We start from the raw sequence: 72089 nt of genomic DNA, 5'->3' as shown, positions 1-72089 counted from the left end.
CAATGTAGGCAATTTAATGCCAAAAGAACGTGATTAATTAAGGCCTCTCAGTCACAATTATTGATTAATTGGACTTAAGCCGAAAATTGTTCGAAATAAAGGCAATCATACCATAGCCATTGGTAGACAAGATATTTTAAGCCAATATTGTCGGATTTAAGCTTTTAATACCACAATTATTAATTAACCGGGCATTTAGCTTAATCATATTTTAATTGAGGCAATTTACTTGCCTATATGATGATATGAATGCATTTATGCAGTTGTAGAATTATTAGGAGTAGAAGAGAAGCATGCATGAAGTGCTAAAATTAAATAGGCAGAGTTTAACTTACGTACCTGATTTAATCGTCGACCGCTTCTTAACTCCAGGTTAAGCTCCTCGCTAAGGGAATTTTAATTAATTTAATTTTAGTGACCACTTAACAAAGCAAGAAAGCGATAAAACTAAATTAAAATGCAAGAAAGCAGTAAAGAATCGCAAAGAGCATAGGGGAGAAGGAGCGTCCGTCAACACAGACTGAGTGAGGAAAACAGAAGGCTCGGGGCCATTATTTATAGGTGAAAATCGGCCTGTTTCGGCGGCCTGGCCGCCTGTCTCGGCGGCAGGGCCGCCGGGGCTCGACGGCCGGGCCGCCGATGTCAGGCGGCTGGGCCGCCCAGGGCCGCCGGGTCTGGGGGCTATGCTACTTTTTGTTCCGGAGGCTTTTCCGGGAGCTCCGGACCTCCGAAAAAAATTCGGGGACCAGTTTCGCGATCCTCGCGATGCCCCGGACGTTTCAAGTACCATATTGGCATACTTCCGGTGAACTTCCAAAATGGCCTCTGGTCCGGCCGGACTATTTGCAGTCCAAGAAAACTGGCTTTTTGAGCCTCAAAATTTGAGTATTCACAGTTGCCCCCCACCGGCAACCATAAAAATGATTTATAAGAATCGGTGGTTGTCTGAAACACAAATTTTGGAGGCGAAAATCGGACGCGTCCAGAAGACCCGCCTTTTAGCTATTTGCTTATAAATAGCTTGAATTTCACCATTTCATTCATTACTCACTCTCCACTTTAGAGAGCTCTCTCAAATCCTCTCAAGTTCCTAAGCTACAAGACCACCTTTCTCTATGGCTCTTCCAAGCTACAGCAGCGACGAGGATTTCCTCGGGTCTCTAAGGATTACTCTCGACGAGGTCGATCTTATGGCAGACGCAGATACTCACGCCTCCATGACCGGCATCTTTGCCCAGGTGAGTTCCCTTTCACTTTTATGCGTGCATATTATTTATTATTTGGGCCATAGGCCGAATTGTGAATTTTTGGGCTTTAGGCCAAATTGTGATTTTTAGGCCTTAGGCCAAATTGTGAATTTTGGGCCTTAGGCCAAATTGTGATTTTTGGAAATTTCCTGTGCTTACTGTTTTTATTAGTATGCATGCTAAGGTAGAACTAAGATATTACCCTTAGTAAGGAACCGAGGAGTAACTCTTAGGTTGTTTTTACCTTTTAGGATTCCCGTATTAAATTGGATGTGGGTGAGAGTTCTGTGGCTGGAATTCCGCTCGAACTATTCGATCCAAACAGCCCGGTTGGCGCGATCATCCGTCCATCTTACCTGGGCTATCTGAGGCATTTTGACATGGGTCGGAGTAACTACAAGGAGTTATTGTGTGCCTTGGCTGAGAGGTGGTGGGACACCACCAATACCTTCCACTTTTCTTGGGGCGAGTTGACAATGACCCCTACAGACTTTTCTGTGATCTCTGGGATTCCTTTCGGGATTCGGCCGATCGAGCTATATGATGACTGGAGGATTGATATCTCCTCCAACCGGATGGTGGAGCTGATTGGGTTAGACCTGCCTCGGCTGGTCGAGCCAGGTTCTGCTACCCCTGCTTTGAGCATTTCTAGACGCTGGTTATCCCTCCAGGCTCCTAGCATCTATGCTAGATATGGGCGGGGAGAGCTGACGGCTACTCAGGTGGCCCGATTCACTTTGTTGTTGTTGTTCGCTTCGACCTTTTGGTCCAACAGGAAAGAGAAGTTTAACCCTTCTATCTTGAAGAGTTTGGAAAATTTGGCCCTTTTAGAGGAGTATGACTGGGCTGGTGCTATTCTAAGCCGCATGTATGACGATATGTGTGACCTGAGTCAAGGCCATGGCAAGCTTAGCGGGACCTTCTACTTCTGGGAGGTAATGTAAAGAACATTCTCCCCTTCTGTGTTTTTCTGCTTATCTTGATTTTTCTTTTTCACTGATTCTCTTTTTTTCGTTCTGTAGACTTGGGCATTCGAGTACTTTCCTTACACTCGCCTAGAGTTACTCCAGACTGATCCCGAATCAAGGCTGGCGCCTTCGGCTTGGAGATGGTACAAGTCAAACCTTCATCCCGTCCGGCGCAATAAGTCACTGAAGGAGCTGAGAGCCCTTTTTGATACTTGCCCTCTGGAGCAGGTATATGCTTAGTATTTTTGGATATGTTAAAAAAGAGATTTATTAACATATTTACACCTTTTATAGGTCGAAGTGGGGCTGATGCCTGCCCGTTTACAGGGCTGGATTCAGGCTGATCCTGATTTCCAGTGGTCAGATGCCTTGTCTCAGCGGAGAGTGGTCCTGTCACACCCCATCATACGGCGATATTATTTGGGTGAGAGAGTGGACGTTCAGATAAGAGGTTGTCGCTCTGTCCCTTATCCCCCCTTGAGGATATGCGAGCGGGTAAACAAATGACGCTCACTGCTGCTCATACTGAGGGTATCCCTCATTTGGAGTTCATCATGGGAGGTGATTATGATGAATTCTGCGTAATCTCTTTGATGCCGCCCATTGGATCTCGGCTTGATAATATCCAGAGGTCGGCTCCTTCCCAACCGCTCGGTACCCGTTCTTCTCGGGCTTCGGGTCCCTCGACTAGGACTCCAAGGAGGAGGCCTATGACCGAGCCCACTTCTTCCACCCCGATTGAGAGGCCGTCGCAGGCCGGGCCTAGCCGGTCGGTAGGTCCTTCCAGGGCTCCCCGGGCTATTTTGGAGGCTACCGGGCCGCTTCACCCAGACCTAGCCAGTTTACGTCTTCCATACAGTATTTCTTACTTTGTTCCCGATAGTCCTCCGGTTCTTCGAGAGGTCTCCCTGGATAATATGGAGCGCGAGACTCTTCCTTCCGAGAACATTAATGAGGTAAAGCCTGACACATCTCTCATAAAAAGGATTCATAAGAGATTTGATATTAACTTGTATTTTCCTTTGTATGGTTTCCAGGTCCCTGACGGGCTGGTCAATCAGATGATGGAGTTGGTTCTCGGGATGCAGCAAGAACTAGCTGCGGCCTGGACTCAGATAGCCTTTGATGATCAGAGGAGGAGGAGGCCCCGCCGCTGATAGTTGCTAGATTTTCCAGCTTTCCTTTGTTTTTCTCTTGCTGTATTTTCTGTACTGAATCTTAGCTATATTTTGTTGTACTGAACTTTATTTGTACCTGCACTTGATTAGTACTGAAAAAATATATATGCATGATTATGAAATAAGAGAAAGAAAAAAAGAGGATTTTGCTTCAACAAAACATCTCTCCTTTTTTTTTTAAACTGAAAAGGACCCATATTTTTTTTTCTTTTTTTTTTGGGAATTTTATCTCAAATCTATACATCAAAAATAAAATTTTTTTTTTTTTTCGCGGTGGCCGCCGGCTCGGGCCGCCGGTTCGGGCCGCCGGGCTCCGGTGGCTGGGCCGCCTGCGGGCGCATTTTTTCTCTATTTAAGCTGCTTTTCCTGTTTTTTTCTCTCATTCACTCCTTTCTTCGAGCCAACAGCAATCTGGTCAGTTTTTTTTTCTCTCTTCTCTCTTTTCCTTCCTTATTATTTTTTTTTATTTATTATTTTTTATTATTATTATTATTATTTAATAACAATAAATAAAAATAAATAAAAGGACATGAATCCCTTCTACAACCATAGCATGCACAGCTGGACTAGGAGTCTCTCCAAAGTTGAAAAGATCAATTTGGGGAGGTACGGTCTTTCTCCCGTTATTACTCTTAGGGGTGTAATAGTTGATTGGGATTTTTTACGGGCCTGTATTAGACTTTGGGACCCTAAAGCCCACGTTTTCCGGTTTGGGGCCATGATGGAGGAGTTGTGCCCTCTTTTTGAGGAGTTTTGTGCTATCATAGGGTGTGACCCCAATGCCCCTTTGGTCAAGCATGAGGTGAAAATTGGGTATATTAGGTCTTTTGAAAACCTGTTTCAGTTCAGCCGACCCCAAGCTAGGGCTATGATTGTTGATGACCAGAAGGCAATTCTGTTGCCCCTGATTGATGAATTTTCAGAGGCTTGCCCAAACGATCCAGACCGGATGAGGCTGAGGATGCGGGCCTTAGTTTTCTGTTTATTGGCTGGCTTCTTGTTTAACCAGGACCCAGGCTTTGGGGATTTGCGTCTTTGTCCCATGGTTCGACAAATGGAGGATATGGGTTGTATTGGCGGCATTGTGCTGGCCGAGACTATTAGGAGCCTTGACAGGGCTGCTTTAGGGTTTGATGACTGGACAGTTTCTCCCATCATTCTCCAGGTATTTCCCTTTGTTATCTTTCTTATCTTTTCCTCTCTTTTTACTTTATTCCCTTGTAATAGAAAGGATCCATTACTCAGGTCTGGTTGAAGGACCACCTTCAAGTGGTTGCTACTCCTACTCTCTTGCCCTATAATCCCACTCAGTATCGTATGCGGAGGATTTTGATCACCCACCCATCTACTGATTCATGGACTTCATGGCTAATTGAGTTGGGTCCAAATGAGATACTGTGGTTCATCTCATGGTACAACATCACCCGCTTCATCCAGGTCAGCTTTCGCCATTCTCGGGTTTACCTTTTAGGCCTCACACACTGTACTTGGTACTGCGCTTCACGCATTTTGAGGCAAATGGGGATAGACCAGACTGTTCCGATTATGGATGACTTTTCAGCTGATTCAGCCATTACCCCGGGCGTTACCCGAGCCGTCCTTAGGGCTTGGGTTAGAGATTATCGTATGATTAGGCCTTTACCTAATCCTGCCAATGTTCAGACTTCTTCTGAGTATCGGGCTTGGTTCATTACTGCTGTCTGGCCGATTGAGAGACCAAGGAGGACTGCACTGCTGAGTGTACTCGAAGGTTGGGTTCAGGCTGACGCTGATGATGAGGTTGGGACTGGTGAGGAGATTGTGTTGGCTCCTCGGACAGGCGAGGCTGGACAGAGTTTAACAGCGAGGGAAGACTCAGAGGATGTTGCCCCACGGAGGAGACGGGACACCTAGCCTCCTATAGGCTTTTACTATCTTTCTATTATTTTGACTTTTATTTGGCTTTTGGATTTTTTTTTTTTTTGGATGTATTTTTTTTGCTTTGGACTTGGATTTAGACTTCAGTATTTGTTTGGACTCTTTTGCTTTCCGCCTGACTTTAGGCTGCTATTGGAATGAGATTTGACTTTTTAGCTTAAATTGAGAAAATCATTTAGCTTTCCAAGCATTTTCCAACTTTATTTATTTCAAGCTCTAATTTTTGCCTAAGCTGCCCTTTCGGGTTTTCAACTTAGCGAGCTTACCCCTTTTTGTCTAAGCCGCCCTTTTTGGGTTTTCAGCTTAGCGGGCCCCGACTTTTGCCTAAGCCGCCCTTTCGGGTTTTCAACTTAGCGGGTTTTTCTTTTTTTTCTCTTTTTTTCTTCTTTTTTTTTTTTGGCAAAGAAGAATGAAATTATGAAATGATTTTTTTTATTAATGTTTAGACCGTGCCCAAAGAGGGCTGCCTACATATCTCTGATATATAATTTCTTTTTTCCAAAGAGAATCAGGTCTAATGTAGTTCATCATACATTATGCAATGATTACAATTACACAAAATATCTTTTTAACTGATCTAAATTACATGGATTAGTGAATTCCAAACCATCCAAATCAGTCAAAATAACGGCTCCGCCTGACAGTATCTTCTTTAACACATAGGGTCCAGCAATGAGGACGAAACTTCCCACGTGGATCTATGATTGGCTGTCTAATCTCCTTCAGAACCAAACAACCTTCTTCCAGTTTCCGGTCTTTGACCTTCTTATTAAAATGTCGCGCCATTCTTCTTTGATAAACTTGAGTTTGGTGGATTGCTCGCAATCGCTTTTCATCCATACCCAAGAGTTGTAAATGATAATTCTCAGCCCAATTTACTTCACTGATCTGGCTTTCCCGGATAACCCTCACCGACTGAACTTCCAGCTCAATAGGCAACACTGCTTCCATGCCATATACTAAGGAATACGGGGTTGCCCCAGTAGGCGTTCTGATTGAAGTCCTGTATCCCCACAAGGCATTTGGCAATTGCTCGTGCCAAGCTCTATGCTTTTGAACCGTCTTCTGCAAAATGACCTTTATAGCCTTGTTTGCAGCCTCTACGGCCCCATTTGTTTGTGGACGATAGGGTGAAGACTTGTGATGCTGGATCTTCTTTTACTTCAGTAGGTCCGAAAATTCACCTTGAAAGTGAGACCCATTTTCAGTAATGATCTCAAATGGTGTTCCATAACGACAAAAGATGTTGGTACGAACGAACTGTGCTGCTTTCTTGGCATTCAAGACCGAATAGGAGGCTGCCTCAATCCACTTAGTGAAGTAATCAACAGCAACTAGGATGAATTGATGGCCATTGGAAGCCTTTGGATGGATCTTTCCGATCACGTCTATGCCCCAAGTTGCGAAAGGCCAGGGCGAAGCAATGGGATTTAGATTGGCCGAAGGTTGCTTTTGCAGCTTGGCAAAAATTTGACACTCATGGCACTTCCGCGCGTGCCTCACGCAATCTGCATTCATGGTCGACCAGTAATAACCCAAGTTCATAATTTTCCGAGCCAAGGCTATCCCGTGCATGTGCGGACCGGACTCCCCATTATGCAAGGAATCCATGATGGTTTGAGCTTCTTCCTCGTCACCGCACCTTAGGTGCAGGCCATTCCAACTTTTCCTATACAGAACTCCCCCAGTAAGGAAATATCCAGATGCTAACTGTCTCAATGTCCGTTGATCAGTCTTGGTGGATCCCTCCGGGTAGGCTTCATTCTGAAGATAATTCTGTATATCCCAATACCAAGGCTTGTCATCTACCAAATGCATGACGTGTGCTGGCTGTTTCTGTAGCTGTACTGTCAGAGGTCGAATGACTTGGTCTCCCCCTACATTAACCATGGAGGCCAAGGTAGCTAGGGCATCTGCAAACTGATTTTTGGCGCGCGGCAGGTAGTGGAAAGATAGTTCCTCAAACTGTTGGGCCAATTCATCTAAACGTTGTAGGTAAGGAACCAAACGCTCTTCCTTAATTTTCCATTTTCTCAAGGCTTGGGAGACTATTAAATTGGAATCCCCGAAAACCTTGAGGACTTTTATTTCCTTTTCCAGGGCCGCTTTTAACCCCTTGATGCAAGCTTCATACTCGGCTTCATTGTTGGTGCAGTCGAAATCCAATTTGACTGCGATTGGGATGTATTCTCCACAAGGAGTTTTGAATACTACTCCAACCCCGTTTCCATGGTAGTTTGAAGCTCCATCAAAGTACATTTCCCAGACTTCACTTTCCAAGCTCAATAAGTCTTCGTCAGGAAATTCTACCTCTGGCATTTGGTCTTCGACCGGTAATTCTGCTAATTGGTCAGCCAAGGCTCCACCTTTCACTGCCTTCCGTTGTACAAATTTTAAATCATAAGCTGCAAGCACTGATACCCACTTAGCCATCTTACAGTCAAGAACCGGCCTCTTCATAAGGAATTTCAAGGGGTTCGATTCAGAAATGACATAGGTTGTGTAAGACGAGAGGTAGTGCTGCAGCTTTGTACAGGCCCAAACTAGAGCCAGACACAACTTCTCTATCTTGTTGTATTTTAGCTCGTATTCTAGCATCCTTTTGTTTAAGTAATACACAGCATTTTCTATCCTTGTATCTTCTGGTTGTTGAGCTAGCATTGCACCCATCGCTTCTTCTCTCACTGATAGGTATAATAATAAAGGCTTTCCTAGCCTTGGTGGCTGTAAAACTGGTGGGGATAGCAGATATTGCTTGACGTGGTCGAAAGCTTTCTGGCAATCCTCATTCCATTTAACCGCTACTCCTTTCTTGAGTAATTTGAAGATCGGACCACAAGTATCGGCCAATTGATTAATGAACCGGCTGATGTACTATAGCCTTCCCAGGAAACCCCGAACTTCTTTTTCCATCCTCGGTGCTGGCATTTCTAAAATGGCCTTGGCTTTCGAAGGGTCAATCTCTATGCCCTTCCGACTGACCATGTGCCCCAGAAATACTCCGGATGTAGCTCCAAATAGACATTTCGCCGGGTTGAGCTTTAAGTTGTACTTTCAAAGTCTAAGGAAGAACTTCTCAAGTGCTGTTGTATGTTCTTCAGCTGTTTTTGATTTGACAACCATGTCGTCCACATACACTTTGACTTCTTTGTGAATCGTGTCATGGAACATGGTTGTCGCCATTCTTTGATAGGTTGCCCCGGCATTTTTGAGCCCAAAAGGCATGACCCTGTAGCAGTAGGTTCCCCACTCTGTGATGAATGTCGTTTTCTCTTTGTCTGGCAAATGCATCATTATTTGGTTGTACCCGACAGCGAGATCAGTCAAGGAGACCATCTCGTGTCCAGCCATTCGGTCTACCAGCAAATCAATATGTGGCAGGGGGAAATCGTCCTTCGGACATGCTTTATTCAAATCCCGATAATCCACACACATTCTGACTTTTCCATCCTTCTTAGGAACTAGCACAATGTTTGCTAACCACGTTGGGTAGGCGATAGGTTCTATGAACTTGTTCTCCAATTGCTTGGCAACTTCCTCCTTGATTTTCAAGGACCACTCTGTTTTCAGCCTCCTTAGCTTCTGCTTTACTGGCTTAGCCTCAGGGTATACCGGAATCTTGTGCACCACTATTGCTGGGTCAATTCCCGTGATGTCACTTGACTTCCACATGAAGCAATCAGCAAATTTCTTCAAACATTCACTGACCTGATCCCTGTTCATACAATCAGATGCAATGTATGTATGTTCATTTTCTTCTTTGCCAATTATTATTTTTTCTTTTTCATTTTTTATTTCATTTATTTGATTATTTTTGCTTGGAAATGCTTGGAAAGATAGACACGCAGGGTAGTCAAGAATTTGCAAGCCTTTATTGATTATGACGGAATCATCTTCAAAAATTACATCAAATTTGAAATCTGGATTTTCTAGATCCGACACAAATGACTCAGAACTAGAACTGGACTCTGACTCGGTTTTAGACTCGGGGTCAGACTCGAACTCAGTACAGGACTTTGTTACAGATTTTGACTCTTGGTTTGACTCGGGAGGGGGTCTATCAGCAGTGCGATCCTCCTCGGCGTACCAGTTGGTGAGAGGTCCTCCGCTTGGCTTGATCAAGTTAAGCAAGTCTCGATTCTCGTCACTTCCGGTGATAACCGCAACCTCATCAAAGAGACTAGGCTGCATGAAGTCTTCCTCCTCCAGTTCAGTTATGGTTTCGGGCTTGTTGCCCCAGACATCCGAGAATATCTCTAAACCAGGTAGCACCTTCTTAGCAGCCGGGCAACGGAATGGTTCTTGGAAGCCACGTTAAGGAATCGGTTCTCCCGGTTTGCAGAAGTAACCATTCAGAGTCAAGAGGTAAGACCGCATCTGTATACTCTCCTTCCTTCCCCTTCTACCTCTTTCAGCCCGGTCTTCGTCAGTAGGCTCGTAGCCTAGTCATAGGTCCCCTCATTCACCGGACACTCCCAAGCTTGCAGTGCGGGGTATGTTTTTCCGGATCTTGCCATAATCATTCCTGGCAGATAGGACATTTTCAGCATCAGAGGCACTATGCAGTTTATTTGCCCCGTCCCGAAATCAAAGAGAATTCGAGAGCTTGCAGTCTTTCCCTCTATAAACTGCACAGTGTCATATTGAAATCCCGAGAGGGGTAGGTTGGCAGTTTCAGGGTTGACCTCAAAGAGAGGCTGGCCCTTTGGCTTTTTCAGCTGGCTGTAGTCGTCCCCTTGAATGGTGATAACTTTATCCTCATAGGGAAACTTGACCTTTTGGTGCAAGGATGAGGGTACTGCCCTAGTGTGATGCATCCAGGGTCGGCCCAGAAGCAAATTGAAGCTAGTCGGTACATCAATTACCTGGAATGGGACTTCCATCACAGCCGGCCCGACTGTTAACTTCAGCGTAGCAACCCCCAACACTTCCCTCCAGGTACTGTCATAAGCTTTCACTATTTGGTCCGATGGAGTGAAATTTGTTTCCTCCAACCCCAGACAGCTGGCTACCCTTAGTGGGCAGACGTTTAGTGCTGACCCATTATCAATGAGAACCATGGGCACAGTTTTGTCTCTGGTCTGGACGGTAACATAGAGGGCATTGTTGTGACTGCCTCCCTCCTTGGGTAAGTCATCATCAGAAAACTCGATGCTCTGCATCTTAGACGATTGGGTAAGGGTGGATACTAGCACTTCGGGGCTAACCTCCACTGATGTCTGAAGTTGACTCAAAGCCTTGCAAAGAGCTTGGCGATGAGAAAAGGATGATGCTAGAAGTTCCCAGATTGATACCCTAGCTTGTGTCTTTTTTAGCTCCTCTGCCCTCTGGTAGGGTTTATTTTGGATTTTGTCCAAAACTAACGGTTCATATTGTCTCCCGCTCCTGGTTATAGCATCAAGCTCTTCGGTTAGGTCATTCAGATCCAAGACACAGATGTTATTCATTTCTAGGAACAGTTCGAAAGGATCGATCAGTTCCTAGTCAGCAATAATAGCATTTACCCCATGATTTGGTAAGGGATTAGTGCTAATATTTGGCTTACTTCTTGGAATAATAGAGCCGTTGTCCACCAAGTCTTGGATACGGTTCTTAAGCGTCCAACACGCTTCAGTCTTGTGCCCATACCCCTGATGGTACTCACAGTATTCATCAGCTTTGTAATTTCTTGGTAATGGGTTTGGTGGTGGCCTTGCTTCCAAGGGCTTGATGTAGTTGGCCTTGACAGCCTCTCGGAAAACCAAAAGGATTGGCATCCCGAGATCAGTATAGGTTCTTCTGGACTGGCTGCCATTTCTCATGTTCCCCACACGTAAAGGGTTAGTGGGGGTGATGCTTGCCTCTTCATGGACTTTACTAGCTTGGCTAGGTTTCTTGTACTTTGAGGTTCCTGAGTCTTCTTTCAGTTGCCCCATTTGAATCAGATCTTCTACCTTCGTAGCAGTGGCAATGAGCGACTGGAATGTTGGTAGGTACTGGGTTTGTAGTTGGTGTTGGTAGACAGGTTGCAGGTTCTTTATTATTATGTCCACCTATTCTTGTTCAGAAGGTCGGTTAATCATCTGGGCGGCCTTGGCCCTCCTCCTCGTAAGGAATGAGGAAAAGGGTTCATTGCTTTTCTGCTTGGTGGTTTCTAGTTCTCTTCGAGTGACATCCACCTCCATGTTATAGTGGTACTGTGAATTGAAGGCATTACAGATGTCTTCCCATGTTTTCATCTTAGAGCGATCCAGGCTAACAAACCACCTCAAAGCAGCACCAGTGAGGGATTGTTGGAACAATTGAGCAAGGAGCTCGCTGCTCAAACCAAACGGGTTAAGAGCACCCACATACATCTTCAAATGAGTTTTAGGACAAGTAGTTCCATCAAATTTGTCCATGTTGGGCATCTTGAACTTGGTTGGCAGTCTTGCCTCGGGGAACAAGGACAAGGAGTCTATGTCCACTACTTCTTTGTGGGTTTTGAGAGCAGTGATAGATCTTTCCAGGAGTTCTAGCTTCTCTCTCACTCTCTGAGCTTCTACCTCAGAAGCAGTTTTGGAGGGCACATCATCCAGGTTTAGGGTGGGGTTTGTTGGTTCAGCAGCAGGACCCTGATTGGAGGCAGCAGGTCCACTTCCCCCGGCCGAATTTCCATTACCATTCCCATTACCCAATTCAGCTATCAGGGCGGCCAGGGCCTCATTCATTCTGGCCTCCATTCTGGCCTCCAGTTGTTCAATGAGGGTTTGGATATCAGCAAGCGATGCCATTGGTGTAGGTAAAGCTGTCGAAGTTGTAGGTGAAGCTGGTGTAGCTGGTGAAGCTGGTGATAGTACTGTAGGTGTAGCTGGCACAGATGTGGGCACTTGGATCTTGGGCACCTGTAAGGATAAGGGTAGCTGGATTAAGTACGGTGATTGGTGTATCAGGGTAGCTGATGTAGATCGACTCTTTTGTCCAACTGTGCATGAATGAGAAGAGAGTTTCGAGCTCTCTTTGTGTTTACCCCATGTTTATGATATGTCGTGAATGCGCATAACAACACGTCATAATCTGTTTAATGAATATGATTCACATCATTGGGTGCATACAGTCCTAAAGGGTAGGTTCTATAGGCTATGACTCAAATAGAGAATCGGCTTATAAGAGACCCTTGAACCTTGAGTATGGATATACCTAACCACATGTGAAACAAAGAGTTTCGCGTGGGTCCAACGGTACGCATACTCATGGGCCACCCCCAAAAGGATTAGGGGCGGTTTGCGGTAACAGGGAGGACGCTTTGGCTGTCCGTCGGCATAATCAAAGAGACCTGCCGATCAGCGCTACTTGCTATCCAGACTCAAAAGTTTGAACAGAGAGAGAAGAAATTCATTTGAAATTCATTTTTTTTATGCAATGGAGAAAAGGATTCTCAATCGTGCAAATAAATCAACAAATTTAAATGTTTTAATCAAATTTGTCAATTAAGTTCCAATTTCCCATCATCAAGTATTCTTAAAGAAAGAACACTCGATTTATGTAAAGGTACCCTGCAAAACAAAGCATAGTAAAATAATGCCCTAAAGAAGGGTAGGTTAGTTTACACAGCAATCGTAGTCCACTTTTATGCAAAAAGATTACATAAGTATTCCCCAGCAGAGTCACCAAACTGTGAACCCCTCCCCAAAACATCAAAATGCAAGTGAATGCATGTGACTAAGGAAGAAATGCACGTGATGTGTGAGTCGCCACCTTGTTTAATTATTTTAGGGTAAACTAGGAAAAACCCTAAGTGACTCCAATTTTAATTAACCTAATTACTAGATTAATTAACCCAAAGTTTAAGGCATGGTCTACGAACCCGAGGTGGATCCCGAGACTATGTCATGCTGATGAAACTAACCTATGAAAGGATGCTTTGCAAGGTGTAAGATGATGCAATTGGACTAATGAAAGTGTTTATGTGATTTTGACTTGCCGCTCGGGGTTAAATCCCAAACGTACCTACGTACTTCCGTTTGAATGGAAGATCAAAGTCGACGTAGTTCGATAGGCCTCTTTTAGAGGGCTTTGAATGGGGATGCTTTATGCATGAGTGTGTGTATGCTTTGTGCTTTGTTTAGGCATTTTGCCAAAAATGTTGATTGGGCTTATTGGTTTGCCAAAGAAAATGTTGATTGGACTTATTGGTTTGCCAAAAAATGGATTAAGGCCTTCGGCCAAAAAGTTTTGTGATTTATGCAATCTGATTGCCAAAAGATTGGTTATTTAAATGCTTTTTAGCCAAAATGTGTTGATTTGAAGACTTTTAGCCAAAAAGATTAATTTTAGGCAATTATTGCCAAAAAGTTGATTATTTAGGCGATTGTCGCCAAAATTGAGTGATTTAAGACTTTTAGCCAAAAAATGGGTTGATTTAGGCAAATTGTTGCCAAAAATTGGTTATTCTTACTTATAGGCAATTTGTTTGCCTAAAGTAATTAAATGAACTGCAATGTAGGCAATTTAATGCCAAAAGAACGTGATTAATTAAGGCCTCTCAGTCACAATTATTGATTAATTGGACTTAAGCCGAAAATTATTCGAAATAAAGGCAATCATACCATAGCCATTGGTAGACAAGATATTTTAAGCCAATATTGTCGGATTTAAGCTTTTAATACCACGATTATTAATTAACTGGGCATTTAGCTTAATCATATTTTAATTGAGGCAATTTACTTGCCTATATGATGATATGAATGCATTTATGCAGTTGTAGAATTATTAGGAGTAGAAGAGAAGCATGCATGAAGTACTAAAATTAAATAGGCAGAGTTTAACTTACGTACCTGATTTAATCGTCGACCGCTTCTTAATTAAGGGAATTTTAATTAATTTAATTTTAGTGACCACTTAACAAAGCAAGAAAGCGATAAAACTAAATTAAAATGCAAGAAAGCAGTAAAGAATCGCAAAGAGCGTAGGGGAGAAGGAGCGTCCGTCAACACAAACTGAATGAGGAAAACAGAAGGCCCGGGGCACTATTTATAGGCGAAAATCGGCCTGTTTCGGCGGCCTGGCCGCCGGTCTCGGTGGCCGGGCCGCCGGGGCTCGGCGGCTGGGCCGCCAAAGGCAGGAGGCCTAGGCCGCCGGTGTCAGGCGGCTGGGCCGCCGGAGGCAGCGGCCTTTGGCCGCCGGGTCTGTGGCTATGCTACTTTTTGTTCCGGAGGCTTTTTCGGGAGCTCCGGACCTCCGAAAAAAATTCCGGGACCAGTTCCGCGATCCTCGCGACGCCCCGAACGTTTCAAGTACCATATTGGCATACTTCCGGTGAACTTCCAAAATGGCCTCCGGTCCGGCCGGACTGTTTGCAGTCCGAGAAAACTAGCTTTTTGAGCCTCAAAATTTGAGTGTTCACAACTTAGCCTGTGTACTTGCTCCAGAGTCAGAATCCCCTAGTGTACATGATATACCCATAGTATGTGATTTTTCGGATGTGTTTCCAGAGGAGTTGCCTGGGTTACCTCCTAAGAGAGAGTTTGAGTTTGGTATTGAGGTTATGCCTGGTACTGATCCGATATCCATTGCTCCATATCAGATGGCTCCTACTGAGTTGAAAGAGTTGAAGATACAGATTCAGGAGTTGCTTGATAAGGGGTTCATTCGTCCTAGTGTATCTCCATGGGGTGCTCCAGTATTGTTTGTAAAGAAGAAGGATGGGTCACTTAGATTGTGTATTGATTACAGACAACTTAACAAAGTTATAGTGAAGAATCGGTATCCATTGCCTCGGATAGATGATTTATTTGATCAGTTGAGAGGAGCTAGTGTGTTCTCAAAGATAGATCTGAGATCGAGTTATCACCAGCTGGGGGTTAAGGAATCAGATATACCTAAGAATGCGTTTAGGACATGTTATGGTCACTATGAATTCTTGGTAATGCCGTTTGGTTTGACGAATGCTCCTGCAGTTTTCATGGATTTGATGAACCGAATTTTTCATCCTTACTTAGATCAGTTTGTAGTTGTGTTCATTGATGATATCTTGGTATATTCTCGGACTAGAGAGGATCATAATCACCATTTGAGAATTGTACTTCAGATATTGAGTGTAACATCCCTTCCCGGTCCACCCGTAAACCCGAATAAACTGAGCCGAGATGCTACAAACTGGATGACTTAAATCCTGACATGCTGACATCATAATGTATATAATATTTACAAGACATGATACTGTTTACAAAATGGATTGGGCCCAACTGTGTGCCCTGTACATGCCATAAAAAGGATAACATGAGTATCTACCCTGAAGACCGAGTCTTCTATAGATGAACGGCAGCAGTTGTAAATGGACCCTCTACGGACCAGTCTCAAAACCTGCGAGTTAAACAGGTAACTCGCTGAGCAAATAAAGCTCAGTGGATATCTCAACAAGGAAAGAAACAATAAAGCACATACTTGTATATAAAGAATCATGTAGGCACACAAGGCACATATAAGCACACATATCATGATATCTTTCATTTATCTGTATGATTTATGCAATGTTATGTCCAGATATCTGTATGGCTCCATAAGGTTATAGCGAAACCGAGGTGATAAGAAAACTGTATAAACTGGATGAATACTGTATACTTGGCTGCTATGGCCCATATATAATCATATCCACTCAACGGCCTGTAGCCGGAGTAACAAACTGTATGAGGCGCAGATCTGCTATCCTATGTCGCGACATGGCCTTATCGACATGGTTTCTACCTAACCTCAATGGAGCATAATGTTGGTATGTCAAATGTATAACAATACATCATAGTAATAGTTCATCACTTCATAAATTATAATGTTCATATGATTTCACATCATTTGCATGCTTGGATGTTGTTTTGATACATGTTCTAATGTTGTCTTTTTGTTTTGAAATGATTGGATGCATACAAGTTGAGCAAAGAATCCAATTACATAGAAAAAGAAAGTCCAAAAATGCAGGAAAAAGCCAAGTCGCGAGCGCGCCTGTGGAAGTCGCGAGCGCGAGATGCAGAAAATAAGAGACAGTGTGTGATCAGGCACAAGTCGCGATCGCGTACTTGAAAGTCGCGAGCGCGTAGTGTGCCAAATGAGAGACAGTAAGTTTTCATGCCAACTACGCGAGCGCGCAGTGCAAGTCGCGAGCGCTTCCAGGCCAAGGGCCAACTTCGCGAGCGCGCACTTGAGAGTCGCGAGCGCGTAATGTGCCAATTGAGAGTCAGAGAGTTTGAAGTGGAAGTCGCGCACGCGCAGTGCAAAGTCGCGAGCGCGCGACGTGCTTTCAGCCTGCGCAGTGCAAGGTCGCGACGCGTTTCCAGCCTGCGCAGTCTACACTCTTTTGGTCATATCTCTCAATATACAAATCCAATTTGGGTGATTCAAAAACCCATGCAAAGCTAACACATAGAGGAACAAAAAACTCTTCTATGACACTTCCTAATTCCATCATTAACTGGGGTCAAAATCAAGATGAAGTCCTCCCCTGTTTTCAACATAAACTCAATACCTCCCCTGTTTTCTCACCACTACCAGTCTCCAACATGAAGCAATATATTGTCTCAATAGCAACACACCTCACAAATTCTCATGCAAAGAAAATGATAAAAATCAAGAGATATCAAACCTTTACTCCAAAAACGCGTGAGCTCTGTTCTAGCTTCTTTTCTCTACACTCTTTGAACTCCCTTCTCCTATACACATCAAAATTCTGATAACTTATCTACAATATAACTCAAGTAGAGACTGAATAACATAAAGCTGCAAGTAATTCTACTTACTTGGAGAAAATTGAGGTTGCCTAAATGGATGAAGAAATATGAAGAAGATGAAGATAAAGATGAACAATGGGAAAGTGAATGGGATGATTACGGGTAAGTCATCACAAAATCAAGATAAATGATGGAAACTTACTACATGGTACCTCAATTGGGTAAAAGCTACAACTTAATACTCAAGCTTGTTCTTTTAATGCCATTAAATCCTAATCCTTACACTTTGCTCTTTTTCTCTCAATCAAGTAAGTCCATTAATAATCCCATTCTACCCCAACCGGGTTTGGTTCAACTCGACTCAACTCGACTCGACTCTATGCAAAGACTCGACTATGCAAAGACTCGACTCGGTAGGATGTCACATTGAGAGAGAGACGGTTGTATGCTAAGTTGAGGAAGTGTGAATTCTGGTTATCTAAGATTCCTTTTTTGGGTCACATTATATCTGCTGAGGGTATTCGAGTTGATCCGAAGAAGATAGATGCAGTGCTTAAATGGAAGCCACCTAAGAATGTTACAGAGATTCGGAGCTTCTTAGGACTGGCTGGATATTATAGAAGATTTATCAAGGGATTTTCTCTCATTGCGGCTCCTTTGACTAGACTTCTTCAAAAAGATGTCAGATTCGAGTGGATTGATAAATGTCAGAATAGTTTTGTGAAGCTTAAGACGATGCTTACTGAGGCTCCAGTGTTGACACAGCCAGTTTCGAGTAGACCGTATGATGTGTATAGTGATGCTTTGCATAATGGATTGGGTTGTGTGCTTATGCAGGAGGGTAAGGTAGTTGCTTACGCTTCTAGACAGCTTAAACCACATGAGAAGAACTACCCTACTCATGATTTGGAGTTAGCAGCTATAGTCTTCGCTTTGAAGATTTGGAGGCATTACTTGTATGGTGAGAAATGTCATCTGTATATGGATCATAAGAGTCTCAAGTATCTGCTTACTCAAAAGGAGCTTAATCTGAGACAGCGTAGATGGTTAGAGCTGCTTAAAGACTATGACTTCACCATTGATTACCATCCAGGTAAAGCGAATGTGGTAGCAGATGCACTTAGTAGGAAGTCCTTGGTTGCTTTACGTGCTATGAATACTCGATTATCTGTAGCTAGTAATGGTGCACTTGTGGCAGAGCTTATGATTAGACCTAGCCTACTTCAGCAAATTTGAGATGCACAAAAGGATGATGAGACTATTTCCTTGTGGAAAGACCTAGCCAGAGAGGGAAGGAAAAAGAGATTTATGATTAAAGATGACGACTGCTTGTACTTTGGGGACAGAATTTGTGTGCCTAAAATTTCAGAGTTGAGAAAGAGTATCTTAAAGGAAGCTCATAGTAGTCCATATGCTATGCATCCTGGCAGTAATAAAATGTATCAGGATTTAAAATCACAGTATTGGTGGCCGGCGATGAAGAGGGATATCACAGATTTTGTGTCGAGGTGTTTGACGTGCCAGCAAGTTAAAGCAGAGCACCAGTTTCCTTCTGGTTTGTTACACCCTACTGCGATTCCAGAGTGGAAATGGGATAAGGTTACAATGGATTTTGTGACTAGATTGCCTTTAACTCCTAAAAAGAAAAATGCTATATGGGTAATAGTTGACAGACTAACTAAGTCAGCACACTTTCTTCCTGTTAGAACCGACTTCACCATGGAGCAGTTTGCAGAGCTTTATATAGATGAGATAGTGAGATTGCATGGAGTTCCTTCATCCATCATTTCAGATAGAGATCCGAGATTTACTTCTAGATTTTGGAAGAAGCTACATGAGGCCCTGGGTACTAAGCTAAATTTCAGCACAGCTTTTCATCCTCAGACAGATGGCCAGTCAGAGCGGGTTATTCAGATTTTGGAGGATATGTTAAGAGCTTGTGTTATTGAGTTTGAGGGCAGTTGGGAGAAGTACATTCGACTTATCGAATTTGCCTATAATAACAGTTATCAGTCGAGTATTCAGATGGCTCCTTTTGAAGCACTCTATGGTAGGAGATGTAGGACTCCATTATGTTGGTCAGAATTGAACGAGGGCAAGATGGTAGGTCCAGATTTGATTCAGGATACAGAAGAAAAGGTCAAAATTATCAGAGATAGATTGAGAGCAGCTTCAGATCGTCAGAAATCTTATGCAGACTTGAAGAGGAGAGATATAGAGTATGCAGTGGGAGATAAGGTTTTCCTTAAGGTATCTCCGTGGAAAAAGATATTGAGATTTGGAAGAAAGGGTAAGCTTAGTCCTCGGTTCATTGGTCCATATGAGATCATTGAGCGTGTGGGTCCATTGGCCTATAGACTAGCTTTACCACCAGACATGGATAGGATACATAATGTTTTCCACGTATCTATGTTGAGGAGGTATCGGTCCGACCCATCACATGTGATAGCAGTGGAATCTATTACTATTGATCCATATTTAACTTATCAGGAAGAACCAGTGAGGATACTTGCTAGGGAAGTCAAGGAACTAAGGAATAAGAGAATTCCTTTGGTAAAGGTTCTTTGGAGAAACCATAAGACCGAAGAAGCTACATGGGAAAGTGAAGACATTATGAGACAAGAGCATCCTCAGTTGTTTAATTCAGGTGAATTTCGAGGATGAAATTCTTTAAGGGGGGAAGAGCTGTAACGCCCTATTTTTTCTGTGTTGAAATAGTAGTTTATCGGTCTGTGAATAGTACTGTCGGTCTGGGAGTCAGTATTATTTTGGTCCGGAAAAATTATTATATTTGGTTAATATTTTATATCATATTTTTGGAGCATGCATGCATGGTTTTTATGGGTAAAAAGTAAGTAATGAATATTTTTGGAGAATTTTAGAGAATTAGTGAGTAGTGACTTAAGGTGTGATCTTAATTAAGGAAATTAGAGGCAATAGTTGTATGGATTAAATTTGAAATGGTGTTATATTAATTAAGGAAATTAGAGGAATTATTTTTATGGAGTAAATTTGAGAATTTTGTTGTGTTACATAATATTTTGAAGGAATTTAATTTGGAGAATATTTGTAGCCATTAGATTAGATTTACATTCAATCCTAGCCATCCAATTTTGATGAAAAGACCAAACTACCTTTTAGTCAACTCCATTATTTGAGTAATAATTTTTCCTCTTCCTCTCCATCTAACGTGAACTTCTTCTCTTTGTTTAGCCTCTCTTTTCTTCTCTTTGTTTTCTCCATTTCCTACTTGAATCATTCACCAAATTCACTCCATCTACCTTGAATTAAGTAAGAAAATCTAGAGATTAAAGCTTGAGAAGTGGTTTTTGGTGACTAATTTCAAGGATTTTGGAGACTTAGGTGAAGTAAGTGATTTCATGAGTAAACTTCATTACTTTTGGGTTTAGAGTTTTCTTTAGCATATACATACTTCATCATGCTCCAATTTCTTCTTTTATTTGTTTTCTTTGTTTTGATTTTGAGTTTATTACATGTAGAGGGTGGAGAACCATCTAACAAAGATAAAGGCAAGACCAAAGCTTAAGGAGCTTTGATTAAAGCTTGTTAAGTTTGTTTTGAAGGTTTGTGTTCATAAACACACTTACCTTACTTCAATTTTTTATTTTGTGAAGTTTGTGCTACTTTGTGAAAATTTGGGGATTTGGTATGAAATGATTTGATTGTTGAAATTTGGTTGTATAAATGTGTTCTTGAGTGTTTGCTAAGCCTACCTATATGTTGAATTTATGAAGAAAATATTTTCTCTTCTTCTTCCAAAAGTGGCAGAATTTACCAAGGGAAAAATGTGTTAATGGGTGTGTTTAAGGACAGTTTTTCTATTCGTTTTATTTTCCCTCTGTATTTGAGCCCTTCATAAAAGTTGTGGGTATACTTCTTAGCTTTCCAACCCATCCTCTTGTGTCCAATTTTGATATATATAGCTCAGCTTATGACTAAAACACCTAAACTGACTCTGTTGTAACGTACCACATGCAGCAATAGATTGAGTGACTGTTTTGACCACCATAATGGCAAGATTAGGTGTTGAGCTCTTCATGAGATTTGTTGCCCTGTGTCTTGAAATTTACCTGGTGTTGGATTGGTTTAATTTGAGTGTCTGGTTAAGGAGTAATTCAATAAACATTGGACTTGGTTCTGCTGAATCAGGTCTGGACTGTAAATCTGTGTTCCTAGCTTCTTTTTGCTATCTTACATATTGATCTGGGTTCTGGTTCCTTCATAACAATCGTAGCATTTTGTCTGATCTTTCTACTGAATCTAATTTCATTCAATTTGGAGATATATAACTCAAGTTATGTTGTAAAAACTCAACAAAGGTCAAGGTTACTTTTATGCTGGAAATTTCCTATGTTAAGTAATTTTGTTTAAGTGTGAGAATTTGCATGAATTACTTTAATTTAAATTCAGTTTTCATTATGATTGTACAAATACTACAGAAAATAAATTTATGAGAAATGTTATGCAGTATATGAAGTAAGAATTAAAATAAAGATTTTGGGGCTCTAATATACTTGGTGTGAAATTGATGCGTGATTTGATTTTATTCTATCTGATGAGCATGCTCGGCATTTGATGCCATTATGATAAGAAGCTATGATCATATGCTAGGCACGTGGGTGTCTTCTGTTCTATTAGGGCGGACGCGCTCTATATGTTCTGAATCTGTTGACGACCTAAGGCCATTCTGAATCTGATCTGAAAACCTATCTGCTTCTTTTTCTCCTAAGTGTATGTGAGCCCTTGTAAACATATTTTCCAGGTAGCTTGGAAATAAATGATTATATGTTATTAAATGAATTGTCAAAGCAGGATATTACATTACATGGTTTTCAAAATAAACAGTATATGTATTGGTGTACGACAATTTCAAATAATGAATTTATGATTTGAACGAATAAAATATTAATAGTTTATTTGATAATTTTTGTTATAAATGTAAATGTATATTAAAACGTTAATGATTTTATGATTGTTACTCTTTTGCTGAAAATTTCTATTTTAAGTGTGTTGCCATCGCAACATTGGTTTTGTATTTTATGAGCACCACTGAGTTTTATACTCAGCGCGTTGATTTTATCACGCGTAGGTTGAAGTCTGTATTTGCTGTTTGAAGACCAGAAGAGTAGCATCAGAGCTGAAGCGATATTTTGGTAGTTGATTAGTGTTTTATGTAAATAGGTATTATGGCATGTATAAGTAGTCCATTTTTGGAGACTCTATTATGTAATTTATACTTTAAGTCTACTATTGTAAATTAATTGGGTATATTTATTGGAAGGTAAACTTGGAACTTATTTATTGCGTAGAACATTCAAAGTAATATATTTAACTAAATGTATCTAATTGATGCATATGAAAATGTTGTAGTTATGAAATTAGAAAAGTGTTATTGTGTTGTTCTTGAAGTTTGATGGGGGTTTGGAGTTTGAATTTAGGAGTGTTTTGTATTCACCTGTTTGGCGACTTCTATTTTTAAGGGGAAACTCTTGTAGTTTTTCTGTAGGATTTTCCCAAATCATTTTCAAAAAAAAAAAATGTGGATTACTACTTGTTAAACTTGTGAATATTAAATCACTTCTAATTCATGATTTATTTGTTAAGTTAAGACGGTGCCTCCGGCACCGAATGTGACATCCTCCATCGGGTCTCTCAGGACTGGGCGGCGGGTGTTACATGGTTTTCAGATTATTCTTGTGGTTTCCGAAAAATCGATTTTATTCCTGGGTTCGGTTCGATTTAGTTTAATTATTTAGTTAGGTTAGAAAATATTTCCTCCATTCACTCAATAATCATAAAAATTGTAATAGTAATGATATTTGATTTTTGAATAATTAATGTATATATATTCATAATAGATTAATCGCTGGTGTTTCATCTTATTTCTTGACAATTTTAAATGTTCTCAAATCGAAAATTTCTAAATACTCTTTTGGGCTTGGGCCCAATTCGAAAATTTGGGCTCAAATTGAGACTATATTACATTTGTAGCCCAGGCGACCAAAAATGTGCGATTTTTGATTTAATAAAAATGCAAAAGTTTCGAAAATAAAAATTCGGAGTATTACAACTAACCACTAAAAAAAACTTCAATAATCTTCATGGTCTTCATAGAATTTTGGATTTGTAGGAATTTACCTTCTTTAACAATTTCCATATTAAAAATCTGCATAAAATAATTTTAGCACATATAAGAATATTAAATTTATTTATTTTGCATAATCATCAAAATCTCAAGATAAAATTGACCCTTGAGTCAACAATCTCTGCCTTTTTGATGATAACAAAACTAATAAATTTATCAAACATAAAATCATGTGCTCTCCCTAAATTTATGCATGTCAACAAAATACAAGTTCTAAACATAACAGATTTATCATGAAGTAAGATTAGAACTTATATAAAATTCTCCCTAAATAAATATAATAACTGTGGGGATTAGACCAGAATACAGATTTAGAAACTGATATTTATAATTAAAACTGAGTTCTAAGGTCTAACAATCAGACAATAGATATTAGAATCAAAACTGAGTTCTAAGGTCTAACAATCAGAGCATATATATTAGAATTAAAACTTAGTGCTAAGGTCGAACAATCAGAGCATACAAAACATACTCTGTTCACATAGAAACGAAACATTAGAATAAAAATATCACAGATTAGAACATGATAAGTAAAGAAATTAAGTACTTAAATAAATATACTGTTGTGTTCTACTCCAAGTACTCAAGCATCAAGTGTAATGTGTTCTCTCCCTTTTGTCATCATAAAAGAGGGTTAGCAAATCAGAGCAAAATAAAAATAGAAACAAAAAATAAATAGAGCTAGAAAATTTTAAACAGAATGCAAAAAAACAAAACACAAATAGAAAACAGAGCAAATAATAAAAAAATTATTCACAAAACAAAATAAAAACACATAATTAGAACAAGTTGAGAAGGAGTCATTGGGGTTCTGATTCAGTTCTTCTCCTTTTAGAATTTCTGAGGTTCTGAGCAGGTGAGGTCTCAGTTGGATTCTCATATCTTTTAGAAAAGGATGCAGAGGAGGTTTTCTTCCATAAACTATATCCCTCCCAGCAATATGCTTAACTCTTTTAGGCTTCTCAAAAATAGGAATATAGGGCGTAGCCTTAACTTTAAGAGTAGCAAGTCTTCTATCATTGACATTCTTCACTTTTTCCATAGAAATGAGAGACTAAGTGTGTGCTACCATAGCCTTACCATGCTTGATGGCCTCATCAAGTTCCCTATTGTGCTCTTTAATGAGATCTTTTTCCAATTTGTTCAACATTGCCTCTCTACTCTTCTGTGCTGAAATGTATTCTGGAGTCTTCTTGGTTTCAGTTTCAAGCTCCTTTTCCTCTTCATCACTTATTGCTCATTTCTCAGTTTGAGCATCACTAGCATCTTTAACTACTACTTCTTCATCCTTTCTAATTGTCTCAGGTTCACTACTTCCAAGATCCACAAAATTCTTTTTATCTTGAGGCGCTTTAGTTTCAATCTCAGCTTCCTTTCCTTTCTCTTTTTCTTGTTCTTTTTTTAGTTCTATTTCTGATTCAGCCTCTTTCCCTTTTTCTTTTTCTATTTCTTCCCCTTTCTCTTTTTATGCTTCTTCTAATTTCCCTTTTTCTTTTTCTAATCTCCTGTTTTTCTTCTTACTCTCAGCCTCCTCTTTTTCTAAACTTAATTTCTTCTTACTCTCAACTCTTTCTTTTTCTAAAGCATCTTCTTTTTCTTTCTCTTCCTCGTCTTGTTCATCTTTCAATTTTAAGGAGTTACTATCTAATTTTGAAACATTGTGACACTCCTTGTTTTCTAAATTTACTCCTAGAAACTCAAAAATAGGAGTCAACAACTTACCATATGGCAGCTTTTTGGGATTGCTCTGCATCTTATCACAAATAGCATGACATAAATTAAAAGACTTCTTTTCAACTATGTGCCACATTATGCACAATTCAACCTGATTAACATAAGTGAGAGAGCTGCTGTTAGGATAGATATAGTGCACAACTAATTTGTACAACCACTTCATATTTTCATTAAGATTAGAGCATTCAATCACACTCTGTTTTTCTACAGACCCCTTTCTAGTAATTTTTCTTATAAACTCATTCTTTTGTACTCATCAACCCTAATGGTTTCCTTAATTTTAGTTACCCTAGACCCACTATTTGGAATTTTGTAAATGTCGCTCAGGTCCATGTAGGATAACACTCTAGTTTCCCCATCAATTTTCACATAGAACACTTCTAGACTAGTGACTTTACGAGAGCCATAGAATTCTTTCACCACACTCTCATAGCAAGGCTAATTCATAGATAAGAACTCCATCCACCCTTGAAATTCAAACAACTATCTAAAATTGAACTCTGGTTTCCCAAAGAACTTCCAATCAATCACATAAGAGTGCATAAGAGGATTTGGGGGAAGGACAGATTTACCTTTACCACGAGCAGCCGAAATCTTTTCTTTTGCTTTTTCTTTTCCTTTTGATTTCTCTGGTTTGCTTTTTGATTTTTCCTTTCCTGAACTCGATTCCATTACTGATTTCTTTAGTCTCGTCTCTTGCTTTTTGTACTTCTTAGTTAACTTCTTGAGAAGTTGTAATTCTTTATCAGTCATAGAATTAGAGAAGGAAGTGGAACTGGATTTAGTCATGTTTTGGATTTTGGAACAGACATGAATTAGGGTTTCGTTGTGAGAGAGAGATAGAGAAGAGCAAATAGTGTTTTGATAGAAGAAAGAGAAAGTAATTAAGAGATTTTTAATTGAACTAGTTTGCTGCTTTTTAATTAAAAATGTTAATGGGCTTGATTTTCCAATTATTCATCTCCAAACTTAGTCCTAGTATAATTCTCCACCAATTTCTTCTCAATTGCAAAAAAATAATTAATAATATAATTTTGTTCATCACCAAACTTAGTCCTAGTATAATTCTCCACCTATTTCTTCTCAATTGCAAAAAAATAATCAATAGTATAATTATGTTGAAAAAGCAAATCTCTAACTTACCTCTACTATGAAATCAAGCTCCTGCTCCCTTGCTCTCCTCTAAAATGGAGCAAAAAAAATACAGTCAAAAGAAAAGAGAATAATGGAAAGAAGAAAGAAAAACGAAAAAGAAAAAAAAAAGAACAAAGAAAACTTACCTACCTCACTGAGTAAAGAAGAAAGCAAACGCAGGAAAGAAGAGAAAAACAAAATAAGAAAGAAATAAGAAAATAAAAAATCAAGCAAAGAAAATACAAACGAAAAAAAAATGATAGAAAGAAGAAAAAAAATGAAAAAGAAAGAAAAAGAAGAAACGAAATTCACCTATCTCGCTGAGCAAAGAAGAAAGCAAACACAGGAAAGAAAAGAATAATGAAAAAGAAAGAAATAAGAAAATAAGAAAAATTTTAAAAAAGAAAAAAAGAAAACATGGCAAAATTGAAATAGTTGGTTGACATACAATCAATAAACCAGCTGTTAAATGAGTCAGCCACGCAATCAACCATCTGTTAAATGAGTCAGCCACGCAATCAACCAACTGTTAAATGAGCCAACCATGCATCGCACACACCAGAAAAACAAAGGAAAAAACACACAAAAATCACACCACCTAGCCTCTAACCCGCACCTCTCAGTCACAACCAGGCACGCTAACCAACCCGTCCACAAACCACTTTTGACAAAAGCGCTCCAACACAACTACATAAATTTGCCTGGTTTGAGGAGCACAAAAGTGAATAGTGGTGTGAACAATACTCATCCCCATCCTCTTTTAGTTTGTTATAATTACTAATCTTTTTTATGACGTATGTTGCACATTGACAAAGCTCGTTATATTTTTTTTATACTCTTTTAATTTTTTATCTATATAAATTAAAGCATAAGTTTTATTTAGATTAAAATAAATACAATTGGTTAATTTGTATTAGACTTTGTCGTATACGCTACTTGTAATGTTATTTCTTATGTACTTGATTCTATTTTTATATAATGAAGCAGTCTCAAAATAAAGTTCAACCCAATCCTTATACATAATCCTTCAGCCCCCAATTTATAAATACAGATTCTTAAAACCCTGATAGTTGCTCAAAAAGAAAATCAAGTTATCACTCAATGCGCAACCCTTGCCCTCAATCCCAAATCAATATCTATATACAGTTATAATGAAAGTAATAATATTTTTTTTTTACTGGGATGTAAAAGAAAAGAAATGAGAAGATGATCTGAATTAATAATGGTAATCATTTTGATTACAATGATAATATTACTTACCTAGTGCATTAGAGAAAGGAATATATGAACACACTGTAGACGCTCAATTTTTGCCCAAAAAGGATTCAGTGATGATAACCTTTTTGTAATAAAATGGATTTGAGATATCCGATGAATTTAATTCTCGGACTGATGATCCGAGCTTAAGAAATGCAACCCATCGGGCTATTTTCACGTTTTCAAGGTTCGCATCGAAACAGGACCCAGAAACGCGTCTCAAGTATGCCCGTGGCCCGTCCTGGTGTACTATCTCATTTTGCATGCCACCCAAGCTGATTTCATGAAAACAGGACCTAACCCATTTTTGGGGCCCACTAGTGGCACTTACCACCTAAGCTCTAAAAATGGGCAACATTCCCCATTTGCCTATAAATAGAGGCATGGAAAATGGGTTGGGGGGAGAAAATTTTGATTGCCTTAACAAAACTCTTGCAATTTTACTTCTCAAAACTCACTTAACCTAAATTTATAACAAGTTTTATAAATTAGGGTTAAGGGAGAATAGTTTTCTTCAAAGAATCTTAGTGAGTTTACAATCAATCTTTCTCAAAACACCAAACAAAACTCGAATTATTGGTTAAAGAACAAGGTTCTTGGGGTGTTTCATACCATTTTTGAGCTAATCTCAAGTTTTTCCTCAAAACAAGATAAACTGAGAGTCTAAATCCTTACTCTTCATCTTTTCCTTTTTATTTTGGTGTTAAATCACCATTCTTAAGTTTGGTTGTGAGGGAAACTTGTGATCAACCAAGAAAGAGGCTTTCTGGGTACTAGTGGTGCAAGCCACACACTGTGGCGCACGCCACTTCTTCTCAGATCCCTCTAAAAGCTTATTTTTGAGTATTCTAATCAGGGCAAGATTTGTGCGCCATCACGTGTGGCGCACGGACCTTGATTTCAAAAGCTAAATAACATAAAATCAATAATCATGCTTTGATTCCAATATTAAATCGAGTGAATCCTTAGTCATCCTTACTTAAAAAGCGCATAAAATTCATTTTTGATCCAGATGAACAGATAAAGAATGGAAATGGATAATGAAAGTGAATAACAATGAACAACAAATTCTTGAACTCAAATCCCATTTTAAACTAAATAACAATGCTTAATTACTTTGCTCTTCATTTTCCAAGTTCTTTAAATTCCAGCACTTTAAATTTCAGTCCTTTATTTTTATGCATTTTACTTTAATGTTCTTTAGTCTTTTATTAATCTAACCCTCTAACCTTAGCTTAGAACATCATAAACATTAAACATTCATCATTTTGTCATTTTGAATGATTGCGGTTGTTATTTTACTCTTGTAATTGAATATATTCTGTGGTTTATGTTAGATGACTGCCTCCTTATTTGCTTTCTACTTTAGTGTTTTATTATTGCAAGATGTAAGGGGATCTTAATGGATCTTAATTAATGCTCTTATGTAATAATTAGATTGGGTTTGGAAAATTTGGAGGGATGAGGGTAGGTTGTAATGATTAGGAAGGTTTGTAACTCTTTTCTCCTCCCTCCTTTTGTGGATGCTTTATATTTCATGCTTACCATGTTTGAGATAATATGCTTGTATAACATGTTTTACAAAAATGCATGAAAAGGTTTTTTTCATTTCAATTAGAGTTAATCGCATTATTAATTAAATTGTGAATCTTTAGACAACGAGGATGCCAATTTAACCAGGCGGGTATGAGTGCCTAACACCTTTCCATTATCGTACCTAACTCTCGGACCTTATCTTTGGTTTAAAACCAAATTAGTTGATTCTAAAAAATCGACTAATTCGAGAATTTTCCCTCATAAGGATGATGACTCCAAAATAAAACTCTTACCAAAATAAGAGAACTATTTTTCGAAGATAACGAATAAATTAATAAGGAAAATCAATTTCTAAATAAAATAAACTAAGCCCGTTCGATTCTATTCTTTCCAAATCTAACTTTCGGGAAAAATTACACATCCTATCATACACAAACTCTTGAAATCCAAAAAATGACCTAATACAAAAATATATAGTTTTAATTTTTTTCAATTTCATAAACACTATTTTCTTTCAAGTCAAACATATTTAGGATATAAAAGAAAAAATATTAAGAAAATTAAAAATGCTTAATCAGGAGGCCATTTATTTACTGCAAGAGAAGTATAAATCTCTTACTAAATTAAAGTGATAGTGGTTACAAATTAATTCAATAACGAAAAAGAAATAAAAATAACAAATTTTTATTAAGAATACAACTCTTTTAAGAACTCAACGTATAATAAAAATAAATTATATTAAAAGAATTACCAATTTGAATTTCAAAAATAACTTTGGAAATGCTATAACGTAATTAAATTTGATTTTGATGGACAAACAAAAATCAAGTCCATAATGAAAACTACAAAACAAATCATGTTAGGATCCAATATTAATCACTTAATGAGTTTATTCAAGTATTTTATTTCTCTATTGTTCTAAGTTGCAAATTTAAAATAAATAAATAAGTTAATTAAATAATAAAAAAAGATTACATAAAAGAAACGTTATATCCTCTCCAAATAAACCCATAATTGTTTCTACAACCATAAAAAAAGAAGAGCTATACTTTTTTCTTTTTTATTACAAAAACTTGTTTATTTAAAAAATAAAATTTAGAAATTATATCCAATCAAATAATAAAATATAATTTTTTTTTTCATCTTAACCGCAGGAATCTCGAGTCTACTAGGCAAAAACTAAATTTTGCTTGCACCAGGTCACCCTAAGAAGGGATAAAGTGCTCCCGGCGACTATTTGCTCTATCCATGGGAATTGAACTCTCGACCTCGCCTAAGGTAGAAGAGTGTTGAACCACTCATCCAAACACTCGTTGGTATAAAATGTAATTTTCAAATTGGTTACTACTAAGACTATTTAGGATATTCTAAATTCTATTAAGGTGATATTGAAAATTTCATTATTTTCACATTTATATATAGTATAGATAGATAGTAATTTATAATATGACTGTATAAAATATCATAGTGAACTTGTAAATATAATTGTAATTGGATCTTAATTAAATGTCCTCTTATTTTTTTATTAGTATCATCATATATATTAGTATAATTATACCTGAATGTCTAGTGTATATAGATTAATAATTACAATAACCATAATTAATTATAACCTACTAGGCATATTATTTAATAAAAAAGTATTAAACTTAATGCTTTACCTTGTATTGTTATTATTATTTTTTTAGGGTATAGTATTGTTGTTATTATTATTATAATTACTATATTATTGAAGTATAATTATAGCTTTTAATTAATAATAATAATAATAATAATAACAATTGTTTTACCATCAACAACGTAGTTTTGATGTGGGAGGTTTAAATGCATCATCCACAAACAGAACCACGTCGTTTTAACTTAGGGTTGTACAAACAAAACAAAAAGAAACTATCAACTCAACATCTGACATTCTCAAAAACGCCGCTCCTTCTCTCCTTCTACTTCACAGTCATATTGTTCTATACTTTCCCGTCGCTTCCTTGCGTGGCCATCGCCTCCGCAGCTTCAACCGTGGTACCGGCTAGGTTAACCCATCTTCATTATTGATTTTTTTTTTTACTTCGTTCTCCATTTATTTATTTTCATTCTCCTTCGTCCATTTTCTTTTTTCTTTTTTTTTTTTTATATAAATACATATAAACACACAAAGAGGCGGAATTGTTGAATATATTATTGAATTAATCTGTGGTTTCAGCAGAGAAATATATGTTTATTGTTTTATTTTTTTCATTTGTGGATTTTGTGCTTGTTTTATTTGTTATTTTCCATCTAAACTGATTTACTTTTTAGATGAAATTCTTATATTATATCCTAGATGAAAGAGGAGCTTTATTGTTGAATTTATCTTCACTTTCTTTCTTCCCAGATTGTAAATCTAAATCTTGGAATGGGATTAGGCATTTTGAACTTGCTTATTCTCAGTATTAAGCTAGAATTAATTAAATCTAAGGAACATGTGTTATTTTACAATTTGTGTTATCTTGATGATATTTTTTTCTTTGTTATTGTCTCTGAACTCGGCTTTAGGCTTTAGCCAGTTAATTTGATTGTGTTGATTGTTAATCAAATTATTATAATATCAAAGTTTTTATTTATTTTGCAGATTCTTGCAATTGTGGATTCAAATGTTTTCTTGTCTGGAAGAAGATGATGATTATTGTTAGTCCTTGTATGTAGGAGGTTTAAATGAACCCACAAATAAACAACGTCGTTTTAGCTTAGGGTTGCATTTTAACAATACAAGCAAAGATCTCTCAAATCTCTCAACTCAAAGTCTGCGTTTCTCCTCTCCCACCCGCTACCTGCGCCGCTCTTGTTCTCTCCTTCTACAGCCACAGTCTTTCTTTACACCTCCCGTCGCTTTCGTTCTTGACCGTCGCCTCCGCAGCAGTCGTGCTCTTCAAGCGTACAAGAGCCAGGTTCGTTCTTGATTATTTTTATTTTGTTCTCAGTTTTTTTTTTTTTTTTTTGCTTTGCTTCACTTCGTCCTTTTTCCTTTTTCTTTTTATATTTAAATACATATAAACAGACAAAGAGGAGGAATTGTTGAAGATATTGTTGAATTAATTTGTGGGTTCAGCCGAGAAATATATGTTTATTGTTTTATTTTTTCGTTTGTGGGTTTTGTGCATGTTTTATTTGTTGAAAACATATATATTAAAAGGCAAAAGGTTGGTGAATATAACCCAATTCGTTGCTATATGAGTGAAATCTGACATTTTTGGTTTGTTAATTCAAAGTTTGATTTGTTAATAATGATTATTGTGTAGAGATACTGAGAATGAGATTATTTGCATATAATTCTCATATACTGAGAATGGTTTGTTAATAAAGTTTGGTTTTTTGCTGCTAAAGTTATATATATATATATATATATATATATATATATATATATATATGAGATTAGTATTATGTGATTTTATATAGGGCTGAAATTTTTTCTGACTTGGATAGTGGAGTTCTTGTTCTTGTTTATTTTTCAGATTCTTGTTCTTGCACAGAGTCGAATGTATGTTTATTGTGCGGAAGAAGATGATGTTGGTTGTTAATCTTTGCAATCTTGGTTGTTGAAAAAGTAGAGTTCAAGAATTATGTTTATGTAAAATTTCTTGTGTTTTTATTGTAAAATTTCTCATTCTATGATAATTTGTTATAGTTTAGGATTATTATATTATATTTTAATTGATTTTTAGTTTGCTATTGCTATTATTCTAATTGAATTTTAGTAGATGTTTGATTGTTTAATTGAGATATTGGTTTGAATTAATTATTTAGGTTGAAGTTCAATTTTTTTGTTCTATTTTAGAATATTACATGTACGTTGTTTTATTATTTTGAATTTGAATTTTAATGCATTTTTTATATATTTTTTATTGCACTTGGGGTTCGGATTCGGGTTCCATGTGGGTTTAGGTTTTCTGGATTGAATAAACTTGTGATTAAACGGGTTCGGGTAGTATGCGGGTAATTCTAAACGGATTTGGGATGGGTCTGGATATTATTAGTTTATTTCTTAATGGATTCGGAGTCGGAAGTTTATTTTTGGCGGGTTCCTGCCCTGCTGCCATACCTAGTCCTGCTTTTCAACGGTAGTACCAGTGCCAGGTTCCTCCATTTCCATCTTGTTTTTTTTTTTTTTTTTTTTTTTTTTTTTTTTTTTAAATTTCGTTTTCCATTTATTTTTTTGTTCTCCTTCGTCCCTTTTTCTTTTTTTTTTTTCTTTTTTATATAAATACATATACATAGACAAAGAGGAGGAATTACTGAATATGTTGTTGAATTAATTCGTGGGTTCAGCCGACAAATATATGTTTATTGTTTTTATTTGTGGGTTTTGTGCATGTTTAAGCCAATTAATTTCTTGAAAATATATATATTAAAAGGCAACAGGATGGTTCATATAAGCCAATTCATGGCTATAGGATCTGACATGTTCAGTTTGTTAATGCAAAGTTTGATAATAATGATAAATATTGTGTAGGGAAGCTGAGATGGTCAAAGAAATCTTCTGGTTCTTGCTTTTAAGTTTTGACCTGTTTATTCTCTGTATTGAACTAGACTTGATTAAATCTAAGGAACATACAATCTTGATGATTGTTTTTTTTTTTCTTTGTTATTGTCTCTTAACTTGGCTGTAGCTAGTTTAATTTGCTAGTGTAAACTGTTGTTTTTATTTCTTATTTTTTAAATTAGGAAAAATTGTGCTATATAATAATTTATTTGCCTTTTCTGTTAGTCATACTTTTCATGTATAATAATTCCACTATTTATTCATTATTTTGTCTAAACTGAGTTACTTTAGACAATGAGAATGAGATTATTTCTTTTTGATTTAAATTGTTGTTGGTTTTCCTTTTCTATTTGATAATGTTATATATTTTAAATATATTGTATCTAAACTTTGATTTTATTTTTTAGGATATAGTGTCAACATTTGAGAGTATAGATTGCAAAGATTAGAGATAGTAGCAAAAATGATACCAATATGTCGACACCTTCTTATTCTATGATAATTTATTATAGTTTATTATGTTTTAATTGATTTTTAGTTTGTTATTGTTATTGTTATTGAATTTTAATAGATTTTTTGATTGTCAAATTATTTAATTGAGTTATTGGTTTGATTGTATGCATTATTTATTTAGGTTGAATTTTAATTCTTTTGTTCTATTTTAATATTACTAGTGCTGTTGTTTTAGAATATTACAGGTTGAATTTTAATGCATTTTTTGTTCCATTATAGGGTTCGGATTCAGGTTATAAACGAGTTCGGGTTTCACGGATTGAATGAATTTTTTATTAAACGGGTATTTAAATTGTTTCGGGTAGTATGCGGGTAACTCTAAACGGATTTGGGACGGATTCGAGTACTTAAATTAACAAGCGGTTCGGGTAGTTTATTTCTAGCAGGTACCCGTCTTGCTGCCATCTCTAGAGCTACTACTCATTCATACAGAGACGCAAGCAAAGAATCCAAAAAACGGTGCGTCAAAAGGAGTAGGCCCACGTAAAAGCTTGAATCCTGTTTGCGGGACCCGGACTTTGTAAGCCTAATGGACTAAAGCCCATGCATGTAGATGAAAGCCTTAGTCACTTCCCCATAAGAAAAACTTGATTCTGTTTGCTGCTGTTTTGCCGCATTCATTTTTGAGAGTTTATTACGTCAATCTCAAAATCCCCTGTTGGTTGTCGAGATTAGACCAAATTCTAGGAAACAGATGTCGGAATTCTTACCAACGGAACTCGTGTGTGGAAGAGATAAGGTTGGAAGGCATGCATTTCCCAACTCTCGTTCCCCTATGTGTTATAAACTCCATATGCTATGACATTCATGCATCATGTAATGTTTTTTTGTTTCAGCCATGCATCGATAAGAGCTAATTTTCGGTATGGACGTTTGACCTTGATTTTGAGGGTGGACTTCTAATTCGTTTTGAATAACATGATGCAATCGTTTATAATGAATTAATACCCGAAAGAAAAGGGAGTTATAAGGGGGTTGCGATTCCTTTGTATTTTCACATTTCTCGCGTTATCTGAAAGTAAGCATGAGATTACATAAATTTTGTAAATGATCACAATGAGATCCTGCTTGGGACCATCTGTACCAAGGCAAAAAGTAAGGACATTGAAAAAAAATATAAGAAATATCCCGCTTGGGAATTTTTTCATTCTAAGGCAAAATTAGGGACTTGAGAGAAAATAGCCGGCCGTAAAATCCAAAAGGAACGGTAGACGATAGATAATGCCAGAAATGTTTGAGTACGAAATAAATTATTGCCGTGTTATTCATATCGAATTTTAGGTTCAGTTGTCAAAAACGAGATCTCATTTTCATACTGGTTATTAGCACATTAGACTTGCTTTCTTCATCCAATGTGTCTTTATTCTTCATGCATACATGCAGAACCTCTTTTGACATAGGTCCTTTTATTTGTCAGCCAAGATTGATCCATCCCGGGAAATCACTTCGAGAGTTTGGCGTCGGCAACCTGGTCAACGTCTGGTCAGAGTGCCCCCAATCCCCGAGCGTGCTCCGGTTAATTCTGTGGTCAGTTTAAGTTCACATGATTCGGTTCCTGATTTAGATCCAGTTGTAATTGAGATGGCTGACAATACTGCAAATGAGATTGGTTTTTCTCCGGCCCAGTTAAGGACCATAGCTGATATAATAGCCGCTGCTTTGGCTCAGGAGAGGGCACAGAATCAGGTCCCTCCCTCTTCAAGTAACCAAACATTTTCCCCTGTAGTTAAGGAAAGGGAGACTCCAGAACACGCTTTGGGCAATCAAGCATCAGTTGACAATGTTAGTCCGACTAAGAATGAGCTGATTAAGCAAATAGCAGAACTGAAGGATAAGGTGGAGAGGATATCTGTTTCGAAAGAGAAGGACCCAGTCACCAATTTCCATGTGGCTGAATATGTCCTGAAGCCTACGAACTCTACTTCATCCAAGACCTTCAAACACACCTTATTTGAAGGAGACAATGACGCGCGGTCCCATTTGTCTGAATTCATTCGGGTTGCCCAAATGAACCGATATAATGAGGAGGATGTGTTACTGGCATTTCCTCAAACACTGCACAAGAGCTATCGGAGATGGTATGACGGTTTGGAGATGGAAGTACAAAGAAATTGGGTCAAGCTACAGACTGCTTTTCTCAAACACTTCAAAATAGATGACAGTGATGAATTTGGCCTTCGTGATTTGGAGAGCTTGAGGCAAGAGAAGGATGAAAGCTTATCTGATTATTACAAGAGATGGAGGACAAAGTTGTTCATGGACCAGACAAGGCCAAAGGACCAAGAGCTTATCAGGATTTTCAATCGAAGCTTGTTGCCTTACTTCAAGGAGAGGATGCTGGTCCAACCTCTCATTGACTTTTCCCTAGTACAAAGGGCTGGGTTGAATATTGAAGAGCTTTACAAAGAAGAGAAGAAGAAAAGCCGGGGGTTTGGTAACTATCGGTCCTCCTACAGTGATCAAAGTAGAAATGCTAGAAATGCTGCTATGAACCAGTCGGGGAGTAGTAATACAGTTGGAGCTGTTAACGAGAAAGTGAGAAGGGAGTTCACCGATTTGGGCAGACCCTTAAGCACAGTCATGAGATCCTGCATCAAGAATGGCGTGCTATCCAAATTACCAGTTAATCCATCTAAGCCTATTCGGGGTAGGCTTTTGGATCGGAACTGTGAGTATCACCAGTGTAAAGGTCATTCTACTGATGATTGCTTCAAGCTTAGGCACGATATACAGAATTTAATAGACAGTGGGAAGATTACCAAGCCTTCTGAGCGCAATAAGCCGAACAGGAAGAATAATCCCTTACCACAATACCAGTATAATTATCCACCTCATAAGCCTTCAACAGGTGGATCAGTTAATGCAATTGGAAGTGGTTTGCCGGAAGAATTGGTATTGGCAGAGGCAGAATGGGAAGAAAAATGTGTGCCATGTTGAACAACTGGGATGACTGCAGCAGTGAGGAGGAGGTAGAAAGGAAGCCGGTGAAAGTTGAAATTGAAAAGAGCATCACAGTCCAGGTGGGAGAAATACCAGATAACGAAGATGGCTCTTAATTCTGTCTTTTGTTTTTCTGAATGTTGTTTTGAGAACAATTTGGATGGATTTCCTTTATTATTTCAATCAATAGAAGTGAATTTTGATTACTTGTTTTCTTGTTTTCCCGATTGTTACGTTCATAGCATTGATTATACTATACGCATATTTGACATAAATGCATTGCATCATTTTGCATTTAACCTAAGCACTACCAAAGATTCCAAAATAATCGAAATCGGATTAGACTTTAAGCTTGAGCTCAGAAAGGATCTCCAAGAATGTATCAAGAGGAATTCAAAGGTCTTTGTTTGGAGCTATGCCGATATGCCAGGGATCGACAGGTCAATTGCAGAACATTTCATCCCTACAGATCCGAACATTAAGCCAGTAAAGCAAAAAAGGAGACGGGTCATACCAGAGTGGCTAGACAAGATCAAGGCTGAGGTTCAGAAGCAACTAGATGCGAGTTTTTTGGAGGTATACATTACCCTGTGTGGTTAGCAAACATAGTCCCTGTGCTTAAAAAGGATGGGAGACTAAGAGTCTGTGTTGACTACAGGGATCTAAACAAGGCCTCGTCCAAAGATGACTTCCCACTTCCACATATAGATGTTCTGATCGACAGTGCTGCTGAAATGAGATGTTATTCTATTATGGATGGATTCTATGGGTATAACCAAATTCTAATGGCTTTAGTTGACAAGCATAAGACTGCCTTCACTACTGATTTCGGGACCTTATGTTATAGGTATCTTACACTCGAGAGGAGAGGGACCAGGCAACGAGGTCCTTCATTTTTTACATCATATCTTCTCTGCACCTCCCAGAATAAGGGAGATCTTGCTGTTTTGGCTTGTCTGTAGGACCTGAGCCTCGTCAGCACCTATGACTGGGCTTCTCTTGCGTTGGCTCATCTCTACCACGGTCTGGATGTATGGACCATGGGTAGTGGTGAGTCCAACTGGCAGTTCCTCCGTCCACTCGAGGTAAGATACCTATCCTTCTGAATTTTCTTCCTTTATTTATCAATCACCCAAATTTACACTCGACTTTTTGAAACTTATCACAGGTCTGGGCGTATGAGTATCGGATCTACCCCGGGGATCCTGAGAGTCATACCCTTGCTGAGGCTCGGCGGATTCCTCGATATCTGGTGCGCCGCCATCATACTAATTCCATTTTAGAGGATCCGCACCACTGGAGGCGCTACCTTAATGACAGGGTCTTGGCTGATGTAAGTATAAAGAATCTTCTAAGTATCATCTCCCCTCTTACCTTTACTGCTCATTTGGCTGATTTCTCTATTTTGCAGCTCTTTCTGACTCCATGGGAGGGAGATGCTTGGACAGCCTATGCCCCTCGAGTCCGAGAGGAGGCCCTTATCGTGTCCAGAGTCTTACTTCAGGGCTACTGGCTGGATCGGTTCTATCTGGGAGAGAGGGTCTTCGAGATCCGTACCGCCACAGCCCAGAGGCGAGTGCCTGTTGCTCCCCTTTGCCACATGTGCACCTTGGACGGGATGACTCCAGAGGACAGGTTGTCGGAGTATGGTGGCTTCCCAGTCGATGATTATCTAGAGCTTGGCGATTATGCCTCCTATCTCTCCACCCGGTTGAGGACCAGATTTCCAGATGTCCGAGAGTACTCTTAGGTAACTCTTTTGTCCTCATAATTGATTCTTCCAACACTTTGACCGAGTAATTAACTGGATTTCTCTGACTTGTTGTAGGATAAGAAGAGGCATCAGACTCCTGCTTTCTATGGGGCGCAGGCAGAGGCTGATGCTCCTGCTGGGCCTACTGGTGTCGTGCCAGGTGATATCCCCTTCCCTCCGGGCATGGAGGTTACCTTGGATCCTACTCTGAGGCTTGGACCGGCCCTTGCTATTCCCGCTGATCTCAAGCAGGTTCCGCCATAGCTACAGTTGGATCCTGAGCATGCCACACATGTAAATATAAAAATGAATTTACTAAGTCGAAAATATTTACCTGGAGGATTCTTCATTGAGTGCCTTTCTTCATTTGCAGGTGTTTGCTCAGAGGTATCAGGAGTTATATCAGAGGTTCTGCTTTGCCCGAACCTATACTGCTAGACTATACTCGGAGCATCACGAGATGGTATGGTTCTTTTACTCTTTGCTTTTTGCTTTCTAGATTTGTGTACTTCTCTTATCCTTCTTCCCTTTTTTATTTCACAAGAGTTAGAGACTGGTACGCTACGGAGACATCAAACCTGCCAGGCCGCTGCTGTTTCTCCTTTCCAGATGGAGAATGACAGGCTCCGCACCAGACTGGAGGTTGAGGGGATTCCTTTAGACTTCTCAGATGAAGAGGAGGATGATGATGATGAAGCTTCGTCTGACGATGCTCCACCACCTCCACCATCTTCTGTCAGGCAGACGGCAGCTGGTCCCAGTCGGAGGCAACCTTAGGCTCCTCATTTTTAATTGGATTTTTTGATATTTTGTAGCTCCTTTGAGCACATTACAGTATTATTTACATTTCTTTTAGTTTCTGCACATTTATTTTATTTGTAGGCATTTTGATTTTATTTATGATATATATATTTTTTGAGACTTTACTTTATTCCTGCATAAAGAAAACAAAACCACAGAAACAAAAAGGAGGCATTTCACTCACTTGTAAGAATGGTCCACCTTGTTAACGCGGGCATAAATGCCCATCTACATTATTCCAAAATTGACAATAAAATGAAAGCTAGAATTGACACAAAATAAGAGTTACCGCTTTATTCGGATGCCAATTGCCCATCTGTTGTATCTCCATATGCTTTCACTGCTACTTTTTCCTATTTGATTCCTTGTACTGGCGAATTCGCACCCTATCACCACCGAAAGCAGATGCCAGCCAGCTGGTGATGAGCATCATTTTCAACCCAGTAAGGCCTTTCCCCTCCTTTAAATAGGAGTTCCATTCTTCATTCTCTCCTTATTCCACTGCATTTGAAACAAACTGTTTTAACAACCCTTTTCTTCCATGGCTTTTAGAAATCAAGTCTCATCTTTTGTTCAATCACTTCCTGATAACCTGTGGGGGATTCACCCCATGAATCAACTAGCCTGGCCGAAATACTTCAAAGACTTAGCCTGACCATGGTTTCTTGTCCTGGCTCGTAAGGCACTTCAATCCCAATACTATGGTTTTTCGATTTGACGATTCTAAAGTGACGCCGACCTATGAGGAGATGTGCGCCATAATGGGTCACCTCCCTGAAGAGGATGAAACTCCAGCTTTGCCCCTAGGCCAAGATATGATCTAATGGAGTTTGATGCTCTATGTCCGGTTTACCTTCCTGGTGGAATAGATCCGGACCAAGGCCTTCCCTTAGAGCCTTTCCTGAATGGGGTTCTGTCCATGGATGCGAACCCCTCTTGGGTTCGGGCTTGTTGTTTCCTGTTGCTGAACATGTATAGTATGAAAAATCGTCAACCTGAAATTGGAGATTTCTGACTACTGACCGTCGTCCGAGACATGCAGGTGTATCATCGCACCGTCTTCATGATGATCATGGGAGAGACCATGTGCTGGGTTAGGGACATTGCCCTTCAGGTCACCAACTTCAACATTCACCATCGGGGTTGCCCGATGTTACTGCAAGCCTGGGCTTTAGATAAACTGAGCATGATTCCTCTAGTCCCAGCTCGTTCAATCCCAACTTATGGTCCTGCCAATTTTCGCACCTGCTCCCGAGGACACTTTGATTTTGGAGATAACCCCGTGATTCGGTGGACTTGCCCTGGGTGGAGGATTAGACTGGTCACTGCTAGGAGCATGAACCTCAATTCTGCGCTATATGCCAGTCTTGATCGCTCCATGGCCTACTTTCCAGACAGAGTCAACCACCAGTATGGTGGCGTTCAGTATGTTCCCAGAGTCCATTACTTCAAAAGCAGTCCCATGATACAGAGTCTGTTGACCAACCTAGCTGATCATTGGCAGAATCGAAATACCCGGTACATGGGTCAGGGGGTGATGCATGACACCGTGACACCCGAGTATGCTGATTGGTTTTATTCCTAGTGATGAAACTGGGTCTTGGAGGGGTCAGTGTTTGATGATCCAACCACTGTGATGACTGCTGCTGCTGCTTTTCTTTTTTATTCAATTTCCTGTGTTTCGGAGGGCTATGAACTCCCAATCATTGTATCCTTTTTTCTTTCTCTTTTCAATGAATAATTCCATCGGTTCTCTTCTTATTGATTCCTGTTTTCTGCACTTAGAGATAGCAAAAGACAACAACAAATCTTTTCTTTCGAAATTATTTGCTGGATTAGCATTTGGGCCTCCTGCCCTTGGATTAAGAAATGAAAGCACATTAAAGTGGATTATTTAACTAAGGACAGAAACTTACATTTTTGAAAAAAAAAAAAGATGGGGTGACCATTTTATCACCTGCAATATTCAGAAAGAGATGAAATATGCAACTCCCTCATATATGCATGAACCTATTTAAGTGCTAGGGATTTTATTCATGGTTTTTCTTTATCGATCCTTCCAAGAAAATCAATGAGAAAATAGCATTTAACCTCCTGATCGCCGTCCAAAAGAATCCAACACTCAGGCAGGACCAATAGCCAAAAATCTTCAAAACAAATGAGCAAAATCTGACCAAATAAGCAGAGAGGAAGGTCTTGTAATCAACAATCATGCCCCAGAAACAAAAGGGAAGAAAAATCTGAAAATCAAGCTCTTTATTGATCTTACCTCTTTCAACATCATACAGAAGTAAAAAAAAAAACTACTTTAATACAATAGTTGTTCATTCTAACTATTCATTCGCCTATTCTCCTTCTAGTCAGGTTGATGGCATTGAGCAACCAGTCGCAAGTATGTCACAAATGCATGGTATAGATTTCGCATTTAAACTAAGCACCATGCGTTAATCTCAATTTTTTTTTAATGATCGATATCATCATCTCAGACATAGAACCTTTTCATCTGGTCTTGACTAACGATCCGATTAAAAGGCTTCCCTTCCATAGTGACCAATTCAGCGGCACCCTTGGCCAACAGCTTCTGAATTCTGAACAATCCATACCAGTTGGGTCTGAATTTCCCTCCAGGATGACTCTGGGCTTCGTGGTCTAACAATCTGACCAACACTAAAGCTCCATTTTTCAAAGCCCTTGGATGTACCCGCTTATTGTAGAAACGAGCAATCGTTCTCTTTCTCATTTGATCCTGGAATCTGGCATTCAATCTTTTGCCATCTAAAAGTGCCAGATCTTCATATCTTTTCTTGACCCACTCTCCTTCGGTCAGACTAGCTTCCACAAGAACCCTGAGAGACTTCTTTTCGAGCTCTACTGGTAACACTGCCTCCATCCCATATACAAGCTCGAAAGGAGAAGCTCCATTCACTGATTTGGAGACAGTTCGATGCCCCTAGAGTGCGCAAGGAAGTTTCTCAGCCCAGCTTCTATACTTCTTGCACATTTTGGACAGAATTCTCTTAATCTCCTTATTGGCGGCTTCCACTGCACCATTAGCTTGAGGCCGATAAGGAGAAGAATGGTGATGCTCAACCTTATATCTGTATAAGGACTGACTGACGTCTGCTTGGAAGTGAGAACCATTGTCTGTAACTATGTGATGAGGAACACTATAGCGACAGAAAATGTTCTGCTCAATAAATCTAGCCACCTGTTTGGCAGTCAAAGTTTTGTAGGACTGAGCTTCAATCCATCTAGAAAAGTAGTCCACAGCGACTAAGATATACTGATGACCATTTGATGCTGCTGACGTGATCTTGCCAATAACATCTATACCCCAAGCTGAAAAAGGCCAAGAAGGAGTTATTGGATGGAGCTCGACAGCAGGCAAATGATTTTTGTTATCGTGGTACTGGCAGGCTTTGCAATGACGAATATAGCTGACACAGTCACCTTCCATCTGCACCTAAAAGTAGCCTTGCCTCATAATCTTTCTGGCCAAACTCATGCCACTCAAATGAGTACCACAGACTCCATCATGGATCTTCTTCATTATCTCTTCTCCTTCCTTCTTGCCTACACATCTTAGAAGCATTCCATTCCAGGCCTTCCTATATAGTTCACCATCGTCTAGGACATACTTCAAAGCCATTTTCCTTAGAACTGATCGGTCTTATTTTGTTGCATCATCAGAAAAGGTTCCATCTTTTATGTACTACAAAATATCCGTAAACCAAGGTTCTTCCTCTGACTCAACCTGATTCACAAAATGTTCTTCATATCATGGCATATTTGCTGCGGTAATGATAAATGGCTTCTTTGGGATCTTACTCAAATCCTGCCACGCTGTGGTTAGGTTTGCCAAAGCATCTGGGATTCTGTTATGAGTTCTACCTATGTGAGTAAAAGTGATCTTATCAAAGAGTGCTGCTTTCTTTAACAAGTATTCAACATAGGCCTTCAGCCTATCTTCCTCAACTCTCCATCTTTCACTGGCATGTTCAATAACCAACAATGAGTCTCCTATCACCTTAACCTCCTTAGCGCCTGTTGCAAGAAGAGACTCGATTCCCATAATACATGCTTCGTATTCTGCCATATTGTTGGTGACTAGGAACAACAACCTTTTGCACATTGTTGTTACCTCGCCATTGGGTGCTTCTATCACAATACCAGCTCCAACTCCATTCCTATTGGCTGATCTGTCAAAGTATAGTTTTCATACCCTTTTTTCAACACATAACAAATGTTCGTTTGGAAATTCTAGTTCCCATGGTTCATCATCTGCGATGGGATTCTCAGCCAGGAATTCTGCAACAACCCGACCTTTGACCGTCTTTTTTGTGACAAACTCCGCATCTACAATGGACATCTGAATTAACCATTTGGACAACCGTCCTTCTAGAGTAGGTGTTTTCTGAAGATACTTCATAGGATCAATTTTAGAAAAAAAGGTGATCCTGAAAGAATCAAAATAAGGCCTCAACTTCTTGATCGACCACACCACTGTCATACATGTCTTCTCTATCAAATTATACTTCTCCTCAATAGGCAGTAATTTCTTACTGATATAATAGATGGCCTTTTCTACTCCAGCAACATCTGGCTGTGCCAACATAGCTCCAACTCCTACATCCTCTACAGACAAGTACAGAATCAAAGGTTCTCCCAGTCTAAGAGAACTTAACACTGGTGGATTCATCAAGTACTCCTTCATATGGTTAAAGGCCTTCTGACAATCCTCGTTCCATCTGACCGGCTGGTTATTCCTAAGCAACTTGAAGATCGGAGCACAGAATCTAGAAATGAACCTGCTGATATACTGGATCTTCCCCAAGAAGCATCTCACCTGACGCTCTGTTCTCGGCGGTTCCATGTCTTGAATGGCTTTTATTTTATCTAGGTTAATCTCAATCCCGTTAGGTCCCACAACAAAACCTAACAACTTCCCCTTCATTACTCCAAATATGCACTTTTTAGGATTGAGTCTTAAATTGTATTATTTGACCCGCGCGAAGAACTTTTCCAACATCTCCGTATGTTCTTCTTGTGTTTTTGTCATGATCACCATATCATCCACATATACCTCCAATCCTTTATGGATCATATCATGAAACAAGGTTATAGCTATTCTCTGATATGTTGCCCCGGCATTCTTCAACCCAAACGGCATCACCCTATAACAGAAGGTCCCAAAATCGGTAGCGAAGGCGGTCTTGTGCTTGTCAATTAAAGCCATCAGGATTTGGTTATACCCAGAGAATCCGTCCATAATGGAATAACATCTCATTCCTGCAGCACTGTCGATCAGAACATCTATATGTGGAAGTGGGAAGTCATCCTTGGGCAAGGCTTTGTTTAAATCTCTATAGTCGACACAGACTCTTAGTCTCCCATCCTTCTTAAGCACAAGGACTATGTTTGCTAACCACTCAGGGTAATGCACTACGTCCAAGAAACCTGCATCTAGCTGCTTCTGAACCTTAGCCTTGATCTTGTCTTGCCACTCTAGTCTGACCCGTCTTCTTTTCTGCTTTACTGGCTTGATATTTGGATCGGTAGGGATGAAATGCTTTGCAATTGACCTGTCGATCCCTGGCATATCAGCATAACTCCAAGCAAAGACTTCTGAATTCCTCTTGAGACACTCTTGGAGATCCTTTCTGAGCTCAAGCTTAAAGTCTGATCCAATTTCAATTATTTTGGGATCTTCGGCGGTGCTTAGGTTAAATGCGAAATGATGCAATGCATTTATATCAAATATGCGTGTGGTATAATCAATGCCATGAGCACGAAAATCAGGAAAACAAGAAAACAAGTAATCAAAATTCACTTCCATTGATTGAAATAGTAAAGGAAATCCATCCAGATCATCTCAAAGCAACATTCAGAAAAACAAAAAACAGGATTAAGAGCTTGTTCAATACACTCATCATAGTTATCTTTAATGGTTTGTCCTACTTCATCGGCACCAGGAGCATCGTCGGTCTCTGGGGCAGCTTTTTCTTTCATCTCTGTGCGCTTTGACATCTCCAGCATCTTCCTCTCGGCTTCCTCTGCATCTTCTGCTGCTAGCAATGATTGGAGGATCCTCACCTTGGACTTCTGCTCTTGAATCATCTTTGAAGCTTCGTCCCCAATCCCGAGAAAGTCTTCAAACTCTGGCATCTTCTGGGACCATTCTGAGCCACTTCCTACTTGAACCATGCCAATCATAAATTATGTACCATCCACTAATTGCTCAAAGGAAGGCTCTGGAGACTTGATGATCTGTTCCTCAAAATCTGTCATAAAAATCTCCAAGCTTGGATACGTCTTTCCTCTGCTCTGAAAGCCTCCGGAAGCCTCTGGGGTAAAGAAAATCCCATTCAATCCCAGCTCTTTCTTCGGAGACTGAACTTCACACTTCTCTTTCTTCCTGTTCTTTGAGTACCCCCAAACTGTATCGGTGCTTCTGACCACTTGAAGATGGCACTGGTTCAAACCTGCCTTGCAAATCTCGGCCTAACCCCTTGTCGTACTTCCACTGCATTTTCTTCATCATCTTTCGGGAGAAAGGGCTCATCCTATTAACTGCACTTTTCTCTTCAGTGATTATAACATTGTCAATTACAGCCACTTGAAATCCAGATAAGGGCACAGCTGCCTCTAAACCTTCCATAGCAGCAACATTCAGTTCTTCCTGAGCATTAATCGTTACAACATTAGTGCCCCAAGGTATCTTGATCTTTCTGTGCAATGTGGATGGAATCGCACCCAAAGGATGAAGTCACGGCCTTCCCAACAGCAAAGCATAATTAGCCAAGATGTCCAAGACTATCACTTCCACCCAACTCTCTACTACTCCTGTTGAAATCTTTGCTCTGAATATTCCCTTAGCACTGCGCATGGTGTTATCATAAGCTTTTACAACCATGGTAGATGGCTCGAGCTCTGACTCTTCAATCTTGAACTTGGATAACATTTTTAGCGGACAAACGCACAATGCTGACTTATTATCAACCATCACATTACGGGTCTCTCTTCCATTAACACCAACTTGGATGTATAGAGGTTTAAAATGGTTCCTACCTTCGGGAGGAAGATCGGAATCGAAGAAAGTTACCTCACCTATCCTGCGCTACAGCACGTTAATCATATCCACACTCTGAATTCTTGCAGGAACTCTGATGAACGTCATAGCCTCCAAAAGAGCTTCTCTGTGTTCTTTCGAAGCTACCAATAAATCCCATAACGAGATGTCAGCCTTAGTCCTCTGTAATTGACTTAGTACTAAATTTACTGTCACCCCGCTCGGTACTCTGTTCTGGCTACTTTCACCTATTTTAGTAACCTTCTTTTGTGCTTTATCCGCTTCAACTTCCTTTTTTCTTCTCTTTGAGTTGCTCATCACCCTTCTTTGATATCTTCCTTTCTGTCCCATCAATGACAATTCCTTTTCCTCTGACCAGGGAATTGTTGTCACGATTGTATACACGACCGCTCCGGGTCAAACTCTGGACACCAACTTCATTCACATCATCATCACTACTGTAATACCACTGGTTCGCTTGATCAGCCAAACTGTTCTGAATTGCTAGCTGAACCTATTCATCTTCACTGTCTAGTATCTCCCCAATCTTGACTGTGATACTCTTTTCTATCTCGACTTTCACTGGCTTCCTTTCCACTTCTTCTTCATTGCTGCAGTCATCGCAAATGTTTAACATAGCACACATCCTCTCTTCCAACTCCGCCTCTGCCAATACCAACTCTTCAGGCAAACCACTTCCAATTGCATTAACTGATCCACCTGTTTGAGACTTGTGAGATGGATAGTTATACTGGTATTGCGGCAAAGGATTATTCCGTGTGCTCGGCTTACTATGCTCAAAAGGCTTAGTGATCTTCCCACTATCTATCAAATTTCGTATATCATGTCTGAGCTTGAAGCAATCATCGGTAGAATGACCTTTGCATTGATGATACTCACAGTCTTGATCAACAAACCTACCCCGAATAGGCCTAGACGGATCAATTGGTAACTTTGACAACACACCATTCTTGATGCAAGATCTTATAACTGTGCTTAAAAGTCTACCTTAAATCAGTGAACTCCCTTCTCATTTTCTTATTAACAGCTCCAACTGTATTGCTACTCCCCGATTGGTTTGTAGCAGCATTACCAGCATTTCTATTCTGATCACCGTAGGAAGACCAGTAATTACCAAACCCCCGGCTTTTCTTTTTCTCTTCGTTGTACAACTCTTCAATATTTAATCCAGCCCTTTGTACCAGAGAAAAGTTGGTGAGAGGTTGAGCCAACATCCTCTCTTTAAAGTAAGGTAATAAGCTTCGACTAAAAATCCGGATCAACTCTTGATCCTTTGGCCTTGTCTGGACCATAAACAACTTGTTCTCCATCTTCTGTAGTAATCGGAGAAGCTTTCATCCTTCCCTTGCTTTAAACTCTCCAAATCGCGGAGACCAAACTCATAACTATCATCTGTTTTAAAATGCTTGACAAAGCAGTCTGAAGTTTGACCCAATCTCTCTGTATCTCCATATCCAAACTGTCATACCATTTCCAATAGCTCTTGTGCAATGTCTGAGGAAATGCCCGTAAAACATCCTCTTCATCATACCGGTTCATCTGGGCAATACAAATGAATTCAGACAAATGAGACCTTGGGTTATTATCTCCTTCGAATAAGGTATGTTTAAAGGTCTTGGAAGAAGTAGAACTTGTGGGCTTCAAGACATATTCAGCCATATGAAAATTGGTGACTGGATCTTTTTATTTCAAAACAGACATCTTCTCCACCTTATCCTTCAATTCTGCTAACTGCTTTATCAGATCGTTCTCAACCGGACCAACATTACCAACTGATGCTTGGTTACCCAAAGTGGGTTCTGGAGCCTCCTTTTCCACAACTACAGGGGAAGATGGTTGATTACTTGAAGAAGGAGAAACCTGATTCTGTGCCCTCTCTTGAGCAAAAGCAGTGGCTATTATATCAGATATAGCCTTTAACTGGGCCGGAGAAAAACCGGTCTCATTCACACCACTGTCAGCCATCTCAACTACAACCAAATCTGAACTAGAAACCGAACCAGACAAACTTGAACTAACCACAGAACTAACTGGAGCATGCTCGGGGATTGGGGACACTATGACCAGACATTGATCAGGATGTCGGTGCCAAACTCCCAAAGTGATTTCCCGGGACGGATCAATTCTGGCTGATAGATAAAAGGACCTGAGTTAAAGGGGGTTCTGCACGTATGCATGAAGAATATAGGCACATAGGATGAGAAATGCAAATCTAATGTGCTAATAACCAGTATGGAAATAAGATCTCGTTTTTGACGATTGGACCTAAAATTCGACATGAATAACATAGCAATAATTTACTTTGTACTCAAACATTTCTAGCATTATCTGTCGTCGACCGTTCCTTTTAGATTTTACAGTCGGCTATTTTCTCTCGAGTCCCTAATTTTTGCCTTGGAATGAAAGAATTTCCAAGCGGGATATTTCTTATTATTATTTTTGTTTTTGTGTCCTTACTTTTTGCCTTGGAACAGATGGTCCCAAGCAGGATCTTATTTTGATTAATTACAAATTTTTGCAATCTCACGCTTACTTTCAAATAACGCGAGAAATGTGAAAATTCAAAGGAATCGCAACCCCCTTATAACTCCCTTTTCTTTTGGGTATCAATTCACTATAAATGATTGCATTATGTTATTCAAAACGAATTAGAGGTCCACTCTCAAAATCAAGATCAAACGTCCATACCGAAAATTAGCTCTTATTAATGCATAGCTGAAACGAAAAATATCACGTGATGTATGAATGTCACAGCATATGAACAGTTTATAACACGCAGGGAAAGGAGTTGGGAAATGCATGCCTTCCAACCTTATCTCTCCCGCACACGAATTCCGTTGGTAAAAATTCCGACATCTGTTTCCTAGGATTTGGTCTAATCTCGACAACCAGCAGGGGGTTTTGAGATTGGCGATATAAACTCTCAGAATGAATGCGACAAAACAACAGCAAACAGACTCAGGTTTTCCTTATGGGGAAGTGACTAGGGCTTTCAACTACATGCATGGGCTTTGGTCCATTGAGCTTACAAGGTCTGGGTTCCGCAAACAGGATTCGGGCTTTCACGTGGGCCTACTCCTTTTGACGCACCTTTTAAGGTATTAGGCTTGCGGTTGGTAAAATTGCTAATTCTCGGGTGGATGTGCCTAAAACGCAAGGTTTAGGTTGGATCCACCTCCGAAGTTAACAACAATACCGAGGGATAATTTCGGGTAGAAAGTGGTGAGAAGAAAGGAATGCAGTATGGATGCAAGAACTTAGAAGAATAAAGGAAAGCAAATAAACAAACAAGGAGATTAAAGAATTTTCCGATTGCTTTCTAACCAATTTTATTTTCAATTTTAGAAAACATAGGTTTTTTAGAGTTAATTCCTAATTACAACTGACTAATTATTAAAAATAATCGGGGATTAGCGGGTGCATTCCCCAGTGAAGTCGCCAATCTGTTTTCGTACCGCGCCCTCCAGGTGACTCGAAAACATCCTTTTTATTTATTATTATGTTGTTTATTTTTTATGTGAAAAGTAATCTTATTATGAAAAGTGGTGATAAAACATTTTATCGGATACGATGCCGATAAATCGGTCTTATAAATAGTTTTTGAGTCGCCACCCATTATTTCAGCAATGGGACCGTTTTCAATTTTATTTTATAAAAAAAGTGACTCCATTTTAAACCCAATTTTATTTAAGGCCAAATTATTAAAAAAAGACTGGTCAGGCGCACCAATGCGATTCTGGTTAAGGGAATTGTGGTACGCCGGCTCGTTGGAAGCCGACCCTGGAAAAACTGGCCTCTTTTAACCTATGATTTCTAATTTATTTTAGTTAGAAAAGCCAAATTATTTATTTACTTAAATCCAACCCAAATGAATCAGACCGAGTTCTTATATGAAAAATTACTTAATCGCCCCAATCAAATCCAATTATTGCATTTATAATCATTCAAACCAAAGCGATTAAATCGAATAAATAAAAGACCCGCTCTTGCCTTATGGTTCAAGGCGGACAACAAACCGAACCTAAAATACATTCTACGCGATTCAAAATTAAACCCAAAAAAAAAACCAAAAAAGCCCAAAATCATGCTTAATTATTATTTAGCACCTAAACCACATTTTATTTTTTTAATTTAGTCCTAAACATGCAAATTACTAACAAACCCATAAATTTAATTTCATTTTTCATTCAACCTAAAATTATAAAATTCATACAAGTAAATATGCAAAATTACATTTTAGTACTCTAAACTTAATTAAATTGCAATGTGTTCATAATTGAGGACATCTTCGGATTTATTGGAGAAATTAAACTTTATTTTGTACAAAATTTATTATTTAAAAAAAAAAAACAAATTATTTTTGGAATCTTAGAACAGCTGCGCACGGATCTTCTAAGTCGGTGACGGATCCAATAGTTCCGTGACGAAACTATCCCTAAAACTACAGATCCATTAGGAACTTATTTTAAATCCACAATCTGGAAAATAGAACACCGGGTATAGAAATAAAATTTTGGGTATGAACAAATCCGTCACGCATCTTCTAGATCCGTTATGGATCCGTTGGTTGCGTGACGCAACTGATCTGGCCCAAGTTTATTTTTCAAATGATTTGTTTAGATCATTTTTTTTTTATCTGAATATGCTTTAAGAAAACCTAAAATGACCAAAGATGAACAGAATACAGTTTAAAGAAGCTTAAACTACTAAAACCACAAAAATAAGTAAAAATACAAAGAAGGGTAAAGGAGTTACATAATCCTCAGATTGAGGATTGTAAGTGGCTTAAATGCCTTAACAAATGATAGTTAAGGCCTCCCAGAAGCTTCATCACCTAGGATTCAAACACTTATTCTTTTCTCTCTTGATTTTTTTTCTTTTTTATGATTTTGTTTTTACCTAAATTGATATCTAATGGCAATTTTTCTTCAAATGAACTCAGAAGAGTCTCTGGAGAAAAATACAGCCGAAAGTGAGTTTTTCCAAAAGCCCCTTCAAATGAGAGAAAAAGATCAATTTATAGATGTAGGGCAGCAGAGGGTAGTTGCGTCACGTAGCTTACGGCTAGGTGACGGATCTATTAGATGCGTGACGCAGCTTCCTTTCTGGACCACAGCCACGTGTCGCTCAGACAGAATAAAAAACCGTTATGTCATCATTTTTGGTGACGTCATACAAATCCAAATTGCATTTGGATTAGGGCTGCGTGACGCAGTTGACAGTGCCGTCACGCGCCCTGCTTGACGCAACTCTGACCCAACCAGAAACTTAAAATCGGTTTAATTTAAATCATTCGATTAAAAGACTTCTAGATAGCATTAACCCTTCATTCCGCATCCTCGTATCCTCATTGGATCAAGCGAGGGCAGAAAGACACGCGTCAACACATTCATGCTGCTGATTAAATCCAAAAATGAAAAACAAAAGAACAGGATTTTTCCAGCTAACTGTTAGCTAGTGGCGTGCTCCACTATGTTGTAGCTTGCACCACTAGCACTATAGTGGCAACCAGCTGTCAATTTTTCCTTTCTTTTCTTGCTATAAAACACATAATACACCTTATGTGCTACAAAAGCTCCTCTCTCTTATTACAGACGACTTTTTCACTCCAAACTTCTCACCTCTTCCCCATTTTCCATGGATCGAACCCTAGCACCTGCATTTGAAGCATTATTCCTTAGTTTTAGCCGTTTGGATTGGGACTTGCTGTCACCATTCGAACTCAAAGGGCTAAGCTATTATTGGAACATTCAGGTTCAACCCGGGTTGTTGTAGTGGTTGATCCACCACTTTGATCCTTTGGACAACTTATTTAGCATAACGACTTTAAGATCTGTCCGTTATTTGAAGAACTCAGTAATATTTCTAGGAGAATACCCGTGTTTGAAGAAATTCATGTGGTGCCCCAGCTGGATATAGACCCTGCTTTACTGATTCTGCCCTTCTTCTGTTTCACAACTTATGAGATACCATCTTATAATTTTGGTGCAGATGTCGTGCCCCTGCGATCGCTTGTCGACTGTGCCTTGGGCATGGACAGTGCTAGTCCATTCTGGCCTTCTCTTGTTTGCTTCTGCCTTCTTAGTCAATACTTGCTACTCAGTGGCATTAATGGCTATGGCAGCCTTAGGTTGATGCCCATAGTCGAGTAGATGGCTAGGCAATGCACGCATTTTTCATTTATTCTGGCAGAGACATTTACTTGGCTGGGAGAGCATACTCGGGACTCTAGCTCGGTTATGAGGAGTCCACTTCTATTGTAGGTAAATGCATTTTTATTTTCTTTTCTCTTTCATGCTCTAACTTTTGCTTAAGCCGCCCTTGCAGATTTTCGACTTAACAAGCTTTTATTTTTTTTATTATTATTTATTATCTTTTTTGTCCTTATTTTGTTGCTCTTTTTTGAATGCACTTGCAGTTGTGGGCTTTTGAGAAGCTACAGGTGATGGCTCTACCACTAGACCATTTGATGTTCAATTATTCACGAGTCTATGTCCGCCATCAGCGCCGATTGATTGGCGAGACTGTGGAAGGCTAGACTGCTATTTTTTAGGATCTTACCTCTAAAGGAGTCAGATGGACTTGCCCCTAGTAGTACATAGAGCGAGTCACAGTTTCCTCTTACATGCTTTGTGTGCCCTTGTATGGGTTGTATATGACACTTGCTTATTATCCCACTCGCGTAGCTAGGCAGTACGGTCGTCATCCGGTTATCCCTGATTACACGCGGTTTGAGGGTACCCTTCTTAAACAGTAATTCCAGATCTCTCTTTGTAACGGCCCAGCCCATGTGTGATATTGTCCGCTTTGGGCCACACAGACCCGCACGGTTTTGTTCTTGGGGGAAATGGGAAACTTCCCAGGAGGTCACCCATCCTAGAATTTCCGTTAAGCGAGCACGCTTAACCCTGGAGTTCTTCCAACTCTCCAGCCATTTCACCACCAAAAGGCCTCACACATGTTTTGAAACTGCCCACCTAAAGTACATCACTTCCCTCTCGCACTTAACCGATGTGGGATTCGCCTAAGGTGAGTGCACTGTGAGTGCACTATCACTACAGCCACCGCTCACAGCCACCGCTCAACCCCCCCTTAGGGACTCAGCGTCCTCGCTGAGGTTTGCCCCACCACCGGCCAGAGGAGCGAGGCTTCGGCTCTGATACCAATTGTAACGGCCCAGCCCATGTGTGATATTGTCCGCTTTTGGCCACACAGACCCGCACGGTTTTATTCTTGGGGGAAATGGGAAACTTCCCAGGAGGTCACCCATCCTAGAATTTTCGTTAAGCGAGCACGCTTAACCCTGGAGTTCTTCCAACTCTCCAGCCATTTCACCACCAAAAGGCCTCACACATGTTTTGAAACTGCCCACCTAAAGTACATCGCTTCCCTCTCGCACTTAACCGATGTGGGATTCGCCTAAGGTGAGTGCACTGTGAGTGCACTGTCACTACAGCCACCGCTCACAGCCACCGCTTTCTAAATGTAACACCCGCCGCCCGATCCCGAAAGACCCGACGGTGGATGCCACATTCGGTGCCGGAGGCACCGTCCTAACCTACATATAAATCAAATCAATATTATTATGAATTAGAAATGACTTAGTATTCACAAGTTTAGCAAGTAATAGTATTCTGTTTGAAAATGATTTGGGAGAATCCTACAGAAAAACTGCAAGAGTTTCCCCTAAAAATAGAAGTTGCCAAACATATGAATACAAAGCACTCCCAAATTCAAACTCCAAACCCCATCAAACTCCAATAACAACACAATAGCACTTCTATAATTTCATAACTCCATAGTTCCTCAATAACATTATAATATTCATCACTTCAATACATTCATTTAAATATATCAACTTCTAATGTTCTAACCATTAAATAAGTCCAAGTTTATCTCCCAATATATATACACCAAAATAATTTACAATAACATGCTTAAGTTATAAATTAAATAATACAATCTCCAAAAATGTAATACTTATACATGCCATAATTCTTAGTTACAGAAAAATACTATGTAACTACCAAATATCTCTTCAGCTCTGATGCTACTCTTCAGGTCTTTAAGCAGCAAGCACAATCTCCAACCTGCGCGTGATAAAATCAACGTGCTGAGTATAAAACTCAGTGGTGCTCATAAAACACAACAAACCAATGTTGTGATGACAACATACTTAAAAACAATCATTTATATACATAAAATCATTAAATTTGAACATGCAATACATATGCACATCAACACATCATGCTTTAGAAATTCATTTGATATCATAAATAAGTTGTGGTAAATTAAGAGTTATTAACATAATGTGATCTCATTTATTTCACTTCCTTAAAAATATTGTATAAGGGCTCACATACACTTAGGAGAAAAAGAAGCAGATAAGTTTTCATAGCTTATTCATAATGGCCTTAGGTCGCCAACCTTTTCATAACATATAGAGCGCGTCCGCCCTAACATAAGACACCCACGTGCCTAGCATATGATCATAGCTTCTTATCATAATGGCATCAAATGCCGAGCATGGTCATCATACATAATAAAATCAAATCATGCATCAAATCCACACCAAGTATATTAGAGCCCAAAAACATTTCTCATAAAATTCATTTTCTTTAGTCTTCTCATAATAAAAACTTAATTTAAACTTAAGTAATTCATAAAAATTCTCATACTTAAACAAAATGACTTAACATAGAAAATTTCCAGCATAAAAATAACATGGACCTTTGCTGTGTTTTTAAAACATAACCGGAGCTATGGGCCTCCAAATTAAATGAAATTAGAGTCGTTAGAAAGCTAAGACAAAATCCTACAAATGTTATGAAGGGATCACAGCCCAGATCAATATGGAAGATAACAAAACAAAGCTAGGAACACAGACTGACAGACCAGACCTGATTCAGCAGAACCAAGTCCATTGTTTCTTGAATTCTTACTAAACCCCACACTCAAATTAAACCAATCCAGAACGAGAGAATTCTCAAGACACAGGGAAACAACTTTTATGAAGACCTCAGAACCTAATCTTGTCATTATAGTGGTCAAAATGGGCACTAAAGTCAGTTATGCATGTGGCCCGACACAAACAGAATCAGTTTGGGTGTTTCAGCCATAAGTTGAGTTATATATCTCCAAATTTGACACAAGAGGATGGGTTGGAAAGCTAAGAGATAGACCTAAAACGTTTATGAAGGACTCAGACACAAATGGAAACTAGAAAGGACCGAAAAATGGTCCTAAATCTCACTCAAAATCTCGTTTTTCCCAAATTCAGTTTACTTGAGCCATGAAAGGAACATGAACCACAAAGATACAAGGTAGAAATGTCTACCACAACATAAATACTCATCAAACATCATCCAAGAGCATGTAATGGCAACCAAAATTCAAAAAACCAATCATTTCATACAAAATCTCAAAATATACACATAATAGCATACAGGCACAAAATCAAAATTTGAGTAAGATAAGTGTGTTTATGAACACTAACCTTCAAAACAAGCTTTAACAAGCTTTAATCAAAGCTTCTCAAGCTTTAATCAAAGCTTCTCAAGCTTTGGTCTTGCCTTTATCCTTATTAGAAGGCTCTCCACCCTCTACATGGAAGAAACTCAAAATCAAACAAAGAAAACAAAGAAAAGAAGTAATTGGAGCATGATTAAGCATGTATATGCTAAAAGATAACTCTAAATCCAAAAATAATTCACTTATAATAAAATCACTTACTTGACCCAAGTAGGAAAATCACCAAATTCCTTGAAATTAGTCACCAAAGATTACTTCTCTACCTTCACTCTCTAAGATTTATGCCTTAAATCAAGTTGGATGGGTGTTTACTAAGTAGGAATTGAAGAAAATGAAGAAGAAGAAGAAGAAGAAGAAGAAGGAGAAGAAGGAAACGTGTATGGAGAAGAAGAAGGCAAAAGTTGGTGCTCAATAATTGATAGTTGCTTTATTAAAGCAACTAAGGGGGTATTTTGGTCTTTTCTCCAAATTGGAGGGTATTTTGGTCTTTTCTCCAAATATTCTCCAATTAAATTCCTTCAAAATATTATTTATCTCCACAAAAGTCTCTAATTTATTCCATAAAAATAATTCCTCAATTTTTCTCCATAAAAAAAATAATTGCTCAAATTTCCTTACTTAATATAACACCATAATTCACTATTCACTAAGTATCTAAATTCTCCAAAAATATTCCTTATTTACTTTCTACCCATAAAAACCATGCATACATGCTCCAAAAATGTTAAATAAAATATAAAACATAAATAGTAATTTTTCGGACAAAAAATAATACCAACTTCCGGACCGGTGGTACTATTCACAGACCGGTAAACTACTATTAAAACACAGGAAAAAAAAATGGAGCGTTACAGTTCTCCCCCCTTAAAGAATTTCGTCCTCGAAATTCACCTGAATTAAACAACTGAGGATGTTGTTGTCTCATAATCTCTTCACTTTCCCAGGTAGCTTCTTCGGTCTTATGGTTTCTCCAAAGAACCTTTACTAATGGAATTCTCTTATTCCTTAGTTCCTTAATTTCCCTAGCAAGTATCCTCACTGGTTCTTCCTCATAAGTTAAATCTGGCTCTATAGTCACAGATTCCACTGATATTACATGTGATGGGTCGGACCGATACCTCCTCAACATAGATACGTGGAAAACATTATGTATCTTATCCAGGTCTGGTGGTAAAGCTAGTCTATAGGCTAATGGACCCACACGCTCAATGATCTTATATGGACCAATGAACCTAGGACTAAGCTTACCCTTTCTTCCAAATCTCAATATCTTTTTCCACGAAGATACCTTAAGGAAAACCTTGTCTCCCACTGCATACTCTATATCCTTCCTCTTCAAATCCGCATAAGATTTCTGACGATCTGAAGCTGCTTTCAATCTATCTCTGATAATTCTGACCTTTTCCTCTGTATCCCGAATCAAATCTGGACCTACCATCTTGCCCTCACTCAATTCTGACCAACACAGTGGAGTCCTACATCTCCTACCATATAGTGCTTCAAAAGGGGCCATCTGAATACTCGACTGATAACTGTTATTGTAGTCAAATTCTACAAGTCGAATGTACTTCTCCCAACTGCCCTCAAACTCAATAGCACAAGCTCTTAACATATCCTCCAAAATCTGAATAACCCGCTCTGACTGACCATCTGTCTGAGGATGAAAAGCTGTGCTGAAATTCAGCTTAGTACCTAGGGTCTCATGTAGCTTCTTCCAAAATCTAGAAGTAAATCTCGGATCTCTATCTGAAATGATGGAAGAAGGAACCCCATGTAATCTCACTATCTCATCTATATACAGCTCTGCATATTGCTCCATGGTGAAATCGGTCCTATCAGGAAGAAAGTGTGCTGACTTAGTTAATCTGTCAACTATTACCCATACAGCATCTTTCTTTTTAGGAGTTAAAGGCAATCCAGTCACAAAATCCATAGTAACCTTATCCCATTTCCACTCTGGAATAGAAGTAGGGTGTAACAAACCAGAAGGAAACTGATGCTCGGCTTTCACTTGCTGGCACGTCAAACACCTCCACACATAATCTGTGATATCCCTCTTCATCGCCGGCCACCAATACTGTGATTTCAAATCCTGATACATCTTATTACTGCCAGGATGCATAGCATAGGGACTACTATGAGCTTCCTTTAAGATACTCTTCCTCAGCTCTGAAATTTTAGGCACACAAATCCGATCCCCAAAGTACAAGCAGTCGTCATCTTTAATCATAAATCTCTTTTTCCTTCCATCTCTGACTAGGTCTTTCCATAAGGCAATTGTCTCATCATCCTTCTGTGCATCTCGAATCTGCTGAAGTAGACTAGGTCTAATCATAAGCTCTGCCACGAGTGCACCATTACTAGCTACAGATAATCGCGTATTCATAGCACGTAAAGCAACCAAGGACTTCCTACTAAGTGCATCTGCTACCACATTAGCTTTACCCGGATGGTAATCAATGGTGAAGTCATAGTCCTTAAGTAGCTCTAACCATCTGCGCTGTCTCAGATTAAGCTCCTTTTGAGTAAGCAGATACTTGAGACTCTTATGATCCGTATACAGATGACATTTCTCACCATACAAGTAATGCCTCCAAATCTTCAAAGCGAAGACTATAGCTGCTAACTCCAAATCATGCGTAGGGTAGTTCTTCTCGTGTGGTTTAAGCTGTCTAGAAGCATAAGCAACTACCTTGCCCTCCTGCATAAGCACACAACCCAATCCATTATGTGAAGCATCACTATACACATCATACGGTTTACCCGAAACTGGCTGTGTCAACACTGGAGCCTCAGTAAGCATCATCTTAAGCTTCGCAAAACTATTCTGACATTTATCATTCCACTCGAATCTGACATCTTTTTGAAGAAGCCTAGTCAAAGGAGCCGCAATGAGAGAAAATCCCTTGACAAATCTTCTATAATAACCAGCCAATCCTAAGAAACTCCGAATCTCTGTCACATTCTTAGGTGGCTTCCATTCAAGCACTGCCTCTATCTTCTTCGGATCAACTCTAATACCCTCAGCAGAAATAATATGACCCAAGAAAGCAATCTCAGACAACCAGAATTCACACTTACTCAACTTAGCATACAACTGTCTCTCTCTCAATATCTGAAGTACAATTCTCAAATGGTGATCATGATCCTCTCTAGTCCGAGAATATACTAAGATGTCATCAATGAACACAACCACAAACTGATCTAAGTAAGGATGAAAGATCCGGTTCATCAAATCCATGAACACTGCAGGAGCATTAGTCAAACCAAATGGCATTACCAAGAACTCATAGTGACCGTAGCGTGTCCTGAAAGCAGTCTTAGGTACATCTGATGCCTTCACCCTTAGCTGATGATAACCTGATCTCAGATCTATCTTCGAGAATACACTAGCTCCTCTCAACTGATCAAACAAATCATCTATCCGAGGCAATGGATACCGATTCTTCACAGTAACTTTGTTAAGTTGTCTGTAATCAATACACAATCTAAGTGATCCATCCTTCTTCTTTACAAACAATACTGGAGCACCCCACGGAGATACACTAGGACGAATAAACCCCTTATCAAGCAATTCCTGAATCTGTATCTTCAACTCTTTCAACTTAGCAGGCACCATCCGATATGGAGCAATGGATATCGGTGCAGTACCAGGCATAACCTCAATACTAAATTCAACCTCTCTCTCAGGAGGTAAACCAGGCAACTCCTCTGGAAACACATCCGGAAAATCACATACTGTGGGTATATCATGGACACTAGGAGATTCTGACTCTGGAGCAAGTACACAGGCTAAGTAGGCCTCACAACCATGCTGGATCAATCTTCTAGCAGTAGAAGCAGAAATAACATTAGAGAGGTAATCCGACCTCTCACCCACAACTACAATCTCCTCACCAGATGAAGTCTGGAGTGTAATCCTCTTAAGTCTACAATCAATCATAACTCCATGTCTAGATAACCAATCCATACCCAAGATCACATCAAACTCCCGGAAAGGCAACTCTATTAGATCTCCCAGAAACACATGGCCATAGATTACCAATGGACAATCTATATACACCCGATTAACTACGACACTATGACCTAAGGGATTAGTAACCTCAATACTATGCTCTAACATATCAGCATGCATATTACCCAATCTACCCACATGTATGCCTAAATATGAATGAGTAGAGCCAGGATCAATCAAAGCATATACAGAAATATCAAAGAGAGAGAATGTACCAATGATAACGTCTGGGGCATCCTACTCCTCCCTAGTCCGGATAGCATACGCTCTGGCAGGTGCTCTGGACTCAAGTTTTTCCACTGTCTCTGAAACTGGCCTCTGACTCCCAGTACCTCCTGTATCACCACGGCCTCTACCCCTGCCTCTCGAAACATAAGGAGCTGACCTCCCTACCTGAGGAGCTGCACTAGCCAAAGTCATAGGGCAGTCTCGAAGCAAATGCTCTGTAGACCCACATTGAAAGCATGCCCTAGAAAATCTCCTACAAACCCCGGGATGCTTCTTTCCACACTGAGGACATGGCGGAATATCAATCCATGTAGCACCTCCACCACTAGCAACAGATGTGGTCTGTGGAGCTACTCTGCCATGAGTACCCTATCCATGTCTCTGAATAGGTCTAGACCAGGTCTGCGATGGACCTTTGTGCCTCTTACTACTAAACTGAGCCCCAGAATTCTGTCCAGATACCATACCCTGAACCCTCTTTTGTTGACCCTGCTGACTCCGTTGCCTCCTAGCCTGCTGCTCATTCCTCACTTCCTCAAGTTCTAATGCTGCCTTCACTAGGGAAGACAATGATGTATGAGGATGAGCAACTAGATGCATGCGATATTCATCATGCAAGCCTTTCCTGAAGCGCTTGCATCTATCCGATTCAGTAGGAATCATCTCAGTAGCATACCTGCTCAACCGGATGAACTCTCTCTCATATTCAGCCACAGACATTCTGCCCTGTTTTAATGCTAAAAACTCTGCTTTACGTTGGTCAATGTAAAGCTCCCCAATATATTTCTGTCTGAACTCAGAAAGGAAGAAGTCCCAAGTCCTCTGCTCAGCACTAACTTTCCGTGATACAGTATCCCACCACTGTTAAGCTTCCTGTAACACCCCTTCCCGGTCCACCCGTAAACTCGAATAAACCGAGCCGAGATGCTACAAACTGGATGACTTAAATCCTGACATGCTGACATCATAATGTATATAATATTTACAAGACATGATACTGTTTACAAAATGGATTGGGCCCAACTGTGTGCCCTGTACATGCCATAAAAAGGATCACATGAGTATCTACCCTGAAGACCGAGTCTTCTACAGATGAACGGTAGCAGTTGTAAACGGACCCTCTACGGACCAGTCTCAAAACCTGCGAGTTAAACAGGTAACTCGCTGAGCAAATAAAGCTCAGTGGATATCTCAACAAGGAAAGAAACAATAAAGCACATACTTGTATATAAAGAATCATGTAGGCACACAAGGCACATATAAGCACACATATCATGATATCTTTCATTTATCTGTATGATTTATGCAATGTTATGTCCAGATATATGTATGGCTCCATAAGGTTATAGCGAAACCGAGGTGATAAGAAAACTGTATAAACTGGATGAATACTGTATACTTGGCTGCTATGGCCCATATATAATCATATCCACTCAACGGCCTGTAGCCGGAGTAACAAACTGTATGAGGCGCAAATCTGCTATCCTATGTCGCGACATGGCCTTATCGACATGGTTTCTACCTAACCTCAATGGAGCATAATGTTGGTATGTCAAATGTATAACAATACATCATAGTAATAGTTCATCACTTCATAAATTATAATGTTCATATGATTTCACATCATTTGCATGCTTGGATGTTGTTTTGATACATGTTCTAATGTTGTCTTTTTGTTTTGAAATGATTGGATGCATACAAGTTGAGCAAAGAATCCAATTACATAGAAAAAGAAAGTCCAAAAATGCAGGAAAAAGCCAAGTCGCGAGCGCGAGATGCAGAAAATAAGAGACAGTGTGTTATCAGGCACAAGTCACGATCGTGTACTTGAAAGTCGCGAGCGCGTAGTGTGCCAAATGACAGACAGTAAGTTTTCATGCCAACTACGCGAGCGCGCAGTGCAAGTCGCGAGCGCTTCCAAGCCAAGGGCCAACTTCGCGAGCGTGCACTTGAGAGTCGCGATCGCGTAATGTGCCAATTGAGAGTCAGAGAGTTTGAAGTGGAAGTCGCGCGCGCGCAGTGCAAAGTCGCGAGCGCGCAACGTGTTTTCAGCCTGCGCAGTCTGCACTCTTTTGGTCATATCTCTCAATATACAAATCCAATTTGGGTGATTCAAAAACCCATGCAAAGCTAACACATAGAGGAACAAAAAACTCTTCTATGACACTTCCTAATTCCATCATTAACTGGGGTCAAAATCAAGATGAAGTCCTCCCCTGTTTTCAACATAAACTCAATACCTCCCCTGTTTTCTCACCACTACCAGTCTCCAACATGAAGCAATATATTGTCTCAATAGCAACACACCTCACAAATTCTCATGCAAAGAAAATGATAAAAATCAAGAGATATCAAACCTTTACTCCAAAAACGCGTGAGCTCTGTTCTAGCTTCTTTCTCTACACTCTTTGAACTCCCTTCTCCTATACACATCAAAATTCTGATAACTTATCTACAATATAACTCAAGTAGAGACTGAATAACATAAAGCTGCAAGTAATTCTACTTACTTGGAGAAAATTGAGGTTGCCTAAATGGATGAAGAAATATGAAGAAGATGAAGATAAAGATGAACAATGGGAAAGTGAATGGGATGATTACGGGTAAGTCATCACAAAATCAAGATAAATGATGGAAACTTACTACATGGTACCTCAATTGGGTAAAAGCTACAACTTAATACTCAAGCTTGTTCTTTTAATGCCATTAAATCCTAATCCTTACACTTTGCTCTTTTTCTCTCAATCAAGTAAGTCCACTAATAATCCCATTCTACCCCAACCGGGTTTGGTTCAACTCGACTCAACTCGACTCGACTCTATGCAAAGACTCGACTCGGTAGGATGTCACAGTTCTCCCCTCCTAAATAAAAAACTTCGTCCCGAAGTTTACCTGTTGTGAACAACTGTGGATATTGTTGTCGCATGGTTTCTTCAGATTCCCAAGTTGCTTCTTCTGTCTTATGATTCCTCCAAAGAACTTTTACCAATGCTATTTTCTTGTTCCGCAATTCTTTCATTTCTCTTGCTAGGATCTGAACTGGTTCTTCTTCATAAGTGAGATCCGACTGAATGTCAATCTCTTCTGCTGATAACACATGTGATGGGTCTGATCTGTATCTCCTTAACATTGATACGTGAAAGACATTATGAATCCGATCTAAGGTTGAAGGTAACGCTAGGCGATAGGCTAATGGTCCTACACGTTCAATAATCTCGTATGGACCAATGAACCTAGGGCTAAGCTTATCCTTTCGTCCAAACCTTAGGATCTTTTTCCATGGTGAAACTTTTAGAAATACTTTATCACCGACTAAGTACTCAATATCCTTTCTCTTTAAATCGGCATAAGACTTCTGTCGATCACTTGCTTCTTTCAGCCGTTTTCTGATGATTTCCACTTTCTCTTCCGTTTCTCTAACCAGATCTGGACCCAAAATCTTCTTCTCACTCAGTTCTGTCCAACACACAGGTGTCCTGCATTGTCTACCATACAATGCTTCATATGGTGCCATTTTAATGCTCGATTGATAGCTGTTGTTGTAGGCAAATTCCATGAGAGGTACATATCTGTCCCAACTGCCTTCAAATTCTATGACACATGCTCTCATCATGTCTTCCAGGATCTGAATGACTCTCTCTGATTGGCCATCTGTTTGAGGATGAAATGCAGTGCTGAAATGCAATTTCGTTCCTAATGCTTCCTGCAGTTTACCCCAAAACTTCGATGTAAACCTTGGATCACGGTCAGATATAATGGATGATGGAACTCCATGTAGTCGAACTATTTCTCTAACATAAATTTCTGCTAACTTGTCTAGAGAATAGTCCATCCTAACTGGTAAAAAGAGTGCAGATTTAGTTAATCTGTCCACAACCACCCATACTGCATCATGCTTCCGCTGCGTCTGAGGTAATCCAGTAACAAAATCCATCGTGATCTGATCCCATTTCCATGTTGGTACTGTTATTGGATGAAGCAACCCTGTTGGCAATTGATGTTCTGCTTTTACTTGTTGACATGTTAAACATCTTGTTACAACATTTCCGATGTCTTTCTTCATGCCCGGCCACCAATAGCCTTTCTTCAAATCTTGATACATCTTGGTACTACCGAGATGCATTGTATATGGACTGTTATGAGCTTCATGCAGAATCTTTTGTCTAAGCTCTCCTGTCTGCGGTACAACAACTCTGTCTTCATAGAATAAGACTCCACTGTTATCCAATCTGAATTTCCCACCATGATCTTCCTGTACTTGTTTCACCCATAGTGCTGTTTGTGCATCTTCCTTCTGTGCTTCTGCAACCTCTTGAACCCAAGATGGTTGTACTTGCATCTGTGCTAGAATAACTCCCTGTTGTTGCAACTCCATGCTAATTCTCATTGCTCTCAAAGCAAACAATGATTTCCGGCTAAGGGCATCAGCTACCACATTAGCTTTGCCCGGATGGTAATTAATGACATACTCATAATTAGCCAGAATCTGCATCCACTTCCGTTGTCTTGAATTCAAATCTTTCTGTGTCGGTAAATACTTTAAACTCTGATGATCTGTGTAAATGTAACACTTTTCACCGTACAGATAATGCCGCCATATTTTAAATGCTAGAACAATGGCTGCCAGTTCTAAATCATGGGTTGGATAATTCAATTCATGTGGCTTTAATTGTCTGGAGACATAAGCTACCACTTTCCTTTCTTGCATGAGTACACATCCTAACCCAATATGAGAGGCATCACTGTAAATCTCAAAGTCTTTACCTGACACTGGCTGGGTCAACACTGGTGCTTCAGTCAACTTTTTCTTCAAAGTGTCAAAGCTCTGCTGACATCTATCATCCCATTGGAATACAACTGCTTTCTTCAATAATCTTGTTAAAGGTGATGCAATAATGGAGAATCCCTTTAGAAACCTTCTGTAATAACCGGCTAAACCCAGAAAACTTCGAACTTCTGTGACATTTCTAGGTGGTCTCCAATCAACAATAGCTTCAATCTTCTTAGGATCCACTCTGATACCCTCAGATGATACCACATGTCCTAAGAAAGAAACTTCTTCCAGCCAAAACTCACACTTACTGAGCTTGGCATACAGCTGTTTATCCCTCAGTGTCTGAAGGACAATCCGTAAATGTTTATCATGTTCAACCCTGTCTCTGGAGTAGACCAAAATGTCATCTATAAACACCACCACAAACTGATCTAGATATGAATGAAACACGCGGTTCATGAGATCCATGAAAACCGCTGGTGCATTTGTAAGACCGAATGGCATGACTAAAAATTCATAGTGACCATATCGGGTCCTGAATGTAGTCTTAGCGATATCTTCTTCCTTTATCCGCACCTGATGGTATCCCGACCTGAGGTCGATTTTAAAAAACATACCTGCACCCATTAGTTGATCAAACAAATCATCAATGCGAGGCAATGGATACTTATTCTTGATTGTCAGTTTGTTCAGTTGTCTGTAGTCAATGCACAATCTAAAAGATCCATCTTTCTTCTTTACAAATAATACCGGTGCTCCCCAAGGTGATACACTGGGTCTGATAAAGCCTTTGTCTAATAACTCCTGCAGCTGAATCTTCAACTCTTTTAACTCTGCTGGTGCCATTCTGTAAGATGCAATTGATACTGGTGCTGCTCCAGGATAGACATCTATGGTAAACTCCACTTCCCTCCTTGGTGGTAATCCTGGTAACTCTTCTGGAAATACATCTGGATAATCACACACTGTTGGTATGTCTTGCACTTTTGACTGTTCTTTCTCTGCTTGTAATGCACATACCAAGTATGCTTCACAACCCTTCTGAATTAATCTCTTTGCTGCCATGGCTGATATCACATTACCCAGAAACTCTCGCCGCTTCCCAACTACTATAATCTCGTCCCCTGTTGGTGTATATAATGTCACCCTTTTCTTTGCACAATCAACTATAGCCTGATGTCTGGATAGCCAATCCATACCCAGAATAACATCAAATTCTCTAAATGGCAACTCCATAAGATCTCCTGGAAACTCTTTTCCATGTATCACAATTGGGCATCCTTCGACCACTGTATGGGTTTTTACTACATCACCTAGTGGATTTGTAACTACCATACCCTGACTCACATATGCAACCTCTAACCCTTTAACCCAAGGTTTAGGTACGCTAATGTATGAATGAGATGATCCAGGATCAATTAAAGCAGAAACTGTATGATCACACAAAGAAAACTCACCAACTATTACATCTGGAGCTTCCTCCTCTTCCCTGGTTCGCATAGCATAAACCCTGGCTGGACCTCTAGTATCGGGTCTGTCCACAGTTTCTGATTGCTGTCTCTGCCCTCCGGAGCTCTCACCTCTACCTCTGCTTGTTATGAACTGTGTAGGAACTCTTGCCCTCTTAGGACAGTCTTTCTTTTGATGGTCTGATGCTCCGCATAGCCAACATTTACCAGTCACCAACCAACAATCTCCACCATGTCGTCTGCCACAATGCTCACAAGGTGGAAAAGGATAACCGGCTGTCTCTGCACCTCTACTGGTGCCTCTCCCAGTTCCTCTGCCTGAACCTCGACTACCACCGGCGGAACTAGCCACAACTGATACCGCTGGCATGTTAGCACCCCTAGCTGCACCTTGGCTAAAGGAAGGTCTAGAACCAGCTGAACTACTAGCACCTCTGAATCTCTTGTTTTCTGACTGATAGCTACTAGGTGCACTCTGAGTTTGGTCTCTCCTCTGCTGAGTCCGCTGGCGTCTGGTACGCTGACTGGCCTGAATGCGCTCTATCTCCTGAGCTGCCTCTACCAAAGCTGAGAACTCTCTGAATCTGGAAGCTACCACCCCCATCTGAATCTCATCGTTCAGGCCTTCTTGAAACTTTTTACACCTCTCGGCTTCTGTAGCCACTATCCCCTTACCATACCTGCTGAGCCTGGTAAATTCTCTTTCATATTCTGAAACGGACATTCTGTTCTGTCGCAGGTATAAGAATTCTTTCCTTCTAGCATCAAGGTAAGTCTCGGTGATGAACTTTTTCTTGAATTCATCCAAGAAAAATTGCCAAGTCCGCTGCTCTGTTGATACTCGCTGCTGAACAGTAGTCCACCATGTGTATGCCTCATCCATCAGCAATGATGTAGCACAAACCAACTTCTCCTCTAGTGTACATTGTAATTGTTCCAGAACTCTCGATGTCCCATCTAACCAATACTCAGCTATTTCTGGACTATCATCCTTGGTAGCACTGAATTCTTTCGCCCCATACTTTCGAAGCTTCTCCAGTGGGGGCTTTCTTTCTCTTTCTACTACTATTGGTGCTTGAGGTATCACCCCTGCAATCTGTCGAAAAGTATCTGCAAGTTGCTTTAATAATGCCTCTTGACCTGGTGCTGCTGGAGCCTCACCCTCCACTGCTCTGGAGGCGTGTGACTCACTCTCACCCTCTTGTGACATCCTCCTAAAAGAACAACAACTGCTTAGTTCATCAGGGTAGTCATGGCATGTACACTATACTAACTTATGAATGCAAGCCCGGGGAAACTGAACCTAGGGCTCTGATACCAAAATTTGTAACACCACTTCCTGGTCCACCCGTAAACTCGAATAAACCGAGCCGAGATGCTACAAACTGGATGACTTAAATCCTGACATGCTGACATCATAATGTATATAATATTTACAAGACATGATACTGTTTACAAAATGGATTGGGCCCAACTGTGTGCCCTGTACATGCCATAAAAAGGATAACATGAGTATCTACCCTGAAGACCGAGTCTTCTACAGATGAACGGCAGCAGTTGTAAACGGACCCTCTACGGACCAGTCTCAAAACCTGCGAGTTAAACAGGTAACTCGCTGAGCAAATAAAGCTCAGTGGATATCTCAACAAGGAAAGAAACAATAAAGCACATACTTGTATATAAAGAATCATGTAGGCACACAAGGCACATATAAGCACACATATCATGATATCTTTCATTTATCTGTATGATTTATGCAATGTTATGTCCAGATATCTGTATGGCTCCATAAGGTTATAGCGAAACCGAGGTGATAAGAAAACTGTATAAACTGGATGAATACTGTATACTTGGCTGCTATGGCCCATATATAATCATATCCACTCAACGGCCTGTAGCTGGAGTAACAAACTGTATGAGGCGCAGATCTGCTATCCTATGTCGCGACATGGCCTTATCGACATGGTTTCTACCTAACCTCAATGGAGCATAATGTTGGTATGTCAAATGTATAACAATACATCATAGTAATAGTTCATCACTTCATAAATTATAATGTTCATATGATTTCACATCATTTGCATGCTTGGATGTTGTTTTGATACATGTTCTAATGTTGTCTTTTTGTTTTGAAATGATTGGATGCATACAAGTTGAGCAAAGAATCCAATTACATAGAAAAAGAAAGTCCAAAAATGCAGGAAAAAGCCAAGTCGCGAGCACGAGATGCAGAAAATAAGAGACAGTGTGTTATCAGGCACAAGTCGCGATCGCGTACTTGAAAGTCGCGAGCGCGTAGTGTGCCAAATGAGAGACAGTAAGTTTTCATGCCAACTACGCGAGCGCGCAGTGCAAGTCGCGAGCACTTCCAGGCCAAGGGCCAACTTCGCGAGCGTGCACTTGAGAGTCGCGAGCGCGTAATGTGCCAATTGAGAGTCAGAGAGTTTGAAGTGGAAGTCGCGCGCGCGCAGTGCAAAGTCGCGAGCGCGCAACGTGTTTCCAGCCTGCGCAGTCTGCACTCTTTTGGTCATATCTCTCAATATACAAACCCAATTTGGGTGATTCAAAAACCCATGCAAAGCTAACACATAGAGGAACAAAAAACTCTTCTATGACACTTCCTAATTCCATCATTAACTGGGGTCAAAATCAAGATGAAGTCCTCCCCTGTTTTCAACATAAACTCAATACCTCCCCTGTTTTCTCACCACTACCAGTCTCCAACATGAAGCAATATATTGTCTCAATAGCAACACACCTCACAAATTCTCATGCAAAGAAAATGATAAAAATCAAGAGATATCAAACCTTTACTCCAAAAACGCGTGAGCTCTGTTCTAGCTTCTTTCTCTACACTCTTTGAACTCCCTTCTCCTATACACATCAAAATTCTGATAACTTATCTACAATATAACTCAAGTAGAGACTGAATAACATAAAGCTGCAAGTAATTCTACTTACTTGGAGAAAATTGAGGTTGCCTAAATGGATGAAGAAATATGAAGAAGATGAAGATAAAGATGAACAATGGGAAAGTGAATGGGATGATTACGGGTAAGTCATCACAAAATCAAGATAAATGATGGAAACTTACTACATGGTACCTCAATTGGGTAAAAGCTACAACTTAATACTCAAGCTTGTTCTTTTAATGCCATTAAATCCTAATCCTTACACTTTGCTCTTTTTCTCTCAATCAAGTAAGTCCACTAATAATCCCATTCTACCCCAACCGGGTTTGGTTCAACTCGACTCAACTCGACTCGACTCTATGCAAAGACTCGACTATGCAAAGACTCGACTCGGTAGGATGTCACACTTCCTCTCTCAATAAGGAAGTGGCACAAACCAAACTGTCTACAGGTGAGCACTGCATCTGCTCCAATATCCTCTCCACAGACTGGAGCCAATACTCTACTGCAGAAGCCACATCATCCTTTCTACCCATAAACTCAACAGCTCCATATTTCCTCAGTTTCTCAATAGGGGGACGAACTGGAACAGGGGCTGGAGCAACTGGAGCCTGGGGAACAGCTCCTGCTGCCTGCCTCAAAGCAACAACTAACTGCTGAACAAATGTATCCTGATTAGGCCCAGCAGGACCTGCAGCAGATTGCCCCACCCTCGAGGCGTGCTCTGCATCAGAACCCACAGCACCACTAGCGGCATCACCAACAGGAATACCACCAATAGGAGGGACATAACTATCCACCTCCTCATCTGACAAATGTTGAGACATCACTCAACTCCTACAAAGACCAAAAGGTTCGCATCAGAGAGAAGTTCCAAACCAAATCAATATGGCATGTATTTAACTTAAATTACTCATACTCTCACTTCAAAATATATAAATGCCTATATAAGCATATAGTCCGAGAACCACCTAAACCTATGCTCTAATACCACTAAATGTAACACCTGCCGCCCGATCCCGAAAGACCCGACGGTGGATGCCACATTCGGTGCCGGAGGCACCGTCCTAACCTACATATAAATCAAATCAATATTATTATGAATTAGAAGTGACTTAGTATTCACAAGTTTAGCAAGTAATAGTATTCTGTTTGAAAATGATTTGGGAGAATCCTACAGAAAAACTGCAAGAGTTTCCCCTAAAAATAGAAGTTGCCAAACATATGAATACAAAGCACTCCCAAATTCAAACTCCAAACCCCATCAAACTCCAATAACAACACAATAGCACTTCTATAATTTCATAACTCCATAGTTCCTCAATAACATTATAATATTCATCACTTCAATACATTCATTTAAATATATCAACTTCTAATGTTCTAACCATTAAATAAGTCCAAGTTTATCTCCCAATATATATACACCAAAATAATTTACAATAACATGCTTAAGTTATAAATTAAATAATACAATCTCCAAAAATGTAATACTTATACATGCCATAATTCTTAGTTACAGAAAAATACTATGTAACTACCAAATATCTCTTCAGCTCTGATGCTACTCTTCAGGTCTTTAAGCAGCAAGCACAATCTCCAACCTGCGCGTGATAAAATCAACGCGCTGAGTATAAAACTCAGTGGTGCTCATAAAACACAACAAACCAATGTTGTGATGACAACATACTTAAAAACAATCATTTATATACATAAAATCATTAAATTTGAATATGCAGTACATATGCACATCAACACATCATGCTTTAGAAATTCATTTGATATCATAAATAAGTTGTGGTAAATTAAGAGTTATTAACATAATGTGATCTCATTTATTTCACTTCCTTAAAAATATTGTATAAGGGCTCACATACACTTAGGAGAAAAAGAAGCAGATAAGTTTTCATAGCTTATTCATAATGGCCTTAGGTCGCCAACCTTTTCATAACATATAGAGCGCGTCCGCCCTAACATAAGACACCCACGTGCCTAGCATATGATCATAGCTTCTTATCATAATGGCATCAAATGCCGAGCATGCTCATCATACATAATAAAATCAAATCATGCATCAAATCCACACCAAGTATATTAGAGCCCAAAAACATTTCTCATAAAATTCATTTTCTTTAGTCTTCTCATAATAAAAACTTAATTTAAACTTAAGTAATTCATAAAAATTCTCATACTTAAACAAAATGACTTAACATAGAAAATTTCCAGCATAAAAATAACATGGACCTTTGCTGTGTTTTTAAAACATAACCGGAGCTATGGGTCTCCAAATTAAATGAAATTAGATTCGTTAGAAAGCTAAGACAAAATCCTACAAATGTTATGAAGGGATCACAGCCCAGATCAATATGGAAGATAACAAAACAAAGCTAGGAACACAGACTGACAGACCAGACCTGATTCAGCAGAACCAAGTCCATTGTTTCTTGAATTCTTACTAAACCCCACACTCAAATTAAACCAATCCAGAACGAGAGAATTCTCAAGACACAGGGAAACAACTTTTATGAAGACCTCAGAACCTAATCTTGTCATTATAGTGGTCAAAATGGGCACTAAAGTCAGTGATGCATGTGGCCCGACACAAACAGAGTAAGTTTGGGTGTTTCAGCCATAAGTTGAGTTATATATCTCCAAATTTGACACAAGAGGATGGGTTGGAAAGCTAAGAGATAGACCTAAAACGTTTATGAAGGACTCAGACACAAATGGAAACT

The 72089-nt window shown here is 39.5% G+C and overlaps 2 protein-coding genes across 9 annotated transcripts; one reads left to right on the top strand and one right to left on the bottom strand.

Annotated features, from left to right (window-relative positions):
• The first annotated feature begins 30681 nt into the window (after positions 1–30681).
• LOC105642428 (uncharacterized) lies at positions 30682–39460 on the top strand. Of its 8 annotated transcripts, XM_089723911.1 has the most exons (10): positions 30683–30842; positions 31421–31736; positions 34061–37357; positions 37440–37550; positions 37629–37866; positions 37950–38114; positions 38193–38531; positions 38610–38828; positions 38908–38997; positions 39079–39460. In XM_089723911.1, exon 3 carries the CDS (start codon positions 35423–35425, stop codon positions 36776–36778), a length of 1356 nt encoding a protein of 451 aa, XP_089580037.1. In that variant the 5' UTR covers positions 30683–30842; positions 31421–31736; positions 34061–35422; the 3' UTR covers positions 36779–37357; positions 37440–37550; positions 37629–37866; positions 37950–38114; positions 38193–38531; positions 38610–38828; positions 38908–38997; positions 39079–39460. The 8 variants fall into 8 exon arrangements, with proteins under 8 accessions (XP_089580036.1, XP_089580037.1, XP_089580033.1 ...); XM_089723907.1 differs by having other exon boundaries at positions 34061–34361; positions 35259–37866; XM_089723913.1 differs by lacking the exon at positions 37629–37866.
• An 8315-nt stretch (positions 39461–47775) lies between these two features.
• On the bottom strand, positions 47776–57469 carry LOC149494696 (uncharacterized). Its single transcript, XM_089724406.1, has 3 exons — positions 56848–57469; positions 48136–48554; positions 47776–47964 (listed from the first exon to the last, which is right to left on the bottom strand). The coding sequence occupies exons 1-3, from the start codon at positions 57467–57469 to the stop codon at positions 47776–47778; spliced, it is 1230 nt and encodes a 409-aa protein (XP_089580532.1).
• Positions 57470–72089: the final 14620 nt, after the last annotated feature.

Source organism: Jatropha curcas, chromosome 7, assembly GCF_041381405.1.
Source record: "Jatropha curcas cultivar XTBG-Jc1 chromosome 7, XTBG_Jcur_1.0, whole genome shotgun sequence".
Classification (NCBI taxonomy): Eukaryota; Viridiplantae; Streptophyta; class Magnoliopsida; order Malpighiales; family Euphorbiaceae; genus Jatropha; species Jatropha curcas.
Note: the sequence above shows the minus strand (reverse complement) of the source record. Positions and strands in the feature narration are given on the sequence as shown.

Excerpts from the sequence above, each read along its gene's own strand:
- LOC105642428 (XM_089723910.1), top strand. The coding sequence starts at position 35,423 with ATGGCTGACAATACTGCAAATGAGATTGGTTTTTCTCCGGCCCAGTTA.
- LOC149494696 (XM_089724406.1), bottom strand. The coding sequence starts at position 57,469 with ATGGCCCCTTTTGAAGCACTATATGGTAGGAGATGTAGGACTCCACTG. Across the intron at positions 48,555-56,847 it reads TCCTCAGTTGTTTAATTCAG|CCAGAATTGATCCGTCCCGG; the intron begins GTGAATTTCGAG and ends TTTATCTATCAG. Across the intron at positions 47,965-48,135 it reads TAGCAGAATTGAAGGATAAG|ATGAACCGGTATGATGAAGA; the intron begins GTGGAGAAGATG and ends TGTATTGCCCAG.